A 72,089-nucleotide genomic window follows, 5' to 3' on the forward strand; every position below is an offset into this window, starting at 1 on the left:
ACCGATCAAGTAAGTCATGAATATACTTACGTTAACATAAATGAAGACTTCCAGTGGTTGAACGAGTGACTTCAACCCTAAAGAAATAATGAAGAGATCCCATGTCTTTTAGTGAAAACTCGGTGTGCAGTTGTTGCACAAACGTATCAATGCCTCTAGATAAATCTCCTGTAATGATGATATCATCCACATAAACTGACACATACATACAAGAATCATTAGTGACATGAATGAACAAAGATGCATCGGATTTCGAAAGGACAAAACCTAAAGTTGCATAAAACTTTTTAACTTATCAAACCATTCTCTCGGAGCTTGTCTCAATCCATACAATGCTTTTGTCAAGCGACAGACAAGAGGTTGCCCATTTGCATTATGTTGAACATACCTAGAGGGTTGGTGCATGTAAACTTCTTCAATGAGTTCACCTTTGAGAAATGTATTATTCACATCAACCTGGCGAATTGTCCACTATTTGGATATGATAATAGACAGAATGGTTCGAATGGTAGCAGGTTTAACAATTGGACCGAAAAACACACCCTGACACCTAAGAACACCCTTTAGCCACTAACCGACCTTTCCGTCGAGCCACAGTACCATCAAGATTTCTTTTTATTTTATACAGCCATTTGCAACCAATTGCCTTCCGTCCTAGTGGCAAAGGAACTAACTCCCAAGTACGACTCTGAATAAGAGCATCATACTCATATTGAGCCACTACTCGCCACTCTTTTTGTGCAAACGCTTCATCAATCGTATATGGCTCACAATCAAGTAGTGTAACTACTAAAGCTTTAGGTTTAAAGATATCTGCTTTGGAACGGGTGATCATATGATGTGTATTGCCTAGTGGCTGTGGAGGATCTATTGTAGTGATAGACAACACCAGTGTGGGGGAAGAAGTGTTGCTATTGTGATTTAAGGCACCTACATCATTTTCCAAAGGTGACAACTTAAGTGTGGGGAGAGAGGTGCTGCTACTGGGACCCAAGGTACTGACATTATTTTCCAAAAATGGCGAGTCTATGGCACTATGGGACGAAACCGCAGGACTTTGGATGTCGACATCTCTGTTAGGAGAGACAGAGTGATGTGATTGAGACTATACAAAAAGAACAAATGTGGTAATACAATCGGTTGTTGAGGTAGAAGATGAAGAGTACTCCGCAAACAAAAATCGACTTTCATAAAAAATAACATGTCGAGATACAACAATTTTACCATCAGATGTAAGACATTGATATCCTTTATGCTGGGAACTGTAACCTAAAAAGGTACAAGGCTGAGACCAAAATTCCAACTTGTGATTATTAAATGAGCATAGATATGGGAAGCAATAACACTCGAATATTTAAAGATGACCATAAGTAGGGGACTTACTATAAAGAACCAAGTCCAGGGACTGATCACGTAAGACCGTAGTGGGTAAACGATTTATTAAATAAAGCGCACACAAAATGGTATAACCCTAAAACTTTATTGGTAAGTTTGCTTGAGCAAGCAATGTGAGTCCAAATATGGTGATGTTTTCTTTCTACCATGCCATTTTGTTTAGACGTATGTGGACATGTGATCCAATGAATTATACTATTCTGAGTTAACACATATGTGAATAATTGAAACTCGTCATCCCAATCACTTTGAAATTGTTTAATTTCTTTCACAAATTAAGTCTTAACCATTCTCTAAAACTGAATGAAACAATCAATAGCTTGAGATTTGCGTTGAATAAAAAAAACCACGTAAAATGACTAAAAACATCAATAAAAGAGATATAATACCAAGTACTACCACATACAACAGCATTAGGTCCCCATAAGTCCAATACAACCAACTTAAAATGAGATGTATATACCGTAGTAGAATCTGTAAAAGGCAAATTGTGAGATTTTCCTTTTTGACAAGCAATACAGACATAAGCAAGCTTATCTTTATTTGCAACAAAATTACCAAGTTTTTAATACTGACTAAACAACATGTGCCGAAGAATGACCCAGACGACGATGCCACAATTCGAACATATCAAAATTGGAGTGGCTTGAATCCAATTCAGTACTATTTACAGACATATCAGCATCTCCACAGTTTTCAATGGCAATAGGAGAAAATCGATAAAGTCCATCATGAGTGTGGCCTCGTAATAATATTACCTAAGTTTGAATATCCTTACCTACACAATAAGAGGGTGAAATTCAAAGAAAACATTTCAGTCTAGAGCAAATTGTGAAACAGACAATAATTTTTTACGAATACTTAGCACATGTAAAACATTAGATAAATGCAACACCTTAATTTTTTTTGTAAGAAACGTAGTATTACCCACATTTGCAATAGTAGCATACGTCCCATCACCTATTAAAAGTGGAATATTGCCTGAATATTGTGTGGCTATATTTAATACCGAAGCCGCTTGACAGACGTGATTGGTAGCTCTTGATTCAATGTACCTTGATGTTGAAGCATTATTTTCTACGAGAAAAGGGACATATGGCTCCACATGATTTTTTATAGTTGGATTCTCAAAATTCAGCTCACAAGCAAACCCGGATGTAGTAGCATTCCATGTATTTTCACTAGAAAATTCAGACTTAGAGAAATCTGGGATTCGAGGAATCCCAACACACGGCTGAAGGTCCATGGGAGCACCTTGACCTAACTCCCAAAACGCAGAAGCAGCAGTTGCCATAGGAGCAAGCCTAATCGGTCTTCGCATGTCAGGCTGCAAGGCCCACGAAATCCCTCCTTTAGCAACAGGACTATCCACATTTGTAGCTTGCAAAACACACGCAGACCCAGCCTGCAAACGAACTTGCCCATTAAGGGCCACATGGTTGATTGATGGCCTAACGCTATAACCCAAATAAGGACCAAAATTAGGTTTAACAAACCCTGTTATTGTAGCATCAGGTCAAAAGCCAGCATCCATTTCTTGCCCAACTGCTGCGTCAAAGGCCCCCGCTCGACCTTGAGAGACCCTCAACAACGCCAGTGCTGGAGGACCATCGTACAGTCGATCAAAGCGGTAGTAACACCGTTGGGTTAAGTGACCAAGGCGACCACAGATCTGACACTAAACATGCCTTTTCAAACTCCGACTACGGCCACCATAGACGGTGCGCCCACCCCTCGAAGACAATGCCATCGTTGGAAAAACATGAGTCATATCGGTAGAGCTTACCATGTTGACCTGAACCGAACTGTCAAGAGAAAGTTGCTTGTGACGATTTTCACAGTCCAGAAGGACTTCCACCAACCGATCAAGGCGCATCGGTTCCAGTGCAAACGCGACCATCGTGACAACCACGTCAAATTCAACAAACATCCCAACAAGAACCACATCATCCTGCTCACTATCGGTTATTGGGTGGCCAGAAGCAGCAAGGAGATCACAAAGATGCTTAATCTTGGCTAGATATTAGGTGACGCTAAGATTTCCCTTTTTTAAAGCATGCAACTCATGTTAGATTCTGGAGATCTTAGAACTAGAGGCAGCATCAAATAATTGAGAGGCCTTACACCAGACCTCGTGTTTTGTCAATGTACTTGTAAAAGACGAGAGTATATCTCCACTAATTGTGGATAAAATCCAGGAAGCACGTAACTTATCTTGCTATTTAAAGTAGGTAAAATCAAGATTAGGAACAGACTTCCCTTTTGAATTAGGTGTCCAAACCCTTTTTTTGAAATTGACTTTATATTTAAAAATGAAGATGGAGTCCCACCAATCCTTTTTATTAGGTGTGATTGGATCACCTCGAGATTTAATCATTTTAATAAAATATTAATTTTACCAAAACAATGATTTTCAGTCTACAAAATTTGAGAAATAAGTTCGGGAGTCAGTTAAGTATGAGGAAGGATTAGCACCCTCATAACGCCCAAAATTGGTACCTAGTTGATTACTTGGTGTCGTAGTGTCAAAAATTGAGAATTTAAAGAGGATTTAAAATGCGATCCTTTTCATGCGATGTTATTTGATGGTATTGAAAATGTCCCTATCTAATTGAATTTTTAATGAGGAGGTTTTCTCATTTCGGGTCGATCAAGACGAAAAGTCATGTCTCTTAAGGTGGGGCACAAAATCTCGAATAAGAACTCTTACCGTTTAATTATTTCCTAAATCTTATGTATTTTTAATTAATTTTTTTTTAAAAAAAGAAGAGGGGCGTTCGATTATTTCGATTCAAGGAGAAAATTGTACCCCGTATGTTAGGGGCACAATTTTTCGAATCCTCAAAATAAAGAACATTGCCTCGATTTAAATTACCAAATATACGTCGTATAAAAACGAACACAACATTTAATGTAATATGCGATTAATTTATTCGATTGTTGGTATAAAAATGAATGAATATTTGCATGTGTTGTATAATATGGTACTGGCAAAAATGGAATAAAATAGCTTACATGGGTAAAAACAATGATAATAAAATAATAAAAAAATAGTAGTGGGAAAAATTTTTAGTCGATTAATAATACTACTTAATAATGGTAATAATAGTAAAATAATAAGAGAAAGTATGATAATACTATGATCATGATTGTGTAATATTAGAAATGACAAAATGTTAAACATAAAACATTTATTAGCAATAATAATCATTTAACAATGACATCAACATTTAAAAATAAAGAAAAAAAACTAAAATGAAATGATCAAGAAACTTAAGGATAAAAATGTAAGTTACGCAAATTAAAAGGTAAAAATATAAATAAGGAAATTAAATAACAGAAAGTAAAGGGGTGGGATTAAAGAAATAAAAAGACTAAATTGAAATTTAAAAAAAATTGAAGTAGGAATTGCAAAAGACAAAAAAACAAATAAAGGATTAAATTAAAACAAAATAGAAAAAAGGGGACCTAGGGTGTTATTTCCCCAACCTCAATACACGTGTCATTACTTTAGTGGGTCAACAGTGGGTCAAGGGACTGATTTGTAAGGAAATACAATTAAAGGGATAAAAAGTAAAATAAATAAAAAGATATAGGACGAAATTTAAAAAAGGGCAAAAAAGCAGAAGGACCTAAACATCAATTTGACCCTCCTCTTCAAAACACGCAGATCCCAAGAGGATCCAGGTCGGGTTTTAAGGTTGGCCCCAAAACAACATCGTTTTGGGGCATTTGGAGCCACTATGAAATGACGTCGTTTAGATAGCTCTAGTTAAGTAAAAAAAAATAAAAGTAATTTGTAACCAGTTTTTTTAAAAAAATTCATTTTACCCTTTTTTTTCTCAAGCTCTCCCCCTGTTCGGCTATAGGGCGGTAGGTCTCCGCCGTGGTCGCCGGTCATCGGCAAGGGAGATTGCCGCCTCCGGTGGCCGAGGTACCCAGAAAAATCCCCTTCGAGCCCCTTTTTGTGTGGAACTCCGATCTGGGGTTAAAATCCCCAGAAAATCTGTCAAAGTTCGGCTGAAAGCAGAGAAACCTTTCAGTTTCTCCCCTTTTCGATGAGGCACTCGACGGAACCCTAGGGGATTCTGAGGCTTCTTAAGTTGGAGAAAGGGGTTCTACGACAACGCTCGATAGGTAAACAATAAAAATTAAACCTTTGTTTGTTTTCTTTTTTTTTTTATGTTTGCTTCGAATAAAAAATAAAATAGCTACCTTTTTAGTATTCTGTTCCTTTTTTTGTATTCTATTTCTCTAATGTGTAAAATACATAGGGTTTTTGTTTGGCTTTTATAGCCGAATATAGATATTTTGTTTTTTTTTGTTTTTTTCTTTCTATTTTTGTTGTTTCTTTGCTTCTGCTTTCTGTCCTCTGCTTTTTTTTTTGTTTTCTTTCCCTTTTATGCAGATGGTGGTGGCTAAGGGTAAAGTCATGACGGTGGTGGCAGAGAGGTGTCAGATGGCACGCTTGCTGATGTGGCGAGGCTGCGGCATGGATGGAGATAGGGTGAGCTAGGGTTTTTGAAATTTTGTAGATTTTGGGCTTTTAGGGTTTTTTTTGTATTTGGGCCAATCTGTTTTTGTAAATAGACTTAATAATGGACTCTTTATTATTATTTGTTTTACCTTTTTTTTTGGTTTGTTTTGTTTAGGTTTGGCCTGGACAAATTTGACCTGTTACATCAGGAACAAATCAAGGTAGAATAGTGACAGTGGCAAGAACGAAACCAGTTAAGTCATACGCTTTAATGATCAATTTCATTTGGTGTTGCCATTGAAGGAACGTTTCTTCTTTCAGTTTCACAATGTCGTGGCGAGGAAAGGATTGAACCACGCGGTAGAAAACACTATTAGCAACACCTTGTGAGGGCGGATGAAGACCAGTGGCAGATAGTGCGGAGTTGCCTTCATTGGTGGACATAATGAGAGCAACCGACGTTAGAATATTAGCAAAGAACTAATAGCAACAAAGAAAATAAAACTTAATACTGAATTTTATGTGAATCTATTCTTGTTTTCATTAGAAGCTCAATATATGTATTTATACAACTCTCAGTAGATAACTGCTACTAACTGACTACTAACAATTTCTAACAGACTACAAACAGCCACAACTGATTAACTGTTTTAACAAATTCTAACACTCTGTATGGCTGACTAATTCACCAAGGTAAGCAACCTACTGCATCAAGCACTGAGCAAAAGAAGGCAAACCATGGGTAGCATACAATGTCGCCAAGTTTCCCAAGTATAGTTTGTTTAAAGTAATCATTATTTTTAGAATTATCATAATTCTTTTCTTAGAAGAAATAAATGCCAGGAAATTTAATAGAAGTAAATGGTGATAGCGACAGGGCTTTTAACTAAAATTTTGAGAATAAAAAAAAAGGTTAAAATCCAAATGTACGAAAGATACAGAGACTTGAGAGGATATTTTAATCTTTAAATTTTTATTCTATAATTTTGGCACCACCATTTTATTGAAGTATAAATTGATTTCATAACAGTGCACTAACCGACCAAATTTCCACAGATAAGCCACATTTTGTATATACTTATTAATTCTTCAAAAATAGGCTTCCTACAACACAATCGTAATTGTAATACTCAATTTTAGCCTAGGCTCACAAAAAATAATAAACCCAAAATAATAAAACAAAGTCTAAGTCCAGTACAAAATTATATCATTTGGCCCGATCGGAATGGCTCATTACTTGAAAAGTTTGAAGGTCCATCTACAAGCTTATGGAAACATAATCTTTAAGGATATTCAATCTTAGATATGATATGCAATCTTAGAAGATATGATTATGTAATATTAGAGATTTAATTTGTAGATACCCTTTAATCTTAGCCGTTGATTTAATTGATCTGTACCGTTAGATTTGGGGAGGCTCAACTATAAATAGAGGCCTCTCCCTTCATTGTAAAGGGGTGGAGTTGGGAGTAATAATAATTTTTAAGAGTATTCACTCAAATTTCTCTCTCTCTTGCGTTCTTATTTTCTTTGGCTTGTTCTTATTTTGTTGATTTATGTATAATTTATTTATTGATTTGTATATTGTTGATTTCAAATCTCTTTTTTTCCCTTTTTATTCATTTTCAAATTCATTATTTTCAAATTTGTTTACATTTTATTTTGCCTTATATTTTTTATTTTAAATTCATTGGTCTTTGATTATTGATGCTATTTAATCCTCTATTTGTTATTCTATTTTTTTATTAAATTAATTATTTTAATATTATTAATACTATTATGTGGCATCATTAATCTTGTATCATTATTATTTACTTTTTTATGCCTTTAAATTTCAAATTTTGTTATATATATGCATGTATACATACATACGTTTTATAATATATACATATACGTACACATTTTTTAATTTTTTATAAATATATATACACGTACTTTTATATATTTTCTATGTTTCATAATTTTATATACATACTTATATTCTTTTTTACATATTAAAATATGTATATTTATATTTATATATATTTTTTATTTTTTTATTTTTATAATTCACATACATATATAATTTTCTTATATGTACATATATATATTTTATAATTTTTACCCAAATTCGTATAAAGAGAAAATTTTGAAAAATAAAGGCAATACTCGGTATTTGGAATCTTCGAGAGAATTGAACCCTAACGTATTGGGTTCCAACTCTTTCGTTGAATCTGAATATTCGAGAATGCTCTTTAATCAAAACATAAATAAAAAGCTCATTATCGAGAATTCAATACGTTGTGTCCTAACGCATTGGATATGACACGTTGTTTTCTCGAGATGAGAATTTTTTCTAAAAATAATAAAGGTAATATTCAATGTTTAGAATTTTGAGAAATTGTGCCCTAACGTTTTGGGCTGCAATTTCTTCATCTGACTTAAACAATTGAATATCTTTTTAAATTTTATTGCACGAGTTTTTTTGGACAAGCTCGTTTTTGAGGAAGTGAAATATCATGCCCTAACTCATTGGGTGTGACATTTTCTCTTTTCAAAATGAGAGGGTCTTATCGAGTAACTTGTTTTATATAAGTTTTAAAAAAAAACAAAAGATCGTATTTTAAATCTATTCAAAGTTTTCAATTTTCGACATTAAGATATTAATTAATTAACTAGGTACCAATTTTTGGGCGTTACGAGGGTGTTAATCCTTCCTCGTATGTAACCGACTCCCGAACCCGTTTTTCTGAATTTCATGGACCAAAATTGTTGTTTTAATAAAGTCAAATTGCTTATTAAAAATAACCACTTTTTGAGGTGACTCGATCACACCTAAATAAAAAGGATCGGTGGCGACTCCCATTTTTATTTTTTTTCAAAATCTAAGTCGACCCCGTTTTTCAAAATAAAAATGGTGTCAACAATAATCATGGCATGGTGAAATTAGAATAGATGAAAATGAAAACTTAAAAGGTCGGGGGCATGAACCAGTTGATAAATGTTGAAGCAAATTGCCCTGCCATCAGTATGATGTTGTAATCAAAACCACTTTCTATTTCCACCGAAAGGAGAATGCAATCCTGAAGTCTCCAAATGTGATCTCCTAAGACATAATTCCTTATGCCACCATTCCTTTTCTTAGTAGGTATCAATGAGAAGCAGCAGATTGTTTGCATATGAAGTCTTAGCTTTCCTCTGCTATAGCAGCCTTATGCATAGATGCAAATGGAAAGTGACTTAGTGCCCTGCTTACTTATCTCTACTATCCCACCACTATTCCTTAAGAGATATACTTAGCTTTTGCTGCTGCTTTCTTATTTCACCACTCAGAATCTCTGTACATAATCTTCCAATATGATAAATACACCTACTAAAAGTGGCAAAAGCATGGTCGCAGCATTTTCATCCAACAAAAATGTTTCCAATTTTATCTAACATAACACCTGCATTACAATCTCATTATTATTGGCTTAAAACTTCATCACCACTTTATCAGATTAAAAGAAACGAGAGAGATATAGAACTTAATTTAGTCCACATAACATCTTCTTTAACAAAATAGTGGGTTCTTTGTTTTTGTTGTCCCAAGTGGACAGATGAGAAACTAGGCTCCCTTCCCCATTGGATACTTTAGGTACTAAATTACGACAGAAAATGATTTAAGTACCAAAGTGTAAAAAAAAACACAAAAGCAAGACATTTTACAAAAGCACTCTAGTATTTTATTATTATTATTGTTCTTGTCGAAACCATCTTTATTTTGAAAAACGGGGTTGACTTTTAAAACAAAAATGGAGCCGGCATCGATTTTTTTCCAAGGTGTGATCGGGTCACCCTGAGATTAATCATTTCATTAAAACATTTTGATTTATTAAATAATGATTTTGGTCTACAAAATTCAAGAAAAACGGGTTCGGGAGTCGGTTACATGCGAGGAATGATTAGCACCCTCGTCACGCCAAAATTGGTACCTGATCAATTAATTAATGTCTTAATGTTGAAAAATTACAAATTCAAAAAGAAATTTAAAAACATGATCCTTTTAAAATCACTTAAAAAATTTAAGGAAGGGTGTATTTCACATTAATCGAGAAAAAGAATTATATCAAAACGGAAGCGGCACCTCACTCGCAAAAAAGTACGATTTTTATCCTTTTTATTTTCGATTTTTTTAATAAAAAGAAAAGAAAAGAAATAAATAAATAAATAAATAAATAATAGAAGGTAAAACATCTACCTTCAAAATGGCTTGTATTTGAATTGACTTTTTTCCGTTTTCTTTTGATTCATTCGTAAGTAAAAGAATACAAAATCGAGGCTCTTTTATAGCTTGAAAATATCACTTATTAATTTATTTTTCTACTTTTTTCACTGTTTTTTTACTTTTGGACTCTCCTAGTCCGTTTTGCAGGTACAAACGTGGCGGCACACGCGGAAGAAACGGTGCGGGAATGGCGGCTACTGTTGCGGCGTGCGGCTGCTGGTGGTGGCTGCTACTAGGGTTTTGTTTTTTCTTTTGTTTTGGGCTAGGGTTAATTTTTAGGTTATTGATTTGGTAATTTAAGCTTGTTTTATTTATTTTGGTTTTAGTTTAAATTTGTTTTTTTATTTTTATTTGCATATGGGCTAGGCAAATTTTAGATTTGTACAGTTCTCTATCTTACATCTGAGGGTTTTCTTTCTTCTTATATAGAGAAGGAATTTTGGATAAGAAGGAATTTAATAATCCCTTGGATACATATTATAAACCGGCAAACTTTTAATAAAAGTCCTAGTACAATGATTCATACAAATTTTAATTTTAATAAAAGTAAAGTTCTCATACAATCTTTAATAAAAGTAAATGATAATAATTCACCAAAGGACTTAATCAGTGTCATAATCTGTACTAATGTCAGACGTAAGGTTTAATTTCTATTTTTCTCTTCATTTCAACCTCAACTCTCTTGCTTTTCCATTTTGCTTAATTTCAAGATATGGGTAAGCTTAATCCTCCCTTACTTCTTCCTTCTATTGTTAATGCTGGAAAACATCTTTCTAATTTCCGCTCTTCTATTTCTTCTTCTTCTTCTAAAACCATTGCTGCCCACATCCAACCTTTCACTAAGAATTCCATATCTGCAAGGGGAAACCGAAAAAATTATGATGGCTTTGATAATGTTGATGATGCTTTTGCTTTGTTAAATAAGATGATTGACAAGTACCCAAGGCCCTCAGTTGTGGAATTCAACTAATTATTAGGAGCCATTTTAGAATGAAACATTATGCCATTGTTGTATCGATGTATAGCCAATTATTAGGTGTTTCCTATAACGTTTGTTCTTTCAACATCTTGGTTAATTGCTTTTGTCGATTATGAGCCTGATGTTGTAACTTTGTCCTCTTAGATTAATGGACTTGGTAAGCAGAATAAGATTTCTCAGGCTGAGTTTGTTTGATGAAATGGTTGACAAAGGGTATCAGCTTAATTTAATTGTTTACAGTATAATACTTATTGGGTTGTGTAAGATTGGTAATACTGACCGAGCTGTTAGGTTTCTAAGGCTGATGGAAGAAAGATGTTTTGAACCCGATATGTAGCATATAACACTGTTATTGACTGTCTTCCTAAGAATGGATCACTAAATTAGGTTCTCATCTTTTCTCCCAAGTGAAGGTTAAGGGCATTAGACCAGATATAGTTACTTACAATTGCTTAATTCATGCAATGTATAATTTTGGCCAGCAGGAGGAGGCAACAAGGCTTTTTAATAAAATGATGGATAACAATATTTCACTTGATATTGTCACGTATGATATATTGGTTGATGCGCATTGCAAGGATGGGAAGAATTCTAAAGCAATAGATACCATTGACACAATGAAAAAGCAAGGCATTGAGCTTGATGTTGTTACGTATAATATATTGGTTGATGCGCATTGCAGGGAAGGGATGGTTTTTGAAGCCATAGATACCGTTGACACAATGATAAAACAAGTCATTGAGCCTAATGTTGTTACGTATAATGCATTAATTAACGGTCACTGCTTGCAAAACAGGATGGATAAAGCTAGAAAAGTATTTCACTTGATGATTAAGAAGGGTTGTGCACCTGATATATCTAGTTACAACATCATGATCAATGGATATTGTGAAGATAGAAGGATAGAAGAAACAATGGAACTCTTTCACGAAATATTCCAAAAAGGACCAATCCCGGATACTGTCACATACAACACTCTTACGCAAGGTATGTGTCAACTAGGGAGAGTTTCATCTGCATGTGAACTTTTGAGGAAGATGCTTGCTTTTGGACAAGTTCCAAATGTAGTGACCTGTTTAAATTTGTTGAATGGTTTATGCAAAAGTGATAAACTCGAAGAGGCTTTGGAACTTTTTCGAGCAATGCGGAACAGCAAGTTGGAACTCAATATTGTCTGTTATAATATCCTAATTGGTGGCTTGTGCAAATCTGGGCATATTGAAGTTGGAAAGGAATTATTTCATAAACTATCAGTCTATTGTTTAAAGCCTGATGTTTACACATATGCTATAATGATTAATGGATTTTGCAAACAGGGATTGCCAGATGAAGCATACTAGTTGTTTAGGAGCATCGGAGATAATGATTGTTTGCTTGATAGCTGTTGTTATAATGTAATGATCCAAGGGTTTCTTCAAAACAGCTATATCTCAAACGCAACACAACTTATGGAAATGGTCTCTAAGGGCTTTTCTGCAGAAATATACACTCCACCTTATTTTTGGATTTGATCTTACGATCCGATAAATCAATCTTGATTTGAAATGCTTCATCATCACTTGCGAATCTGAATCTTTTTGTTCGTAGCCAGTTGTGTTGCTGTGATGAGTTAAAAGTTTTTGGAAACTCCATTGATTGTTAAGGTCTATTTTCAATTTAGTAGATGTACTTAAAACATTAAGGATGAAAGAAATAAATGTTATACGCAATGTTTTTGCACCAGTGATCTTTTTCCGCATGTTTTCTTCTCAGACCTCTCAAGTAAGTGAGAATCTTGCTGAAAGAAATTTTGAAAAGCTAAAATTTGAGTGAAAAATATTGGAAACTCTATCTTGTCTGTATCTGTAATCGGAACATCCACCTTTCTTCATTGGGATGGCTGTTTCCTGCCAATTGGAGCCCGTAGTCTGCACCAATGAGAATATTGCGGGAAAATCCTCAACACTTGAACACAAAATTTGAAGCCATTGGATGGTCTTGACCAACAACCCCAGTAGGTGGCTGCTTGATTCTCTCATTCCTTAAAATGCTTATTATTTGGCTGCATGGTTTAGGAATATATTAGAAAACATTACTTGTAATTTCTAGTGTGTTTTTGAGAAAATAGTTAGCATTAACATATTTGGTGCTACACCTAAGCAGATTTTGCTTTCCAGGTTAAGCTCATTTTCTGCCAAAGTCCGTGGAGGAGGTTAATTGTGGTGTTATGCCAAAGTCTCCCTCAGCCGCATCCAGTATAGCGGACACTAATCTTTCTTTAAAGCTGTGAACTGGATTCCTATTTGTGATATGTTCTGTAAAGTTTGACAGTTAAAATTTTCAGTATTGTTGTATGTGGAATTGGGATGATGTTAATTTCATTCCTCCTGGTTTTGTTGTATGTGATTTATATGCTCGGAACCCTGTTTATATTGGATGAACTTAGGTGTCAAGTAGTATAGATAATGAAATTATGAAACCGGTTTGTGCTGCTGAACTGCGAAGAGGCTAATCTGAGCTCGTTTGCTCTGGTCAGGAGAATTACTATGCTAATGCATAGGGAGTGGAAGGTGTATGTTAGATTTCACAGCAGAAGAAACTTTGGATAATTTAGACAGGGATGCCCGTGGGGGATTTTCTTTTGTTTGAATGTATAGTAAAAGATTCAAGGTCCTTATACTGTTGGCTTAAATCGGACAAATTCTGCTATTAATTCGATATTATTCCTAATTAACGGATTTAATCAGTCATTATATTTTTAAATTTTTAAAATTTTAAAATGATATGGATTCTTTGTAAGTAACTTTATGAAAATAGCAATATGATAAGGTATTACATAAAAATTTTAAAATATCATTATTTAACTTAATGAATTTAATAATTATTTTTAGGGTAAATAATGAAATATTAGTATTCAAAAAGTGTAGGATTAAAATTAAACAAATTAAGATACAAAGACAAAATCTACAACTTTGATCAAATAATAAAATTTGACCAAAATTAAGATTAAGATTAAATATACAATTTTGTAAATTTGTTTAATGATGTTTTATTAAAGTCAATTTTATTAAATCTCTATTTAGAAGCCATTGGAGGAAAATTCTTTTCATAATTAATTCACATAATATTAAATTTAATCCTTAATATTTATAATTTTTTTCAATTTAATCTTTATACATATTTTAGCTTAATTTGACCCTTGTGAAATTTGAAAATCAACCATTTTAAAAAAGCCAACATGCTGCATAGTTGAAACCCTTTCATTTCACCATCGTCAGACCGAGTTCTATCCGACCCGTTCCCGCCCCAGAGTTCTAAATTTGACTACCAAACATACATTCTTCCGCCGCTCAACCTCAGCTCTCTTTCTTTTCCATTTTGCTTAATTTCAAGACTTGGGTAAGCTTAATCCTCCATTACTTCTTCCTTCTATTGTTAGTGCTGGAAAACATCTTTCTATTTTCCGCTCTTCTATTTCTTCTTCTTCTTCTAAAACCATTGCTACCCACATCCAACATTTCACTAAGAATTCCATGTCTGTAAGGGGAAACCCAAAAAACTTCGATAATGTTGATGATGCTTTGATTTTGTTTAATGAGATGATTGACAAGTACCCAAGGCCCTCGGTTGTGGAATTCAACAAATTATTAGGAACCATTGTTAGAATGAAACATTATGCCATTGTTGTGTCGATGTATAGCCAGATTGAATTATTAGGTGTTCCCCATGATGTTTATTCTTTTAACATCTTGGTTAACTGCTATTGTCAATTAGGCCATATTGATTTTGGGTTTTCTGTTTTGGGGAAAATGCTGAAGTTAGGTGTTGAGCCTCATGTTGTAACTTTGTCCACTTTGATTAATGGACTTTGTAAGCAAGGTAAGATTTCCCATGCTACGAGTTTGTTTGATGAAATGGTTGACAAAGGGTATCAACCTAATTTAATTGTTTACAGTACAATACTTAATGGTTTGTCTAAGACTGGGAATACCGATCGAGCTGTTAGGTTTCTAAGGATGATGGAAGATAGAGGTTCTGAACCCAATATCGTAGCATATAACACTGTCATTGACTCACTTTGTAAGAAGGGATCACTAAATGAGGCTCTCCATCTCTTCTCCCAAGTGAAGGTTAAAGGCATTAGACCAGATATCGTTACTTACAGTTGCTTAATTCATGCAATGTATGATTTGGGACAGCAGGAGGAGGCAACAAGGCTTCTGAATGAAATGGTGGATAATAATATTTCACTTAATATTTTCACGTATAATATATTGATTGATGCACACTGCAAGGATGGAAAGATTTTTGAAGCACCAGATACCGTTGATACAATGAAGAAGCAAGGCATTGAGCCTAATTTAGTCACATATAATATATTGGTTGATGCGCATTGCAAGGAAGGGAAGGTTTCTAAAGCTGAAGATATTGTTGACACAATGATAAAGCATAGCATTGAGCCTAATGTTGTTACCTATGGTGCATTAATAAACGGTCATTGCTTGCAAAACAGGATGGATAAAGCTAGAAAAGTATTTCGGTCGATGATTAAGAAGGGTTGTGCACCTGATATATCTAGTTACAACATCATGATCAATGGATATTGCAAAGCTAAAAGGATAGACGAAGCAATGGAACTCTTTCACGAAATATCCCAAAAAGGACCAATTGCGGATACTGTCACATACAACACTCTTATGCAAGGTATGTGTCAACTAGGGAGAGTTTCATCTGCATGTGAACTTTTGAGGAAGATGATTGCTTTTGGACAAGTTCCAAATGTAATGACCTGTTCAATTTTGTTGAATGGTTTATGCAAAAGTGATAAACTCGAAAAGGCTTTGGAACTTTTTCAAGCAATGCGGAACAGCAAGTTGGAACTCGATATTGTCTGTTATAATATCCTAATTGATGGCTTGTGCAAAGCTGGGCATATTGAAGTTGGAAAGGAATTATTTCATAAAATCTCACTCAATGGTTTAAAGCCTGATGTTTACACATATTCTATAATGATTAATGGATTTTGTAAAGAGGGATTGCAGGATGAAGCATACCAGTTGTTTAGGAGCATGGGAGATAATAATCGTTTGCTTGATAGCTGCTGTTATAATGTAATGATCCAGGGGTTTCTTCAAAACAACTATACTTCGAAGGCAACAGAAGTTCTTAAGGAAATGGTCCGTAAGGGCTTTTCTGCAGATATATGCACCGCCACTTTATTTTTAGAGCTGATCTTACGATCTGATAAATCAATCTTGATCTGAAATGTTCTCTTAGATAGTATAAAGATCGTCACTTGGAAATCTGAATCAATTTGTTCATAGCCAATTGTATTGATAAGTTAAAAGTTATGGAAACTACAATGAGTGTTAAGTTCTATTTTCAGTTTAGTTGATGTACTTTAAACATAGGCTGAAAGAAATAAATGTTATACACCATGTTTCACTTTTCACCAGTGATCTTTTTGAGTAGGTTTTCTTCTCAAACGTCTCAAGTAAGTGAGAATCTTGCTCATGGTAACCTTGGAAACCTAAAAATTGGGGGAAATGTTGTGGAAACTACTCTGTCTGCAGCTGTAATCTGTACCATCACTTTTCTTCATTGGGATGGCTATTTCCTGCTACTTGGAGACTGTATTCAGCACCAATGAAAATATTGTGGGCAAATCCTCAACACTTCAACACTTTGCTGAAAAAGTTCCAAAAAAGCTCAACACTTCACCTTCCAAAAGCTGGAGCAGTTGGCTGATCTCAATTGGTAACTCCAGGAGGCGCCTCTTTGATTCTCTGTTTTCTTAAAATGCTTATACTTTGGTTGTTTAGTTTAGGAGTATTTTAAGAAAGGATTACTTCTAATGTCTAGTGAGGTTTTGTGAAAATAGGTACCATTAACTTGTTTGGTACTACATTTATGCAGGTTTTACTTTCTAGGTTAATCTCATTTGCTGCCAAAGTCTGCTGAGGATGTTACATGTGGTATTATGAGTTAAAAAATAAAAAAAGCTATTGACCAGTTTTTTCTTCCAAAAAGGTTGGTAAATAGTCAGCCTTGATATATAATATTCATGATTAGTCTTCATCTTGTTACTTCAGATCTTATGTTTCAAAATTCTTGTAGGAGGATTTAAAGAGCCATTTCCAAGATCTTTCTGCGAGCAGAATTGTGTGAATCCTGCTTTTAGACCTAGATATTCAGGTAGGTTGCAATTTTCTTGAAAAGAATGCATTGGACTTTAGTTTTTCGAGTGACATGATAAAATTGATTTTATTCAGACACATTCACAATTATATAGTTAGTTGTTCTTTATAACTTGAAGATATACTTTCTTTCCAGTAAGTTGCTGCTTTTAAGAATTTGTATTAATAGTTTCTCATAGCGTGGAATAAGGAGCTTTAGGGAAATGAAAGATATGCTGTTTTAAACTGTATAAGTTTGTCAATTAAAATTTGCAGGACAGTTCCACGTCGAATTGACCTGATGCTGTTTTCATTCCTCCTGGTTTCAATTTTTCAACTGACACCTCCCAACAACAACAATAGGCAATTAAACGAGTCAGTAATGAAATCTTAGCTATTATATAATTTATATGCTTGCAACCATTTTTATATCGATATTCTGGGATGAACTTTTATGTCATGCAACAGATAATGAAACCATGAGGTACAGAAATCGAATGTTCTTTACAACTTGTCGGTAATGGGATCTTTGGCTCGTTTTTCAATAGGCAACTAAATGAGTTGGTAATGAGATTGTTTGTGTCAACGTTCTGGGATGAACTTACATGTCATGCAATGTAGTATAGATATTTAAATGTTGAGGTACATAGGTTTAATGTTCATTCATTCATACGACAACTTGTCGGTAATTAAACATTTGGCTAGTTTAGATTCATTCATTCCTCTTGGTTTCGATGTTTCAACCGATCCCACCCAAAACACTTTCTTTTTTCTTTCTCATCTCTCATTTTTTGTTTTTATGAAAATCAATAAAATTTTCCCTTAGTGCTGTGTAACTCCATATCTAGGGGGTTGAAATTGTGTAACCAGTGTCGGTGGGGTTCATAAAAATAATTAATAGATAAAAGTCATGATTAAGGGTTTGATTTGCTTCTGATGTGCCACCGCAGATATCATTTCTCTTAGTGCGTCATGCCAACGTTGGCTGGAATCAGGATCGGGTTTTCAGGTGCTAGGTGGTGAAGTCTTGTGAGCTAACCAAGAACAATGGTTTATGCTCTGAAGTCGATGCCTGAAGAAAGAAATTCCGAGAGACTAGACACCCGGTATACCGTGGAGTTTGCTGGAGGAATCCCCGGAAGTGTGTTTCTGAAGTGAGGGAGCCTAATAACAAGTCAAGGATTTGGCTTGGAACTTTCCCGACGGAGGAGATGGTAGTGCTTGCTCACCACGTAGCAACTATAGCACTGAGAGGGAGGTCAGCTTGTTCAAACTTCGTGGACTCAGCTTGGAATCTTCCGGTACCAGCTTTTTCCAACCCAAAGGATATCCAAAAGACGACGGCGAAGGTGGCGGAGTTTCAGAACGGCTAAGCAGTTGAATGGGAATTGTAGAAACGATACAAAGAGAGGAGAAAACATAGAGATGGAGAAAGGGTTTTATTTGGATGAAGAAGAGTTGTTTGGGACACAGATTTTGGGCAAATATGGCCGCCAGTATGCTGATGTCACCTCGTTCCGGCCATGACGGTAAATGGGTATAACAATAAGCCGATGATTATGTACCTATGTGGAGTTATTCTATTTAAAAGTAATATTTTTAGTCATTCATAGGAATTTTTACTTCATAGATAGGATTGCCTTTTATGTTTTGTCCGGTATCTGAATCTTCGTAGTAATTTTTTTTGTCACCTAACTTTTAAAACTCAAAATGTTCACCTAACTAATCATTGGTTGGGGTTCTTGATCTCAAGTGGGTAATAAATTGCGATTATTGTGGCCACATCATTTACAAAGTTCCATATAAGAGAACTTCAACGGATCTATTGAAAATAGAAATTTGTAGAACAATCTTAACATTTGCTTCCCACAACGGGTAGCTATTTTTACACTAATCTTCCGTTTCAGTTCTGCGAGCATTACATGCTTATTGAATCTCATTATATTTTTTGGCAACTTATAATTACACAACTTTTTCCAGTTGTATTTATCATTTCTTCACCGAAATAAACATATACTAACATCTGGTTATTCATCTTCAACAAAATTTGGGGAATGTTTCAACAAAACACTGATATTTCTTTGTTTTTTTCTCTTAAATTGTTAAAGCAAAAAAAAAAAAAACCCTCAACCAAAGCTCTGAAAAATTCAATATATAGCCTATTTGGGCTGGTAACAAGATAGTCGACACAAAAAAAATCATTTTTTTCAAGCACGAGTGTTGGCAGATGGAAGGCCGACACCAAAAAAGGAATTATTTTATTGACAAAATACCAGTGCTGGCAACTAGGAGGTTGACACAAAAAAAATTATTTTTCTTACCCAGGTCCCAGCCTCGAGAAACATGGGACCAAAAGAAATATTTTTTTGCCTGACATGAGTGCCAACCACCATAGTGCCAGCACCAAAAAAATACAAAAAAAGAAATTAAATTTCTTTTCCCATTGTCGGCCAAGTAGAAGCCGACACCTAATAAAAAATAATTTTTTTAACTAGAAAATACCCATATTTTTCAAAAAGTAGACCAAAAAAATACATACGTGTGCCGACCATTGCAGTGCCGACACATTTTTTTTTAAAACCCCATCCCAGTCAGCAAACAATCATTCCACATTGATTGGCTTGGGTGTCGGCATCGCCCGACATTGTAGATTTTTTCAAATTGGGTCATTTTTATAAATATTTATATTTTTTAGGTTCTTGGAACTTGGTTTTTATTTTGTCTATGGTTGCCAGAGGTAATATCTAGACGTATTGTGGGTATTCCCCCACCCTACCCGTCTGCAAGTTCTGACAGGGTTATTTTAGGGGCCCCAGACTTCAAATGGTATTTTCTCTCTCAAAAGTGCTTATTGGCATATTCGAGAAATTGTCATAGATAACGAATGGTGTGCAGTGGAATATACCTTGGAAATTTTAGGGGCCCCAAAAGGTCATATTCTTTATATGGCTTGTTTTAAAACAAAAGATGATGACTAACGTGGAACGTGTTAAGAGGGGAATAGGGTATGATACCTCTTGTGACATATGTAGTTATCATTCTAAAGATATTTTGCATATTCTCTGTGACTGTCCAACAACTAAAGAAATATGGAGGCAAGTTATCACAGATGAATCCAGTGGGAGTTCTTTTATGGGGGACCTTCTTCATTAGGTTAAGTTAAATTTATAGAATCCTGCTAATCGAATCGTCATTGAGGTAAATTGGTCATGTTTATTTGACTTATATGGCGTATTTGGAAAAATCAAAACCTTTTTCTTTTTTAGGACTCCTAAAGCATATGTGAAATTGTTAAGATTTCATATATTTTGGAAAAATAATTTGTTTCTTTTCATGAGGAGGACATATCTAGATAGAAGGAACAAAGTTTAGTAGCCAAGATGCTAGAAAGTTGGATCAATTTATGCACTGATGGGGCAGTTCAAATTGTTACAGGTGATGCTACAGTAAGGGGAGTCATAAGAAATCAAAATGGATAATGGATTATGGGATACAACAAATATTTGGGTAAATGTTCAACCTTTGATGCTAAACTGTGAGGTATTCTTGATAGATTAGTTCTCATGGCGCTATGATGATGTATTGATACAAATCGATAATTTAAAGTTGATTAAAGCCATTCATGATTCCTTTTTGTTGAGTGCGAACTCTGCCTTCGTGAGATATTCAACAGTTTCCTAAATACTATAATAATAAAATTGATGATTGCTTGATCAAAATGACCTTTATACGTACAAAATTTTTTGAGGAGATTCCAAGAGAGATACTAACACTTTCTCCAATGGTTTATACAAGGGGCTAACTTTGCTCATAGAATATTGTCTTTTCTTACTTTACCGAATAAAAAAAAGGAAAGCCCATTCATTTCATCCATGCTTCTCATTAAAAACATCTTCAACCCGACCCCTACTCTCCCCGGAGTTGTTTATTTGAGTATCAAACATACATTCTTCTAGTAGTGCCGCCACCGCCTCTGCTTTTATTTCAACCTCACTTCTCTTGCTTTTCCATTTTGCTTAATTTCAATATATGGGTAAGCTTCATTCTTCATTACTTCTTCCTTCTATTGTTAACGGTGGAAAGCATATTTCTTTTTTTTTTTGCTCTTTTATTTCTTCTTCTTCTAAAACCATTGCTACCCACATTCAACCTTTCACTAAGAATTCCATGTCTGTAAGGGGAAATCCAAAAAAAGTATTATCGCTTTGATAATGTTGATGATGCTTTTAATTTGTTTAATAAGATGATTCAGAGGTACCCAAAGCCATCAATTGTGGAATTCACTAAATTATTAGCTGCCATTGTTAGAATGAAACATTATGCCATTGCTGTATCGATGTGTAGCCAGATGGAATTATTAGGAGTTTCCTGGGATGTTTATTCTTTGAGCATCTTGGTTAACTGCTTTTGTTAATTAGGTCAAATTGATCTTGGTTTTTCTGTTTTGGGGAACATGCTGAAGTTAGGTGTTGAGCCTCATGTTGTAACTTTTTCCACTTTGATGCAAGGTAAGATTTCTCAGGCTGTAAGATTGTTTGATGAAATGGTTGAAAATGGGTATCAACCTAATTTAATTGTTTACAGTACAAATAGTGTAAAACCGGGAATACTGATAGAGCTGTCAGGCTTCTAAGGAATGATGAAAAGGTTTCGACCCCAATACTGTAACATATAGCACTGTCATTGACGGTCTCTGTAAGAAGGGATCACTAAATGAGACTCTCCACCTTTTCTCCCAAATGAAGGTTAAGAGCATTAGACCAGATATAGTTTCATATAATATATTGATCGATGCACATTGCAAGGATGGGAAGATTTTTGAGGCAACAGATACCGTTGACACAATGAAAAAGCAAGGCATTGAGCCTGATGTTGTTATATATTGGTTGATGCGTATTGTAAGGAAGGAATGGTTTCTGAAGCTAAAGATGTTGTTGGCACAATGATAAAGCAAGGCATTGAGCCTGATGTTACATATAATATATTGGTTGTTGCGCATTGCAGGGAAGGAATGGTTTCTGAAACTGAAGATATTGTTGACGCAATGATAAAGCATAACATTGAGCCTAATGTTGTTGCCTATAGTGCATTAATAAATGGTCATTGCTTGCAAAACAAGATGGATAAAGCTAGAAAGGTATTTCAGTTGATGATTAAGAAGGGTTGTGCACCCGATATATTTAGTTACAACATCATGATCAATGGATATTACAAAGCTCAAAGGATAGATGAAGCAATGGAACTCTTTCATGAAATATCCCAAAAAGGACCAAACCCGGATATTGCCACATTCAACACTCTTATGCAATGTATGTGTAAACTAGGGAGAGTTTCATCTGCATGTGAACTTTTGAGGAAGATGATTGCTTTTGGACAAGTTCCAAATGTAGTCCTGTTCATTTTTGTTGAATGGTTTATGCAAAAGTGATAAACTCGAAGAGGCTTTGGAACTTTTTCAAGCAATGCGGAACAGCAAGTTGGAACTTGATACTGTCTGTATAATATCCTAATTGATGGCTTATGCAAATCTGGGTATATTGAAGTTGGAAAGGAATTATTTCATAAACTCTCAGTCAATGGTTTGAAGCCCAGTGTTTACACAGTCTATAATGATTAATGGATTTTGCAAAGAGGGATTGCCAGATGAAGCTTACCTGTTGTTTAGGAGCATGGGAGATAATGATCCAGGGGTTTCTTTGAAACAGCTATACTTCAAAGGCAACACAAGTTCTTAAGGAAATGGTCAGTGAGGGCTTTTCTGCAGATTTACACTCTGCCACTTTATTTTTGGATCTGATCTTATGATCTGATGAATCAATCTTGATCTGAAATGTTTTCTTAGATTGGTACCTTCACCTTTACCTTTCTTCATTGGGATGGCTGTTTCCTGGTAATTGGAGCTCGTGTTCAGCACCAATGAGAATACTGTGAGCAAATCCTCAACGCTAAAACTGAAAAAGTTAAAAAAAAGCTCAAAGCTTCACTTGCCAGAGGCTGAAGCAAATGGCTGGTCTCAATCAGCAACTTGAGCAGGTGCCTCTTGGATTCTCTCTTTCCTTAAAATGCTTATTATTTATCTGCATTGTGTAGGAATACATTAAGAAAACATTACTTCTAGTTTCTAGTGAGTTTTTGAGAAAATAGCTGCATCCAGCGTATCAGACGATAATTGTTCTTTAAGGCTGTGAACTGGATTCATATTTGTTTATGTAGATTTTTAGTTCAACAAAAAGAAATGGTTAGAAGAAAGTTCCTTAATTCATATCTAGTTATATTAGACTAGTTTACCAAATTGTTCGGTCTGAGATTAAATACAGTATATATTCATACTAATGAACTGGAAATATTGCTGTCAGACCATTATTAGCATACTCGCAGATTGCTAAGCTACGTATAAGCTGAATTCACTCTGATCTTTGGTATCAGTTTTGTTTACAGGGATAGGATTTGTGCTGCAGGTAGTATTATATAGGTCAGTGAATGGAATGCTCTGTAGCATCCTGTTGCTTTGGCATTCATTCAAACCAAGTTTGGTCGATGACAGGTATGTTGATAACAAGAGACATATTGCAAGTTGCCTTTCATCCTTTAGCCGAGCAGGTTCATCTTAGGTCAAGGGACTTTTTCACAGGGTCTTCTTGGGGGGTTCCACCTTTGACAAAATTTCCTAGTCGTCCCTTGTTTGATTCATTCTACTCTCGTAAGGAAGTCGACCTTTTTCTTTGTTCATTTGAACTAAAAGGGTTGTTTATTATGTAAAAGATACAGCTAAACATTAGTAGTAAAAAACTTGTTTTTGTCCTGAGCAGTAGTAGCCATTTGAAAATGAGCTTTCTTGTGGGGTATGGGGAAAAGATACCCACAATATATGTGCATGACAGAGACCAGCTGGTGCAACAACCGGTTGTGCTGGTGGCCTCATTTAGCTGTTGGAGGCCTTGTGGGTGGGCCTTTTCATGTGTTTCATGGTTTAGGGGGATATAGGAATAATATAATGCAATGTAACTACATTTTTTTTTTTGAATTTTGGAGATGAGACTTTTTTCTTCATTATTGGACATTGAAATAAAAATTCTGGCCAATACTGATGATGATTGTATTTTCTAGCATCTTAATGAACCATCAATCACACAATGATTCAAGTATCTAGTCATAAACAGAACCAAATTCACGTAAAGAAATTTGGAGGAAAAATTAAACTAATAAAAAGCTGCTCATAAGGAATGAGAAGTGGATAACTGAAATCCAGAATTAGCCCTCTTTCAAGTTGGGATCATAAGTTGATCTTCATTTCTCGAAAATTCAATGAATTGGATATCAAAAACAAAGAAGAGCAAAAATTCTTCACTCATCTTTTTCACCATTTTTGTCAACCTATCTTTCAACAGCTCCAGCAGTGTTGCTGAAATTAATCTGGGGTTGTCCAATATCCAGCTCCTTCGATACTCAAAGATCCATGTGTTGGGATCCATTTGTATTACGGAGGCACCCCATTTGCTTTGTACCCATGATGCATTTGCCTTTCTTGTTGTAATAAATCCATTCCTTCCATAGGACCACTGCAAAATTTTTTAAAAAAAAAAGAAGAAAATTTATGATAACATCAGCACTAGCAAATCCAAAACAGGCAGCAGCAATGACAATCAAATTGATCCTAAGGGTCCTTTTTATATTAATCAAAAAGAAAAACAAGGATAAGTAGATTGTCATTTACTTCAGTTACTCTGCCAGATAAGATAGTAAATGATTTGGAAGAAAACCCAGTAGTAAGCAATCCAGCAGTTTGCAAAGGCCACCCCCAAATCTTGACCTCTTCCATTGCCGATTTATACAACAAACAACGCGAATTTAGAAGCAAACTACCCTGCAATTATTACTCCAAAAGTTATCACGGTTTTTCAATCTTCATTAAAATATTTGTGTTGGACAGAGATAAAAATGGTAACAAGTAATTACACCCTCAAATATGTAGAAGATGCCCTCGAGTAACAGTAATAGGCCATAGGTTTTAAGCACAGAACTTGGGGAGAATTAAAAGAAAAAAGTTTGAACCTGATCAATTTCCCATACGGAATCCGTATTGCTGCAATTAGAAACCTTGAGATTATGAAATCCTTTCAACTCATTTTGCAAGAACCTCAATTTTCCATTCAAATCTTGCATAATTGAAGCCCTTTCACCAATGCTTCTCGCAACATCGCTTGTCAAAACAGGCTTCAAAAACCCACCTACACCCCAAGAAAACCCAACCTCCATTACGAAAACCAAATTCAAACCCATTAATAACTTCCAAAATACACTTTGGAAACCACCTTTTTTCCCCTCCTCTTTCTTCTTCTTTTTCTCCTTGTTTTCTCTCAAGTTTAATCTGGCAGTTGATTTAAGAGCCGGAGATTCCACCAAGCAACAAGAACTCGATGTGGATGTAATGGAAGGATCGAAAGAGATGGGAGAGTGGTTTGCGTATTTAGGCTTGGAAGCAGAGAGTTTAGTGAATGAACTCTTCTGAACGCTGAGGGGCATGAGATCGAGAGTGGCATTGATGCTGGCCAAACAGATTTCGCACTTGCAATTGGCGTCTTTTCTGCAACCAGGGAAGTAGCAGCTGTCTCGGGTTTCGGTACGGACATCATCTTCCATGGTAATGGTGGTCGATTTCATTGAAGAAGATGACGAACTCAGCTGGTGGTGTTTCATTGCTTCTTTTTGTCTCTTTAGGTAATTTCTCTTTGAAAATTGTGGTTAATAGTGTTAAATGAGATCTAACGGACATATTTTTATTGATAGGGTTTTTGAAATTTGAACCTTTAACGGTTATATCATGTGGGATATTTATTTATATATATGTTTTTTCATGAGTGATAATTTAATTTTTTTAGTAAATAAACTAGGGAAAGGGTTAATGCATTATTTACACATCCAATTATCACTTTGATACCTAAATATTCTTTTTTATATCAATTTGATGCTTGAAGTTTTCAAATTTTATACCCGATATCTTAAAGGCCGATTTTTATTATTTCTATTGCAAAAAAAAAGATAAACTACACTATTAATCACTTAACTAAAAAAGTTACAATTTGGTAACGAACGGTTTCGATTTTTTTTTCCATCACTTGACTATTAAGTGACATTTTTTTAGTTGGTATAATAACAATTTTAGTCCTTAGCTTTTGTATTTTCTGTCGATTTGATTCTAATTCTATATAAAAATTATTTTAAAAAGTCAAAATCATTTTAAAAATAGAAAATCATATAAAAAATTCTATAAAAATAAATTCTCTGATATGTTTTTGTTGAAGAACTAATATGTATGGGAAACAAAGAAAATTATCATTCAATAGAATCCAATGACAAATTAAAAATAATACAAAACAAAACAAAAGATAGATCATTACATGCTTATTTAGTGTTCCTCGAAATCAAATTAGTAACATTTTCAAGTTGAGTTCTATGCCCTTGAAGAACATCCTGAATTGATATTACAGAAGCTTGTAAAATCGACTTAGTGCCATTTTTTAAGAAAAAAATTACAAAATATACCACATAATTTCTTTTTTAACTCAATTCAAATTTCCAATTCATTCAAAACCCAAATTGTAAAAACAAATTATATTCTTTTTTTTTCTTATAATGAAAAAAAGCTATGTAAGAGACAAAAGAAGTAAAAATTGGAGAGCCAATAATATTGCTTATCGGAGACAGATGCACGATGTCATAATGAGGAGATATATATGACGTTATGACAACACGATGAGCAAGGGACGATGTCATGACGAGAGTTGTTGAGATGAGGCGACAATCTCTTAAGGCAAGAGCAGGGCGACACCATGACGAGGAGAGTCATGATGTTGCGTCAATATCTTACCTAAAGTAGTCGCATTTTATACTCCAAGTAGGACTTCTTCTCTCAATTAGACTCTAATTATTTCAGGGTTATTTTAGTATGATTAACCCTCTAATCTTAGTCTATTCAAAGGGCCTTCGTAACCTGGGTTCAAACATGCCAATCAGTAAAGATTTTTCTTTAAGGGCGACAAGATGTAACCGCATATGAGCTTCGGTGACAGTTTCGTGGTAATTATGGAGAGAATTCTATTCCCAAGTTAATGTTTTTTATTTGGGGTTTGGGTTTGTACGTTTAGTACATTTAGGTTTATTTTCTCCATATTGTACTCTCATTTGTTTATTCATTTAGTGAAAACCCGAAGCCTCTTTTTGTCCGTGGTTTTTATCCTCTCCGGAGGAGTTTTCCACTTAAATTATCTCTATGCCCAATTTCCTTTTCTCTTTTTCGTTACTGTTTGTTGTTTATACGAGTCGATACCCAACACTCAATATTTTTATTTTTTTCTATATTAATTTTTAAGATTGGGTATTGGATATTTCTATACATATAATACAAAGAGAAAATTTGGAGGGTTTAAAAATAAATTTTCCTCATTTTCTCTCACATTATTTACTTTTGAAAAAATTATCTACTTTTATATAATTTTTAATTTTAGAATTTTCTACATTTTTAAGAAAGAATTTCAAGTTTTTTATCATTATATATAATAAGGGACAATATTATTATACCAATTAAAAAAATGCCACTTAACAATCGGGTGACAAAAAAAAATCGAAAATATTACTGACTAAATTTGTAACTTTTTTTAGTTAAATGACCAAAATAAAAATTTTTCTATAGTTTAGTGACTAATGGTGTAGTTTACCCGAGAGTGTGTCACATTGCACAATTTCTATTTTATTTAAATAAATTCAAAAAATAGAAAAAATGAGAAAATTTTAAAAAAACTAAAAAATCAGAAAAAAAAGTTATGAAAGTTATAAAAAAATCAGAAATTTTAAAATATAGTTTTTTCTAAATAAATAAAATACAAAATAAAGAGAAATATGTAGAAAAGAATATAGAAAAAAACAATATATATATATTACATTTTAATAACCTTAAATGTTTTCTCTATTTGTTTCTAAAATTTCACTTTTTTGGGAAAAGAATTAAAAAATATTTTATTTTTTTAAAGATACACAAAATAAAAAAATGAAAATTCAAAACAATATAAGAAAAATAAAAATAGAAAAAAATTCAGAAAATGCCTCAATTTCTTTTTAAAAATAAAAAATAAATAAAATTTACAAAAAATCTAGAAATTATAATTTAAAAAAAAATATATATATATACATAAAATTCAAAGAAAGATTGAAAATGTTAAAAAAATGTAAGATATAAAAAAAATTGAATTATTTCTAGAACACATGAAGCATGCATATTGCTAAATTAAAAGAATTTTTATAGTTCTTTGGAGGCTAAAATTAAAAAAAAGAAAGAAAGAAATCAAAATTAGAATAATGTATTTCAAAAAGAAAAAATAAAAGAAATAAAAAATAGAAAAAACATCTGAGGTTAATAAAAAATAGTATTTGAAACTTAAAAGGTTAAATTGACAAGTGATAATTTAAGGTACCTTTAGGAGTAAATAATGCATTAACTCAACAAATTGTTGGTTGAGATGATAATAGTTTCTATCAAAATTTATTAGGAAAGCTTTATTTTTCTAGTGCTCTCAACTCGATATAAGATTGGGAGGGCTTTACTTTTAAATGCTCTCCACCTGATATGATTTAGTTTTAAGTCCAATATGACTCCAAAATACGTTAAATTTACATGTAATTGTTCGATTCTTGGTTTTTTTTTAAGCACTCATTGTCGATGCACATTAGCAGGTTTTTGGCATGCTATAATTCTCTTTGTTCCTTGCTGCTGCTTCTTGATTCTAGGGGTTTTCTGGCTTGATTTTCTTCAATTTCTTGCTGATTTTGTGTTTCTTTTGTTGCCTTTTGACTTTGATTTTGTGTTATGTACTCTTTGCAAGCTCTGAATTAGAAGAAGCGTTTTGATTCGTCTTTTAAGCAAATTTAGAGTTTTTTCCACCAGAAGTCTATAACAATTCTGTTACTGTCAAACCTCTAAATGAGATGTTTGATGAAGCGATTCTGTAAAACGCCAAACCCGGCCTAATAATTGAATCCGAATATGATGTGTCACAACTTAAAATCAAACCAACCTTAAAATATCTGGCAAAAGTTTTATAACATTTTACAAAGTTAAATGTCATCATTAACGGTTTAAAATAACGTACAAACAATTTGACGTATAAACTTTTAGTAAGTAAATTTCATCGAAGAAAATATAATAATTTAATTCCAAATATTGATGTTTAAATAAAATCTCATAAAAATAAAGTACTGTCAAAATAGTAGTACTTAATATAATTCATTTCCAAAATACAATTATACGTCACCCCCAAGAGTCATGCATGATACAGAACAAAACAGTCAACTCATAATAACAGCAACACTCTGACGTAATCCTTCTAACAAAGGGTCACATGACGTCTTTATGTATAAAAGAAATGTTTTTATATAAACATTCAAAAATATAAAAATAAAAATAAAAAATGTAAAAATTATTTAATAATCTACGCTATAACTCTCTAACCAAAATCTTTAATTTGTTCAAATTCATCTCACCTTTTACCACGTTATCAAAATAATCTACTGCTTTATCAATAAATATAAATTGTGAAAACCAAAGTTAATTGGGTAACCATATTTAAGTTAATAAATCTTTCTATTTTTATAAAATTGAATTTTTATTTTTCACATTTCACATTTCAAATTTCAAAATATAATTTTTATTTTTTATTAAATTTATTGATGTAATATTTTAAAATTAAAAATACTAATTTAATAGCAATATAACTAACAAATAAACTTAAAATAATTTAAAGATTTGAAAAGTAACTTAATTTTTAAAATCTAAAAAAAAATTTTAAAAATAAAATACAAAGAATAAATTTTAAATTTATGGAAATTAGAGCATATTTTAACCCAACATTTAAGTTTTAGATCGACAATATATTATTAGATATTAAATCAATAATGATTTGGTCTAAAAATATATTCATTCATATAATTATCTCGCAACTTACTTGGAACTCAAAAGTAATATTTTAATTAATATCTACAACTATAAATTACATTAATTTAATATTTAAGGATAATACAAAATCTTGGTGCAAAAGTAACCCTCAACAAAAGCTTTAGAGTGCTGGAGAAAAACTAAGCAGATCCAAGCATCGGAAGAGAGTCAGAGCTTAATCTACACCTTCATTTTCTTAAGAATCAAAGGCTTGGTAGAGCTGTAAATGAAATCAATGGACTTAAACCTCCTTTTTTTTGGCTAGAGATGCTCTTCTTCTTCTTCAAGCTCCTCCATTAATGGCGGCGGACGATCTTTGTTCAAGCATCCCGGCCCGGGATTGGTTTGTCTCCTTTGTTCAGCGGTGCTGCTGCTAATGTAGTGTTGGCAAAGCTGCATGAACTGCCCAGCTACGTCCATCTCCATCGCTGAGAAACTCCAGCTTTTTCTGCCTGAGGATTTTCCCATTGTTGTTTTGTTTTAAGTAAGGAGCGATGCCTTTTCTTCTCATCTTATGCTCTTATAGATAGCTGAAGTTAAGCCGACTTAACTCTCTCTCTCTCTCTTTTTTCTCATTTCGAAGTGAAACAGCCGACTCTGGTTTCCACGTGTACACCAACTATTAACATAACATTCTACAGCCAAACTTAAAGGCCAAGTATGATCATAGTTAAACTTTGGGTTAATTTACTATTTAAGCCCATAAATTATACTTCATCTCATAATGCCATACTTCAAATAAAAAATTCTCAATTGGGTGCCTAATGTAACCAATCGTTAAAACTGATCCAGTAAGCTATCAAAGTTTTGAAAACAATTATTCTAAAACAATTGTTTAATTTTGGTATAAAACTTAGTTAAATATCGATTAATTATTCTCGAAATTTAAATTATAATTTAGCAGCGGAAAGACGAAGTTTTATATATGTTTAAAATAAAAATTGGGGTTCATGTATAACAAATTAATGATCATACTTCGATATCCTAAAAATAACTTAGGGTCCGTTTGTTTGACTAAAAAATGATTTCTGGAAAATGACTTACTTTTCTGGTGTTTGGATGAATCTGTGTAAAATATTTTTTGTTATTTGGCAGATTTTCTGAAAATATTTTATAAAAACTGTTTTAAGTGAAACAAACATACATTTAAGAATTTATTGTCTTCTCATTGTTTGATTGAGTTTATTTTATATCTATTAAATTTAATTTTACGCAATGATTTATTTATAAATAAATACATCAAATTAAACATTAAGAACCGGTACCAAAGAAAAGGATTCAAAGGGAAAAAAAATCAATTACAAAAAGAAATCCCTAGTCTAAGAAAATAGATTACACAAGAATACATTGTCTATGCACAAAAGTCCATAATTCCATTTCCATACCAGTCATTTACATCCAACTACAATGTTAACAAGATTATGACTTACAATAAGAGAGGTAAACAAAGAGACGAAGTATACAAATAACTAAAATATTTAACACATACAATCATTCTTATCGTCAATGGGCGCATTTGGATGGAAGATAGAAAGAGCACGAGCAAACTCTTCGAAACCTAGAATTCCATTATACTTTGTATCAAACAAGTCAAATATCTGCAATGAAATCAGAAATATATTAACAAGCTAATAAGAATTATTCTTTAAGGACGGAGACATTATTAATTAACATTAGATAAAAATACCCGATCAGCAAATAAACTCTCCTTTTTTTTGTTTCGAATAACGCCAATTGGAACTCCTCTTGCCAAATAGTAATATAAATAAAACTTAAATGCTGCAAAGATGAGAGGGAAAGAACCAACTCAAGTCAAGGAGTGATCATCAAGCCAAAAAACTTGACAAACATAACAAAAGAAATCAATTATATAACAAAATGGGAACTATGAAACAACAAAGACCTTGTTAATCAGCCCATCATTTATAACAACATTGATTATCTTCTTGAAAAGCTCATAAAGTGCTTCTACTTACACTAACTGCATGAAGATGAGCAAAAAACAAATTTCAGTAGAATGACTTAAGAACTAAAATAACACAGGCAAAGACTGAACAAATGTTAAATCAAGCAAAAGCATTGAATTAATTACATAAGCAATATAGAAAAATATTTAAAAAGAAAAGAAAAAAATGATAACAGACAAACAGTCTCTCTTGCAAGAAGTTCAGGATCAACAAGACCTCTTGATTGCTTGTACAAATCATTATCACATCATTGCAACACTAAAGTAAATAAATGCTTCAATCCGTCTACGCACTGCAACATGATACTCTTTTCACATCAATACACTCCATACCTAGGCAACAACAAAAGAGACCAGAAATCCCATTCATGTCATTCTTTCCATACACTCGATCATTCTAAAAGCAAAGAACAGGACTAACCTTTTAACCATTTCTTGATTCTGCTGATTGAAGACGAAATATTGGAGTTGGAATCTGATAAAGCCGGAGACCTCAAACTCCAAGTGAAATCAATATCTGTCTTATAAATTCAAACCATGATCTTAACCTTTTAACCTACTTGAATTTTCTTTTGTCATAACAGATTTAAAAGCATTCCATAAGTGTTTCCCCTTAATTTTTTGTGCATGGAGGAGCACATAAATAATTAACTTCTCCATGTCTATTTCTCATACATAGGAGATTAAAAAAAATACAATCAGGCAATGCACACAACACTATTCATCATGCATCAAGAAACACAAAGCAGAGGATAAAAATAAGTAATCCTACCAAACAAAGAATTAGCCATTTCATCCATTTTACAAAATTAAGGGTGACCATAAATCACCCATCTTTGCTAACATCCATTCCAGCACTGTAGTATAAAACAAACAATCTAATAAAGAGAAGTGGTTCAAAATCAAATACCCATAAAATCAAACACATCAAAAGGCCCAGTTCAAACACAAAATCATTAACTCTATCACAAATTGAACCTGATCAGGATCGCATCTAATTAATTCCACAAAAAATAAAATTCATTTAAAAAATATACAAACAAACCGAATTGCCAACTTAATAAATCTATTGAAGCTTGGGAATTAATTAAAAATACTTACTTTAATCTCACATCGATTCAAAAAGGTTTCTTTTCAATTATTATCGGGGAACAACCAGAGGGAAAAACGAATATATGAAAACAAAAATGTTATTACATTTTGCTAAGAAGCAAGCAAACAAATCATATAGTTCTAAAATGGTTCTCAATTTCTCATTATTTCCCATAGTTAATTGTCTCACCGTCTATTTTGACAATTGACTTTCAAACTTGAATCAACTGATTTCGTTTGAAGTGGCAAATCGCTGAAGGGAAATAGACGAAAAAATTAAAGAGAAAAAATCACTGAATTGTTGAGAGTTTCATTTATCGAAAGACTAGAAATGGATAAGGCTTTTTTCTTTTCGCTAACGAAATTATTGCTGGTTGTTTTTTATACAGAGATGAATCCTAGGTCGGGGATGCAATGAAGGGAAGGGGAATGAGAAGGAGAAGGAGAAAGCGTTTAGCAAGTTCTAATGCTGGGATGTGAAGAGGAAAAACTTTGGAGAATGTCTTTATCGAAATAAAAAGGGTAAGAAATTTTCCCTCAAAAAAAGACCTCTTTTTCCTGTGTTTTGTAAAATTTTTACAGGTAAATAAATGGATCCTTATTGTCATTCGCTATATATATAAGGAAATACCCAAATCTTAAGTTTCATATCACAACTCAAAATAAAATATTACAGTCCTCAAATAACAAAATAAAGCATGTAATGAACCTAAACATAGTTTGTAATTAACAATCAAGTTGAGACCTTCCGGATGTCATGTCTGCATCATAACTTGGTAGGTTATCTATAAGGATGAAAATTAAAGAGGGAGTGAGCTATGACGCTCAGTGTGGGTTCCCTCATAAGAAAACCAGTGCAAAAAAATAAACTAAGTAAATAGTAACAATATTCAATGCGGTAACAATCATAAAATATAGTAGTATTTTAGGCAGTTCAACGGCCATGCTTATGCGAGTTGATGCAATATAATACAAGTTTAGTTTATCAGTAAAGATAGGTCCTACTCCACCGCTACACTCCACAGTAAGAGTTTCCCAGAACTCTTATATCCCGGGCACTCCAATTTGTGGTTGAACCACAAGTGTAGCTGGTTAATACGTTTCCAGTAGTTGTGAATACACAACTGGTTTGCAGATAATAATTGCCAGTAAAAATCATGGATAAACCACTAATGTTTGCAAGTTAATATACTGCCAGTGGCTGTGAATGCATAACGGGTTTGCAGATAATAGTTGCCAGTAGTTTGTGGATAAACCACTAGTGTTTGCAATTAAAATTGCCAGTATTTCCTCCTTCCATAGCGTCCTGCCCCATGTAATGTAGTATGACATGCGAGTATCAATACATTACAGAAGCAGTAAACATGGTTAAACATGCATTTATATCAATAGTAGAAGTAGATATGTTTGTCATATATTCAGTTTATCAATGTAGTAGGCATGCTTGTTCATGCAATCGGTAATTCGATGATATGAGTAACGATAACAAATAATTAGTAATTCAGTCATAGAAGGCATGTATTCGTCACGAATCATATATATAGTAGTAATCTAATCAATCAAATCATAAATCCCACATTATTCATAATTTTAGGGACCTAATTAAAAGAGATAAAATACTAAAAAAACAATTTAGGGATCATGTAGGGACTGAATTGAACAATTTATAAAATTTTGGGCAAAACTATAAAATCTAAAAAATAGGAGACATATGACCATGTGATCGGATCGTGTGTGGAGCCTTGGACCATGTGGAGTGGTTACACGACCATGTGACTAGGTCGAATGACAGACTGTGGCTGTGTGGAATTTGCAAAATCAACTTATATGGGAGGTACGACTGTGTGGCAGGCCGTCTGAAGAGTCCTAGGCCGTGTGGCATGTGTCATCGGGATCTCGAACAACATCCCCTGTATTCAAATATGGTTCGATGCACCTGTAATAAGTTCTTCAAATAACATTTAAACACGGGTTAAGGTTTGTTTTCAAGATCTATCAAGATTACTGAGAATTTCAGCAAGAAATCTTGAAAAGATTGATTGAATGGATGAAAAGTCAGTTTCGAGATAATGATATTACGAGTCTTGAAGTTCAATTGACGAACAAGGCACTTACTAATTCTTGGCAAGATTAGAGACGAATTGACGGCGTTACGCTAAACCAATAGGAAGAATGGATTGAACGGAGATTGATTTCGGATTCGAGATGCAATAATAATTTTAGCAATTGGAGATAAAATTATTTGCAAAGAAGAGATGAAAAAGTAAAGGAGAAAGAAATAGGGAAAAAGAAAGCAAAATTTTAGTTTAATTGGAAAGAAAGCTATAGTTCTTTTGTGATCAGGAAAATAGATTAAATACCTAGACTTTCTAAATTTGAGGGGTCTGGATGAAAAATTACCCTTTTTTCTAAAAATAAAAGGAAAATGGAGGATAATTTTAGCAGTTGGAGAGAAAATTATTTGCAAAGAAAAGATGAAAAAGAAAAGGAGAAAGAAATAGGGAAAAAGAAAGCAAAATTTTAGTTTAATTAGAAAAGAAAGCTATAGTTCTTTTGTGATCAGGAAAAGAGATTAAATACCTAGACTTTTCTAAATTTGAGGGGTTTGGATGAAAAATTACCCTTTTTGCTGAAAATAAAAGGAAAATGGAGGATAATTTTAGCAGTTGGAGAGAAAATTATTTGCAAAGAAAAGATGAAAAAGAAAAGGAGAAAGAAATAAGGAAAAAGAAAGCAAAATTTTAGTTTAATTGGAAAAGAAAGCTATAGTTCTTTTGTGATCAGGAAAAGAGATTAAATACCTAGACTTTTCTAAATTTGAGGGGTCTAGATGAAACATTACCTTTTTGCTGAAAATAAAAGGAAAATGGAGGATTTTAGCATGAATTGAACTTGGTTTGTAAAGTAGAAACTTATAAGGCTTAACAATTTGAACTACTACCCACTTTTTCTAAGTTTTCACTATAAATACTATTTATTTTGGTGTGATTTTTATCATAATTTGCTGAAATTAAAAAAGAAAAGAAATGGAAAAAAAGTGGATTGAACTTAGGATCATTAAAAAGCATGCAAACTACTTAACCATTTAATCTAAGTCATTTCTTAATTATTTATTTCATCTAGCCCTATATATATTTTAGGGTATTACACCTAAACTTTCGCCTTGTCCAACAAGCTACCCTAAATTGTAACGGAAAAGTGATGCAACACTACTCAAGCTTTGGGTGCGTTTGTTTCATGGAAAATTATTTATAAAAAATGTTTTCTGCATTTTTGAAAATAACTTGGTCAACGGAAAATGACTTATAGGTTAACGGAAAATAAGTCATTTTTCTTCTAAAATGACTTACCTTTTTAAAAAATGTAAGCTTTTTGTCGGAAAAAAGCTCCTTTATAAGTAATTTTTTTATAGGAAAATCAACTTGAATCAAGCATAATAATAGTACATTAATAAATTTTAAATTTAAAATTTGAAAATATTAAAATCAAATATTAAAATTTCCAATATTATTAAAATACATATTTAATTATTTCTACTATTAATATACTTTACTATTTTAATAAATTATTTAATATTAGAATTATTTTAATAATAAACTTTAAATATAATAATTTTAAAGTTTAAATAATATTCTTCACACATTATTAAAAATAGTTACATTAATATTTTAATAATAAATATATATTGCAATTATAACTGTATTAAAATAAATATTTTATAGTATTAAGTTTAAAATATGTCATAAGTCCATGTACTCTTCATAAATTTGGAATTTAATCCTCGTACTTTTATTTTCAGGAATTTAGTCTCTCTACTTTTCAAATTTCAAAATTCAAGTCCAGTTGTTAAAATTGTTAAAAATTATTTTGTTAATTTTGTTTATGTGACATTTTTAAATAAAAAATACTCACTAAGTAGCCATGCAACTAAAAATTGATGTTGTAATGAACTTGAATTTAACAAAATAATTTTAATAATGTTAATAGTTGGACTTGAATTTTGAAATCTAACAAATAGAATGGCTAAATTCCCAAAAATAAAAGTACAGGTACTAAATTCAAAATTTACAAAGAGTATAGGGACTTATGACATATTTTATGTAACATCCCAAAAACTGGGTTAGAAGAAATTGAGTAGTGAAACCAAGGGTGATTATGTCTTGAGTTTGAATTAAGGTTGCGAAATTATGACAAGTGAATTGATTTGGTTTAGTGGTTAAGTGTTCTAGTTTTGTGTGTGAGGTTTTGGGTTCGAATCTTGTTTCTTGAAAATTTTGTTATAAGATATCTTCAATCAATTGATGTCAAGAATGAGTTTGCTGGTTTAATGGTTGAGCATCTGTAAACTCTCTAGTCAATAAGAAATATATATTTTTTATGTAGCCTTTTGTGATAACTAAAATTCTTGATTTTATAATATGTTCTTTTTATGTTTTTTCTCCTCAACATTATACTATTTCTTTCTTCTGCTTCTCCGTTCTTTCCTTTCCTTTTTATTTCTTTTGTCTTTCCGTTAGTTCTGATGTGGGATTTGTTGAAGAATTGGGTTGTTCTTGTTCGATTGAAAGGCTATAAAGTAAGTTTCGTCGTTGTTTTCTTCTATTATTGATTGATTTTGTCTATACCTTATCGAGGTTCAAGTTACTATTGTTTCATTTCGAACCCTCCGTTCAATATTTGATTGATTTTGTTTTTAGGAAAAGAGGCAGTTAATCAAGATCCTTTAGCGTTTTAAGTTTCGTGCTGTTGATTTCGTGCGAGGGTAAGTGTTAGTTTCCATTTTGAGATTTTGTGTCGAAGTCCTTCAACATAGTTTCGGCTTTGAATGCTAGTTAGCGATTTGATTTGATAAGTTGTTTGATTGATCATTTGAGCATCGTTTTTAGGTTCCAGTATTGCCATTGTTGATTCTTCATCGAGATCGTATCAAGTGGGTAATTGAAACCCTAATTTTTGTAATTTACGAACGCTAAAAAACATGGCCTTCGACGCCACTCGGCCGTGTGCCAGGCCGTGTGGTAGACCGTGTAGGCACTGCTTTGGCCAACACAGCTAGGGACACAGGCGTGTGTCTAGGTCGTGCTCGAGATTTTTTTGCATTAGGGACACATGGGCTAGGGACACGAGCGTGTGCCCAGGTCGTGTGAGAGAATTTGGGGATTTAGTCACACGAACGTGTGCTGGGCTGTGTGAGAGACCGTGTAACTCACTATTTTGGGTCAGACGACTATGTGTCAGGCCATGTGTTGAGTCGTGTGTGATAATAAAGGGGCCACATGGATGTGTGCAAAGCTGTGTAGACTACACGAGCTAGCTAACCAGGCCGTATGGATCCACACGGGCGTGTCGGTCAAGATTTTAAAATTTTCCTTATTGCCATGATTGTCTTTCGGATCAAACGTAGGCCTTCTGTAGGGTCTGTATGATCTATATTAAGCTAGAAACGTCAGTATTTGTTGATCCGTTAGTGTATAATATACTATCAATATGTATGTCTATTCTGATATAAGTTAAGTAATGATGACTTGCTAATGTATAGTGTGCCTTTATTTAGATGCATTAAGGTATGTGATATCTGAATGTGTTAAATTGATTGATACTGATTCAGATTCTAATTTGTAACCATGCATGTGACTTCATGGAAAATCTGATATGATCTGTTGAGGTTTAATAAGTCTGTTTTACAAAACATGGACTACTATGTCTATTGATTCTGTATTGAATGATAGCATGAATTACATGCTCATCACTCTGATTCTGTATATGCATGCCATGACACATTGCATGAGATTTTGGTTGATGTGAAAGGACGAAGTTTTTGATAGTTTAATGATCTGCATTAGCTGGTGGTTTATCCATAATTCTATTCTAGCAGCTTGGATGTAATATAATGGCTTGACCACATATATCTGGTCTAGTAGTTGTGACTACAAATTCAGGTGGCAATTACCACAGTTATCTCTTGGTATGATTCGGTTGTACGAGTTCTAGGGAACTTTATTTTGGTGTGTAACGGAGTTGGGTAGGATGGTTTCTGATAAATCTACATTCTGAATAGTTTTGAAAATACTACATCAGCATAAACATTCATATTTTGTTCTGCGTTGTTTCACTCTACTCTGTTCTGTTCTATCCTATTTTGTTTGTGTTTTGTTGTACTATCATTATGAAAATCTCTACAATATTCCGATCTGTTCTGTTTTGGTTATGCGATCCGTGTTGTTCTAGCTATGTGATTGATAACTCTTGAAAAAAGTTATATTCCAAGCCTCTAGATTGAATTAATTGTTTGTAATTAAGTAAATATGTTTGTATTTTTAGATATTTTTAGAATATTACATAACAAAGTTTGGATTGCGCTATACATGTTATCATTTGTTACTTTTATTATTGAGGAAGAAATGTATTGTTTGTGGTTGGCAGCAGGTGCAGGATGAAGAAGAGAAAATAAAAAAAGATAGGAAAATGAAGGAAGTGAAATATTTCCATGACAAAATGTTAGTTAGATTGCCAACATGAATGCCACGACAGTTCCAGGAAGATGATGCAGCACTCAGTCCACGTCACTCTCAGCCAGTTGTACTTGTACCAGATAAACCACCTTAAAAAAGAGGAAGCAAAAGGTGTCTGTTATGAGGGAGAGAGAAAAAAAAAGAAAAAAATAACATTAGATTCTTGTGAATTCTTAGAGAAAGATGGAAAGGGTAGCAGCTTACAGAGTAAAAGAATTATAGACGCAAGGAAAGGGAAGAGAAATCTGCCTTGGGTTTTGCATCAAATCTCATTATAAGAATGAAGGCTGTAGTAGCGATAACTTCATGTAGTTCTGTCTTTATTTTCTGATTTGAACTTGTGATTCGTGAATTTAAATAATGATGTTGAATGGTTTTGTTACGGATTCGAATGTTCAGCCCATGAACTAATTTTCTTTGGGTTGGAATTATTTTGGTTGAATTTTTATTAACTTTAATGCCCATGGTTTGATTTTGAGTTAAATATTGTTTCATTCAATTGGTGATTATTTTTAATGCATGCATGCAAATTGTAGATAGAGATGACTATGTAGCATGTTATTAGATCTAATTTAATTCTAAAAAGAATAATTAGATTGGATTATAATCAGTTGATACAGGCAAGTATTCGAAAGAATATTTGTAGCACTCTAGACATAGAAGTTGTAATCTGTATAGGGAAAGGAAGAAAAATCTGGATATCATTCTTGAGTTCTGTAGACATACTAAAACTCAAAATGATAGCTTAAAGTTTGGCTTTCGAAAGAAGCAAACTATAGTAGTGTTTCCCTGAGTAATAGAATGGTCAAGATTTTGTCATAGCATTATTATGTTATAAAAACAAACCCAAGTAGTCCCAACCTTTATCATTCAAAATTACAAACTCTTTTCCACTTATTCTTTGAGAATTGCTACAACATTTTAATTACCCTAGCATATTTTTAGTCATAATTGAGTTTATTAATACTCCATCACATCTCTTTATCAATTAATCACCTGCTTTTTTTTTTGCACAGTTTAATTACTCAATTTCATAGTAATAGCATAACCAATTATTTTAGTCAATTCTAATCTTTGTGGAGACGATACTCACTCATCACTTTATTACTTGATTGGACTTGTATACTTGCACATTCGCATTACACATTCACACTCGACAAGTTTTTGGCGTCGTTGCCGAGGATCAGCAGTTTTGATGAAATATTTGGTGTGTTATTATCTCTTAAATTTTGTTAGTTTAGCTTAATTAGTGTTTTGATTTTTTTTTCTTAGGATTTTTTTGTTGCTGCATGAGTAAAGATATTTCAACAATTGAATAATATTCTTTTGATCCAGAAATTGAGAGAACCTTGAGAAGAAGGAGAAAATAATTGCGAGAAATGGAAAGAATTTGAAATGATCAGGTTAGAGAACATCAAGAAGGAAGGGACGCTAATATTCCTCGAATAATAGATGACAAAGGCAGACCCATCAGAGAACATGTAGTGCCGATCTTAGATGATTTGAATTCAGAAATTGTCAGGATGCATATTTAGGCTCAACATTTCGAGTTAAAGCTGTCGATGTTTCAAATGTTACAAAACGTGGTACAATTTAGTGGATTGCCTACTGAGGATTAAGGCTATTTTTGAAAGTCTGTGATTCATTCAGACAGCAAAGTGTTCTTGATGGTGCCCTGAAACTGAAGTTATTCCTTTATTCATTGTGAGATCATGCTAGAGCATGGTTAAATGCTTTGCCATCAGGTACTGTGGCATCTTGGAATGAACTGTGTTAGAGGTTTCTGCTGAGATATAATCCTCTGAACATGAATGCAAAACTGAGGAACGATATTACTTCCTTTCGGCAATCTGAGGACGAAACATTATATGAATCATGGGAGTTATTCAATGAGTTAATTAGAAAATGCCCGATGCACAGTTTCCAACATTGGACACAAATGAAAATGTTTTACAATGGATTGAATGCGCGTACAAGGATGGTGGTTGATGCATCTGCCAATGGGACTTTGCTCGATAAATCATACAATGAAGCATATGAAATTCTGGAGAGAATATGAAACAAGATTATCAATACTCCAGTACCAGAGTAAGGACTGGTAGAAGAGTTGCTGGAGCAATAGAACTTGATGCGATCACTTCCCTAACACCTCAAGTATCTTTTTAATGAATATGATTAAAACATTGAAAGGACCAGCTACAGTGCAAGAAATGAAAGCAGCCGAGTTAGCATGTGTTTACTACAGAGAAGATCATGTTTTTGATGAATGCCCGTAAAATCTAGCCTTAGTTTATTATATGGTAAATTTCAATCACAAAAACAACAACCCATATTCCAACACATATAATCCGTGGTGGAAGCAACATCCTAACTTCAATTGGAGTAATTTAAGGAGGATTCTAGTAATGCTATTTGATAGAATACTGCCAGTGCGCCACCTGGATACAATCAACTCATGCCATGAAAAAATGTTCAGCAAAATTTAGCTTCGAGTTCCTTATCAATGAAAGATCTATTGAAGGAATACATGGCCAAGAATGATATTGTCATCCAAAGTCAAGCTACATCTTTAAAAGCTTTAGAGAATCAAATGGGGGAAATTGCCAAAGCACTAAGCTCCAGACCGCAAGGAGCACTATCGAGTGATAGCAAAAATTCACGATCTCAAGGAAAGGAAAAGTGTAAAGCTATTACACCCAGAAGTGGTACGCAGCTATTAGGAGTTGTTAATGACACCACTATTGAAAAAAGTAGTTCAGATTTCACAAATAATAAGAATTCAGAACAAATAGTGGAGCAGGTTACAATGGAAAAGAGAAACCAGAAAAATGTTGAAGTAGATTCACATGCATTTCCAATAAAAATTCCACGATAAAACAACCTCAACAAATGGAAGGAAGGCCACCACCATCTTTTCCTCAGTGTTTCCAAAAATCTAAGCAGGATTTTCAATTTAAAAAATTATTGGATGTCCTAAAGCAACTACATATCAACATATCACTGGTGGAAGCATTGAAACAAATGCCTAACTATGTAAAATTCATGAAAGATATCTTATCAAAGAAGAGAAGGTTGAGAGAGTTCGAAACTATTGCTCTCATTGAAGGATGCACAAGAATGTTGAGAAACAAATTGCCACCAAAATTGAAGGATCTAAGGAGTTTTACTATACCTTGCTCTATTGGAAACCATTATGTAGGAAAGGCACTATGTGCTGTAGGTACGAGTATAAATCTAATGCCTATGTCTGTTTTTAAAAAGTTGGGAATAGGGAAGGCAAAACCTACAACTATCATTTGCAACTATCATTTTTCCAGCAGATTTTATTATTTTGGAATGTGAGGCTAATAAAGAGGTACCAATCATATTTGGGAGACATTTTCTTGCAATTGTCAGAACATTAATTGATGTTTAAAAAGATGAATTAACTATGACAGTTAATGATTAGCAGATAAGTTTTAAAGTTTTTGATGAAATGAAGTGTATAGATACAGATGAAGAATGCCACATTGTAGAGATAGTTGACATAATAGTTCAGGCAGAAATTGCAATTTTTTTATCACAATAACTATAATGATGATACAGTTTTAATTGAGTTGATTGAAGCAAAAATGATTGAAGAGCTTGGGGAACTGATGGATGTTAAGCAAATCGAGAATGGAGTGAGGAGAAGTTTGGCAACATTGAATTTATCGGACTGATCTTTTAAACCTCCTCGACCATCCATAGAAGATCATCCTCTATTGGAATTGAAGCCTTTGCAAGCACATCTAAAGTATGTTTATTTGGGATACAACAACACATTGCCAATAATTATTTTTGTGGCATTGATAGTAGATCAAGAAGCTCAATTATTGAAAGTTTTGAAGAAATCTAAGAAAGCATTGGGATAGACGATTGCGGATATCAAAGGAATCAGTTCAACAATCTGCATGCACAAAATATTATTGGAGGATTTCCATGGCAAATTTATTGAGCACCAGAGAAGACTGAATCCCATTATGAAGGAAGTTGTCAAAAAGAAGATTATCAAATGGCTGGATGCTGGAATCATATACCCAATTTAGGATAGTTCTTAAGTGAGCCCTATTCAATGTATACCTAAAAAAGGGGGGGTGTCACCATGGTAAGCAATGATAATAACGAACTCATTCCTACTTGTATTGTCATAGGATGGAGGGTTTGTATGGACCATCGGAAGCTCAACAAAGTAACAAGGAATGACCATTTTCCTTTTCCATTTACCAATCAAATGTTAGATTGATTAGCGAGGAAAGCCTTCTATTATTTTCTAGATGGTTATTCGAGGTATAACTAGATTGCCATAACTCTTACTGATCAAGAGAAGACCACATTCACATGTCCGTATGAAACTTTTGCATTTCAACAAATGCCATTTGGATTATGGAATGCCCCTGCAACATTTTAGTGTTACATGATGGCAATATTTTTAGACATGGTGGAGAAATTCTTAGAAGTTTTTATGGATGACTTTTCGGTGTTTGGTGATGCTTTTTAATATTGTTTAAAAAAATTGAAATTAGTTCTTTCTCTGTGTGAAGAAACCAACCTTGTTCTTAATTGGGAGAAATGTCACTTCATGGTTCTTGAGTGCATCGTTCTGGGACATAAAATTTCATAGTAAGGAACTGCCGTTGACAAAGAAAAAATCGACGTTATTGAGAAATTGCCAGCACCCTCCACAGTTAAAGGTATTCGCAACTTTCTTGGCCATGCATGATTCTATAGACGATTCACTAAGAATTTCTCAAAAATATCAAAACCCCTGTATACACTGTTAAAACACAATAGACCTTTCAATTTTGATGATCGGTGATTGCAGGCATTTGAGAAGTTGAAAAAACGGCTAGTCACAGTACCAATAGTCATAGCACCAGATTGGAATCTACCTTTCGAACTTATGTGTGATTCCAGTGATTTTACCGTAGGGGCAGTACTTGGGAAAAGATAGAATAAGGTATTTCATGCTATCTACTGCGCAAGCCATATATTGACTGATTTACAGCTAAATTATACCACCACTGAGAAAGAGCTGTTAGCTGTTGTATTTGCCTTCGACAAATTTAGGGCTTATTTAGTAGGCACCAAAGTGACGATTTATACAGACCACTCTACCATTAAATACTTGGTGACAAAGAAAGATGCCAAGCCTAAATTGATTCGATGGATATTGTTATTGTAGGAATTTGATCTGGCAATTATAGATAAGAAAGGCATAGAAAATCAAGTGGCTGATCACTTGTCTCGATTTGAATGAGGAAATGAAGATGTTCATATGTAGCACATTCAAGATGATTTTCTAGATGAGCAATTATTAGTTGTCATAGCATTACCATGGTTTGCTGATACTGTAAAGTTTTTGTTTAGTGGACTGCTGCCACCTGACCTTGCAAATCAAAGACGGAAAAAATTTCTCCATGACGCCAAGAAATATTACTGGTTGAGCCATTTTTATTCAAACACTATGCAGACCTGAAAATTCGGAGGTGTGTTCCAGACGATGAGGTTCAAAGTATTTTATTTCATTTTGATTCAGCACCATTTAGATGGCACTTTGGGCGCATGAGAACTGTGAAAAAAGTTCTCCAAACTGGTTTTTATTGGCCAACCATGTTTAAAGATGCTCATGAATTTTTCCAAGCTTGCGATCACTATCAACGAACTGGAAATCTATCGAGGAGGTATGAGATGCCCTTGCACACTATTTTAGAAGTGGAACTATTTGACGTTTAGGGAATTGATTTTATGGGACAATTACCACCATCTTGGGGCAATGCATATATACTTTTAGATGTTGATTATGCTCAAAATGGGTTGAGACTGTTGCTTTACCAACAAATGATGCCAAACCTATACTGGTGTGACACCTCTAACTTGTATCTGATGCTAGAATAGGGTAACAAAGCATTACTGGACTTACATATCAAACAATCATACATTTCATTTGCATAGCAGTTCATTTTAGAAACCAATCAAATTCAGTCATATAGTCCCTAATACGAGCCCTCGAGGCACAAAATAGACATTAAAAATAGTTCTGGACTAAACCAAGTTAGTGTGTCAGGCCGTGTGGGCATTTGAAATAGGGACACACGGCCGTGTACCAGCCCGTGTTCGTACCTATGTAACTCACTGATTTGGGTCACACGGCCAGACCACATGCCCGTGTGTCAGGCCATGTACCCTTCGAAATGGCCTAACACGCTGTGTGCTAGGCCATGTGAAAACTAGAGGGTATACTGACTTGTGCCACACAACCAAGGAACACTCCTGTGTGCTAGGCTGTGTGAAGCTACTAAATTGATTTCTATAGAAGTTACAGGGGACACACGGCCGCGTCACCTGGCCGTGTGTCACACACGACTGAGGCACACGCCCGTGTGGACAAAATAGGCCATTCTCCAAGCCTTATTTCTCATCCAAAATTGGTACCAACCAAAACACAACAATTTGCATATAACCATGACATAAATAGGCATTCAAAACCAACCAAAACCAAGCTTAAAACATGTAATATCAATACATACAAACATGATGCCTATAGGCACCTCAATTGACCATTTATAAACATGCCAAAATATGTCTCCAAAATCTACCTAAATGGTCAAACATATATATGCATCTTTGTACCTAAACTTAAAATGTATGTCAGTTATCAAACTCAACTATTTGATATCCAAAGTACCAATTCACAATTAAGACATTCACATGGTAACCAAACACCATATATAATAAGGCCATTTACTCATATTTACATAACAAAATATACCCAAATACAAGCCAAATTAAATGGCTAAAACATAACAAAACATATAGGCTACCATTAGCCAAAATGACTTATACATGCCATTTATCAAAAATATATAGTCAAAAATACCAAAATAACGTCTGATAGTGTGATGAAATCTCCGACAAATTTCAATCCGAATGAGCTTCTGAAACATTATAAAACACGAAAAAATAAACAAAGTAAGCAATTAAGCTTAGTAAATTCGTATAACAAAGAATTTAACTTACCATTTATCCATAATTCAAGTAAGTAACTCAAAGCATAACACAAAACAATTTGGCTAAAGCCTAACACATGATCATTAACCAAGTTAGGCATGTATTCATATAAAAACCGAGAATCATGTATGAATTCATCAATTATTTGAATTCCATGTACATGTAACATCTATACCATGTATACGTATATCATATATAAACCACTTCTATGTAAATACCTGTATAAGTTCGTATCGAACTCAAATAAACTCATAACAGAATTGTGCTCGTTGAACCACTTAGAATATCGTTAGATATGCGGGTAGTACACATGAGGTGTACTGAACAGTAATCCGTCAACTCTTGCACATGTATGTTCATACGAGCTATAAACGGTAAGCTCCTTCGAGCTGAATAACGGTAAGCTCATACGAGCTGAGTATCAGTAAGCTCATAAGAGCTAGAATTGGTAACCTTAATGACATGTCATTTGTATCTTACGAATTCCTAAGGTTCAAACGGGGCTCGGTACTCTTTGTACGTCATCAATTATGCGCTCGATAATTATACATAGTAATTACACAATCCACATACATATATTTCAATTAAAGCATATAAATACACAATTTAATTATATGAACTTACCTCAAACTCGTACGGAGAAAAACGACCGTTTAATCCAAAACTTTGTCCTTTCTCCGATGTAAATTCTTATGTTTCTTTTCTTGATATATATAATCAAATTTAACTAATTTAAACCTCATTATATACAATTCAATCCAAAAATCATGTTATGGAAAAATTACTATTTTGCCCCTATAATTTTGACTTCTTTACAATTTAGTCCCTAGGCTTGTAAAATGAAATTTCATGCAATTTCACCCCTAAGCAAGCCTAGTCGAATTTACTATATGCTTATAGTAGCCCATACATTTCACAATTTCATACATTTATCACACAATTTTTAGATTTCTCAATTTAATCCCTAATTAACAATTTCATTAAAAATCACTTAACAAAAATTATTTAACTCATAATAAGGATTCATTTTCTTCCATTAAACTTCAAAAAAAAACTAAAATGTATTCATTCTAAAACCTTATACTTTCAATCATTTTGCAAATTAGTCCCCTAGTTAGCTAAGTTAACTTACATGCAAGGGATTCTCTTGGCTGAAATTTTAAGCTCCAAAACTCTCTATTTTGTTGAAATTTTTGGTGGAATAAGACTAGGGATGATGACAAATTTTGTTTTATTTAATTTAGTCATTTATTACCTATTTACCATTTTAACCTTACCTTACTTTAAAAATTTCATAATTACCAAGCCATGCACATCCAATATCACTTTTAATGGTCTAATTACCATATAAGGACCTCCACTTTAAACTTCTCTAGCTATTTAATACATTTAGCTAATAGAACACGACTTTCATACTTTACGCGATTTAGTCCTTTTTCACAAATTGAACACATACGATAATATTATCATGCTGTAGATCACAAAATAATATTAAAATAAAATTTTTTGACTTCATTACAACTGGAATTTCTCCATAAGAATATTTTTACTAGGTTTGGTACTCATCGTGCTTTAATTGGTAATGAAGGTTCACACTTTAATTGCAAATTAGTTGCTAATGCTCTGAACAGGTATAAAGTTAAACATAAAATTGCCATGGCATACCATCCCCAGACAAGTGGGCAGGAAAAAGTCTCTAATAGAGAGATTAAACAAATTTTGGAGAAGGTAGTCAATTCCAATTGAAAAGATTGGTCATCCAGATTGGATAAAGCTTTATGGGCATATCGCACTGCATTCAAGACACCATTGGGGATGTTGCCTTTTAAGCTTGTTTGTGGGAAACCCTATCATTTCCCGTTGAGCTCGAACATAAGACATATTGGGTAATTAAAAAATTGAATATGGATTAGCATGTTGCTAGTACTGGAATGTCGGAAATGTGCAAGTGTACACAATCGCAACAAGTAATAAAGTGACAAGTAAATGTCGAGTTATCGTACCCTTAGGGACTGTGTAAAGAATTATTTATGAATGCAATTAAAAACACTTTGGTGAAGAAAAATATTTTGATTTTGAGGAAGTGATTAAAAACTAAAGTTTAACTAAGTAAAATAAATAAAATAAAAATAAAAGTTCCAATGCACAATTTCAAAAGATGATTTTAATCAAGATGACGTAATTGTGTTAGATTAATTACATTTCTTAACTTAGAATTACTAAACTCATGTTCATGTTGTTACGAATAAATTCACAGTAACTCGGTAATTTGCTAACTACTGCTCAAACATACTTATTAAATTAACTAATCTATTGAACATTTTCCAATGCCAATTCAAACAATTCATCAATCTTCATAAGCACATAAAAGATTAAGTGAGGTAACAATGTATTCCTACCTTGAAACTGTTTAATCACAATAATCTTGCAAGTTATGAAAGGCTAATGTATCGTTTAATACTGTCGCTAATTGAACCCTCAGCTACCTTAGAAGATTAGACATGCACTGATTAAGCATTATGTAAATTAATTACAATTTTAACATGATTAAATAATTAATTCATTAGTTACCTTACAATTGTAATGCAATAATAACTTAATCATGATTTTACTTAATCAAACAACTTACCAAGGCCTAGAACAACACAAACACAATTTAAATAACTTAAGTGGCCGAAATGTAATCAACCTAACACAAATTAAATTTAAGCCAAATTAATTAAATTTAACATATCAACATCACAAGTATTCTTGGACATGTTCATAACAACAACAATAAAAATTAAAGGATAGGGAACTAGGATCAAATCTAGTGTTTCTTCGAGGCTTGACTAGTTTGCTCCGCTCCTCTTTTTCCACTTGTTCTTGTTGAACCGAGGCTTCTACGAGAACTTAAATGTTGCTTCCAACGGTGGTTGAAAGACTCTTTTCCAAGAGGGGAAATCGAGAAGGGAAATGGAAGGGAAAAAGAAGAACAAAGAAAGGGTTTTGAAGAGAGAAAGTGAGAGAGAAGTGAATAATGAAAGGATGAGAGTTGTGCTTGAAATGAGTAGCCAATGGGGTATTGATAGGTTGAATAGGCTGCTAATAATAGAAAAAAATCAGCAGCCATAGACTCCCCTCCATGGCTGGCCACACATGTGGCAAGTTTGAAGCTTTTAAACTTGCTAAATTTAGCTAGGGGCAAATCTATAAAGGCCTGAATAGTGGAGGGGTTTGAATGCAATTTCAAGGAAGCTTCAAGGGCTGATTTGCAAGCCAAATAATCAGCTAAATAAGATGATTGAGTTAGAATGTTGGACGGTTTTAGGCAGCCCATTGCTCGGTTGGATGGGTCTTCTCGATTTGGCATAATTGGGCCTCTTTTCATAATTAATTAATAATAATTATTTAACCCAAAATAAATTGGATTAAAATTAAAATTAATTATATTACTAATTAATATTCATAAGTTGGACCGTCTTAGGCTGAAAAATTAATTCACCTCGATGCTTCAAAATCGCTCCTCAGTTTTGTGCTTCCAGTAGTGTCTGTCGAGCCAATTTTCGCCTTTGTGCGAATCTGTCGAAAATAAATGAAAATTTATTATAAAATTAATTAAAATTAAAAATGTTAATAATTTAAGCACAATTTAATTATTTTATAATGATTATATATTTTCTACAAAATTACTACGAAATTGCATGAATTTGAGTTTAAAAAGGCAAAAAAAAGTGTGTATATTTTCGTGTTTTCAGGTACCCACTGCCTTTTGGAGTTGAATGAGTTGGAAGAATTTCAAGCACAAGCCTATGAGAATGCCAAGCTGTACAAAGAAAAGATTAAGCGATGACATGACAATAAAATTTTGCCATGGTAATTTGTACCTAGACAACAAGTCATGTTATTCAATTCCAGACTTAAATTATTTCTTGGCAAATTGAAATCTTGTTGATCTGGTCCATTTGAGATAGTACATGTTTATCCTCATGGAGCTATAGAAGTTACAGACAACAAGACTAGTTCCAATTTCAAAGTTAATGGCCAACAATTAAAACATTACTTTGGAACCCCTATAAGTCCTGATAAAAGTTGAATCGATTTTTGAATTGTTTAATATTTCTTTCTTATTCTATTCTATTCATTGTTTTTAATTTTGTGTTTCGTTTCTTCAATAAGTTTATTTACTTGTTATTATTTTTTTACAGGCAGACTATGGCCCACGGTTGTAGACATCAGCCCATTCATTACATTAGTTAATTTTAATTTCCTAATTTTTTTGCTATTTTTTTTCTCGTTTAATTTTTCCTTTGTCTGTGACAGGGTACACTCTCAGGTTAATCTTAGCCAACACGTCTTCGCTATGTTTTCTCTCACGTTTTCCTTAATCATTTCACTTCTTTACTAACTTTTTTTTCGTTTCATCTTCTTCAACTTTCTCTGTTTTTACTCCATTAAAATTGTAAATGTCTCACTTTTTTTTTTAATTTTCAAGTCACTATTGTCGATACAATGGCTCGCCAAGCACCATTCTCTTCCACCCTTGTACCTCCAAAAATATTTTTCAGCAAAATCGTGGAATAGAAGTATACCCAGAACATATCAAAGTGGCCATTTTGTCTGGAAAAAGGGTTCCTTTTTCAAGATGCTCTATTTATGGGTTACTTTGAAGCTATCTCTTCTGTAGTGGAGAAACATGGATGACAAATATTTTTTCTCCACCCAGATTATGTTCTCACCAAAGTAGTGAAAGAGTTTTATGTTCATCTCATCTCTCCAGATAATGCCTTTATATATGTGTGCGATGTATTGGTGATGTTCGATGAAGACTCCATTAATGCACAATATGGGTTATCTGACGGCTCAGACGAACACGCCCAATTTTTCTAGTTTATGACCATTGAAGGACTCCAACAAGTATTGACAGATTTATGTGGGGAGGGGACGAAGTGGATGGTTTCTAGAAATGATTGTTATACCATTGACTGGGTATCATTGAAGCCTCACTATCGAGTCTGGTATCATTTCCTTAAAACTCGTCTCATCCCTTCCACTCATAACTCAACTATTTCAAAAGAACGTCTGTTATTGTTGCTCTCGATTATGATGTGCAGAAAGATCAATGTTGGAAGCATTATTTTTTTAGAAGTCCACCGTTGCTCTCATAAGAATGTCGGTGCCTTAAATTTTCCATCTTTAATTACAACACTTTGTCAGCGAGCAAAGTTTCCTTTTCAAATGAATAAAGATACAATCCCCAACAAAGGAGTCATCACAAAGAAACTCGTCCTAAGATTTTTTTGAGAGGAAATGCCAAGGCATCCGGGCTCCATATCTACATCCTCACCACTTTTACCTATAGATACTACTCCGTTAACATCTCAGAGTAATTTTGAGCAGAAAGTGATTAACGCGCTTGAGATGTTGCAGTAACAATTTCGCATACTGGATAAACACCAAAAAAAGTTGGCCATTGATTTTGGCTCACTCAAGAGGAAATGGCTCCATGAAGAAATCTCTTCAGAAAAACTTGACCTGGCCCATGCCTCCATTCATTTTTTTCCCTAAGGAATTGTTGTTGGAGCCTTAGAAGGAAGATGACGATGACGAAGAACCTACTGCGGGGAAGTGAGCCACCAAACAAGAATGAGAAGTAGAGAAAATTGAATCTGTCCATGTTGGATCTAAGAAGGAAGAAAATAATGTGACTTAAGCTACTTCACCTGCAGAAACTACTATTACGCCGACCACTGCACTTTTGACAGAACAAGAACATACAATTCATCAACTGATTGATGATCTCATGAAGTCAAACACTGATGAAGAAGAAGATGTGCCTATTAACCAGCTCAAACAGAAGCGCTACAAGCAAACTAGTGGAAAATCTGTCCAAGATGATGTTGGTGAAATAGAAAGGAAGCAGCGCTACAAACGTGCTACCAAGAAATCCACTCAACCCAAATAGAGTAACCGCATTTCTCTCTAAACTTTTTTTTTCTTTCTTTCATTTTATACTATCTGTTTTATGCATTCATATTTAGTTGTCATGGAATTTTTATAGTTGATAGTTGTTGTTTTTGCATTTTGCCAAATTTTGTTGTTCATGCATTGAGGACAATGCATCTTTTAGGTTTGGGGGTGTGTTGTGTCGTACATATAGTATATTATAGATAGATGCTTTAATATTCATGCATTTTGTCATTCATTTTTCCATTACATACAAATGCCAAATAACTGATAAACTATGATGAGTATATTGATATCAGTGATGTTCGATGAGGGTAATAACTCTTCGACTAATTTAGAAAATTGTGGAAGTTGATTAAGCATGTTTAGCTTAAGATATATGTTTGAAATTTGATTCCTAAATATAAAACAACTTAAGTATCAATGCAATTAAGGTTGTAGTAGGATTCTTTTAATGCATTTAGAATTTTTTGATCCTAAATTCAATAAGTTGGTTATAAATTATAAGGAATACCTTAGCAATAGTTTTACACTCCAATGTTTGAAACTATTGAGTAGGTCAGTAATGCTTTGTTTTCTCCATCGTATTATTGATCAAGAAAATGAGTTCAAATAAGAGTGGTTAAAAAACATTTTCAAGGGATAAAAATTCATCAAGGTTAGCTTGAAAGGCTCAAACAGTCCAAATAAAAGTTGCCTAAATTATTTTCAACATTCCAACTTCCTAGGATTTTGCCTCAAGAAATTACTAAGTCAACTCTAGAGACTTAAACTTTCATGCATGCCTAGCTTTCCTAAGGAACTAAAATTTTATGGTATGATTTACAGACTTTATTAAGAGTACATTTATGTCATAATTTAGCTAACATAACAATTTTTTGAAATAATAGAACTTTATTAATACTGAATTTTAGCATACTTAACAAAATTTCATAATTTTGAACAAAATATAACCTAATCATAATTAAAAGAAAATTTTATTCTGAGAGGAAATAATTTCGATTTTTCGGCCCCCCTACTTAAGATGAACAATGTCCTCATTGTTAGAAGTGAATAGATACTATACACCAGGTAGGACTCTAGAAAAGAGGATGTGAGTCAATTTGACTGCTTAATTACCAAGCTGTTTCTAGATCCAATCCTAGACATGTATATATCTATTGCCACATTTCTTATTATAAAAAATTGTTCATTTTTATTCATGATTTCCATATCTTGTTTTATTATGCGAAAAATTAAAAATCCTAATAAATCATAATCCTAAAATAACCTAGGAAATAAAATAACATAAGGTAAAGATCCCCTATTTCTTATTTATTTGCAAATCCCTTAGAATCTGACTAATCTTTTACTCCATCATCTTTGTTTTTGCATGAATCACTTCGTTCCTTATTCGATAGTGGACTCCATGGTTCAAATATAAAATCTGGAAACTTAGGCACAAAAATAAACGAGTCATTGAATATTTTCGTAAGAGTGCCTCTCATTGAGTCATTCTGTATTTTTGAATATCTCCAGTAAGCTTGTTGCTGCCACTGCATATGTTGTATTATGTCCATTAACTTTGACAGCTCATCTTGAAGATCTGGGCGAGGTGATTAAGTTTTAAATGTTGAGGTTGTCATGTCAAGTTCAGTTACTGGTTCCATTGGTTCTACTTTATCAGGGATTTCAGCTAACTGCATTGGTTCGATCTTTGTGGGATCTTCTTCTTCTTCTTATTCGGGATCCTTGCTCTCTTCAACTTGTTGCTGGAGAATAGATTCTTTGGCTATTCGATAGAGGTCCCAATCTATGATTGTGCCCTAGCTATAACCTGTCTTCTTTACGTTTGAAAGAATTTAAGCTTTCAAGCATAAAATTGTTATCGTAAAGGGAAAGTAAGCTGGGCCAAACATCTAGCGGCACAATTCTGCATTTCTCTTAGAATGATTTTTCCCACATCAATAGTATTTTTCGTTAAAATCGAGTATAACAAAACCATTCTCTCTAGTGAAATTGTAGTCCCATGTGATATAGGCATAAGGCTGAATCGAAAGAAATAGAACCATACCTTCGCTAGTGGTGTCAAATATTATCTGCGACAAGTGTGAATTCCTTACTTCGACACAATTGTAACACCCCGAATGTTGGGCCTAGAAGAAATAGGTTTTAAATAAGGGAACAGTTAGGAGACTGTACATAAATATTTAGTTATGCAAGGAAGTGACATAAATGAATGTCTACTTCAGTGGTTAAGTGATTTAGGAGTGTTTGGAAGTGTCTGAGAAGTCAGGGGTTTAAGCCTTAGCTTATGCAAAATTTTTATTTTAAGTGAATAAAATCCTTGGATCTAGATAGTAGGTTCTTAAATTATTGTAGTTAAAATATGATACAAATGAGTTGTTGGTCTAGTGGTAAGGGGCATGTGGAGTGTACATGGGGTCTAAGGTTCGAGTGGTGGCACATCAAAATGAGAGTATTTATTTTGCTGCCTAATTCGTGTGAGTGGTAGAGTTGGATTGAAATACTGCTAAATGGAGTTTGAACTCGTCATAGAGAGATTTTAGGAGAGAATATTGGGATTTGGGGAGGTTGTTGTTGTGGAGAGATAATAGTATAAAATTAAAGGATAGGAAGTGGATGGAGAGTGTTTAGCTGAATTGGAGGAGGGATTTTTGAGATTTGGGGTTGTGGCCGATTTGGTGAGAGTTAGAATTCGGGTTTCATTCATTTTCCTTCAACCTTGGTTGAATACAGCTTCTCTCCTCCGTTGCCATTTTTCTTTTCAATTTTCTCTCCTAGTCAATTCTCCCTTCTTCATTTTTTTAAGCTCTGCCGAATAGCTCTCGGCTTTAGCAATGGTTCGTTAATCAATTGGGAGCGTAAGTTTTTTTCTCTTCTTTTCCCTCAAGTGCTCTTCATTGGCCGAATACTAATAGATTAATCCCGATTCTCGGTTATTTGTACGCTACATCTCTGATCTGCAATCTGTTTTATCGTTGTTGGTAAGTGGTTATGGTATGATAAGGAGTCATCTGTTACTTTTTGGGAAACAGTATTGAGTGGTAAGTGGGGTGTAATTGAGATGGTTTGTCAAGTATGAGTCTAATATAAAGATGGTGACTTTTTTGTAGGTGGTGGTCGAGGTTGATTGGCACATTCCTTGGGAACCAAGGGCGCGATGATCATTGATTTTCGGAATAAGAGTGTTTGGAATGAAGAAAATCTGCAAAACGCATCAAGTGTGTAACACCTCATTGTAACTGTAGAACGGAAAAAAGTCGAAAAGCTGGAAATACAACGTTTGAGACCACACGAGCGTGTGATCGCTCGTGTGGTAAGCCAAACCTGTGAATCATAACCTAAATACCCCCATAGGATAAAATGATCGAAATACCCTCATAGGGTAAAATTATCAAAATACCCCTATAGGGTAAAATGATTGAAATATTCTCATAGAATAGAATGACCGAAATACCCCTATAGGGTAAAATGATCGAAATACCCTACAGGGTAAAATGACCAAAATACCCCCATAGGGTAAAATGACTGAAATACCCCTATAGGTTAAAATGACCGAAATACCCTCATAGGGTAAAATGACTGTTATACCTTTAGGAGATGAAATGGCTGGTATGGCCTTATGTTATGTATGACTGATTTGCTCTATGATATGTATGACTATGATTAAGCATGATATTTTGCATACACGTATGATATTATGTCACGATATATTGCATGAGGATGGGTTGTTATATTTGGAGGAAGTGTACCGTACTGATAAGGTTACACGGGTCGCCTAAGACGACTGTGGACCTATTGATGGCTATATGCCATTTATTTTACTGACAGCTTTCCTACAATTTTGTTTAGTGCCGAACCGGTGCTAATCTTGGTGTGTCTGGCTGGGTGGGTCGATTTTATCCCCACATGGTGTGTTTGGCGGGACGGAGTAGTGTATAGAGGCTGGATTGGGTAGGATTTCTAACTGCATATCTGCACTAATTAATGATTTTTTACTATTACTGCATCGATTAATGAAATTACATACTGTTCACTGCATGACTAATATCTGTTACTGTTATGGGCCAAGGCCCTACTAATACTATTACTGAAATTGGGCAAAGGCACTACTGATTACTGGCGTTGTGGTGGGCTCAAGCTCAATCATTTACTGTTACGGGAAATGGCTGAGGCCCACACTGAACTGGACTGTTACTGTAATGGGCTCAGACCCAAACTGCATTTATCTACTGTTTAATTGACTGTTTGCTTGTTAGGGGATTACACACTAAGTTTTTGTAAACTCACCCCTCTGTTTAACTGTACAGGTAATCCCTAGTTGTAGGCGGGTTGGTGCTGCGAGGGACTCGATGATGGCCACACAACCACATCAGCTTTCGTTTTTAGCTTTTGACTTTTAAGTAACTGAATTTGGGTATTTTTATGTAAAAAGGTCTCTTTAAAGTTATAAACTTTAAATTGGGGGTTTTTATTTATTTAGTTTGATATAAACTGCTAATTGTAGAAAAAGACGGGTTTTCAAAAGATAACTATTTTCAAAGACACCACGTTTTCGTAAAATACTGTAAAAGTTTCCGCATCAAACAACGTATTAAATATAGTAACAAACTAATATGATCAACACACTACTAAAGACAACTTGAGTTTTTAGTAAAAGTGAATTAGTATGGAACGGGTTTTTAATAAAACTCTGTTTTTGAAAAACACTTCAAATTGATATCGCCAGATTCGACCATAATGCCTAGGCCGAGTTTTGGGTGTTACAACAATCCACTTAGAACCTGGAACTGTAAGTTCCTCGAGAATTTCTTGCAGATTTTCAGCATCAATATTTCTCATCAAGAAAGAATATTCGTCATCTTCAAAATTAGGTAATTCAAAGATTTCATTAATAGTGGTTGAGCTTATTGGTACCTTAATTCCTCGAACGGAAACTTCTGTTAATTCAGTTTAGGTCAAATTTGCATAAAATTTACGAACTAATTCCTCATCTGCATTTGGTCTTTTCTCACAAAACAACTCCTAATTGAGAGCTTCAACAATTTGTCTCATGTGTTCCATGAAATCAATATAGTTGCTTTCTTTCAGTGTAAAACCTTTTTCAGGGTGCATTTGTTGATTCTTGAAAACGCTTTTGTATCTCGCTTTGGCTTTTTCACAGTGAAATTTGCTTTGTGATTCGTCAATTTGGATAGAGGCATGAGTTCTCTTACGAGGCATGATTAACCTGAACATAAGATGGAAACAAATTTTTCTCAAAAATTCAATTTGCATAAAATATTAACAATTCAATAAATTGAAAAATTAAATAAAATTGAAATTTAGGAGAAAAAATTTTTCTTACCACCTTTGTATGAAAATTAAGAAACCAAAAAAAAAAAAAAACTACCAGCAAAAGATTTTAATTGAAGGTTGGTTGAAAGGGTGATTAGTTGGTGGTGAAATAAGATGGAATTATGGTGCACAAGTGACAAGGAGTGCACGGGCTAGAGGTAAGGGCAGCAGTGGTGTGCTAGGCGCGGCTTGGTATGATGAAAGTAGCAGTCATGTGCGAAGCCTTGCGTGGGCAGTAGGGCACGCGTGTGCCGCGTGGATGCTGGCAGTAGGTAGTTGCGTTAAGGAAGGCTTGGCAAGCTACTGGGCGCATGAGTTGGTGCGGAAGCTGCTGGGCGTGCGGGCAGGTGCAGCAACAGGGAGCAGGCTGCTGGGTTGGAGCTAGAGCTGGAAGTAGCAACTGGCATGCGGTGGGGCTGTTGGTGCCGATGGTGGGTGTTGGTGTGGTTCGGTTAAGGTGATGTGAAAAAGTTGGAGAGGGTGGATGGAATTTATAGTGAAGAGGGTAGGAGTTCAATTAAAATTCTTAGAACAAATTAATAATTAAAATATTCTAAGTTTTAAATCTACACAAAGTTAATAACAATTAATAATTAATATAATGCATATTAAAATATTATTTGCTATTAATTTATTGAAATAAAAACCATTAATTGAAATATGATCAAATTTAAACAAATCCTAATTCTATGCAAAGTTGATAATAATTAATATATATTATAATAAATATAATTATATACTAGTTATTATCATCTTATTTATTAAAACTAAATTAAACACATTTATTTTAGACACCTTTGAAAATATTTACAAAAAAGAGACATCTAATTTTTAATATTTACAAAAAGAGCAACCAAATTTTGAAAATAATTTAATTAAGTACCTAGACTTAAAGAAAATTTGAAAATTGAGTTGCAATTAATACTTAGATCAAAGTTGATCTTTTTATTTGAAAAACTAAAAAATTATTTTACCATTTAGGGAATAATTTCTCGGAAGATTATGTTAAAATCAATTCCAGGAAAGATTGGAGGGGTTATAAGTGGCCCCCTTAAGTTCCAATCTCCTAGACAAAATTTATTTAAACATACTAATCCCAAAAATATACGCTAAATCATTTATTTAAAACGAAAAACAAGAAAAAATAAATTTCTGATAAAATGAATGAGACTGTATCTCACTTAATTTTATCCCCCTAGTAATGTTTTAAGCGCTGGGCATTGACTCGAAAATTACCTCCCTTACCTTGAAGTTCGACAACTCCATATAGGAAAACGTGGTGAATCGTAAATGGACCGAACCAACATGATTTCAATTTACCTAGAAAGAAACTTAATCAGGAATTGAATAACAAGACTTGTTGACCTGCTTCAAATTCTCGAACTCGAATGTGCTTGTCATGCCATCTTTTAAGTCTTTCCTTGAATAGTTTGACATTCTCGTATGAGAACATTCAGAACTTTTCTAACTCGTTGAGTTGAAGCATCCGTTTCTCTTAGTAAGCTTAATATCCAAGTTGAGTTGTTGGAGAGCCTAGTAAGCTTTGTATTCTAACTCCAAGGGCAGATAACAGGTTTTCCCAAAGACCAACCTATAAGGTGACATCCCTAAAGATGTATTGTATGTTGTCCTATAAGCCCATAAAGCATCATCTAGTATTTTGGACCAATCTCATCGGTTCGGACAAACTACCTTCTCGATTATGCCTTTGATCTCTTTGTTTGCTAGTTCACCTTGCCCATTCGTCTGCAGATGGTAAGTTTTGGGAACCTTGTGCTTCACTCCATATTTGTCAAGTAACCATTTCAACCATTTGTTCACAAAATGGGACCCTTCATCATTGATGATAGCTCTTAGGGTTCCAAACCTTGTGAACACATGTTTCTGCAAAAATTTCGTCACAACCTTGACATTGTTCGTTGGATATGCCTCGACCTCAACCCACTTAAACACATAGTCAACTGCTACCAATATGTACTTGTGACCAAAAGATGGAGGGAAAGGATTGAGAAAGTCAATACCCCAAACATCAAATAATTCTACCTCAATGATGTTTGTTCGGGGCATCTTATTTTTGTTGGAAATGTTTCCAACCCTCTGGCATCGATCACAACTTTTTACGTAGGAATATACATCTTTATATAGCGTCGGCCAAAAAAATCCAGCTTGTAATACTTTGGTTGCAGTATGTGTACCTTCGAAGTGTCCCCTACTCGGAACTGTGTTGCAATGATATAAAATCTTATGTACTTCATCTTCTACCATGCATCTCCTGATCTTTTAATATGTACACTGTTCAAACAAATATAACTCTTCCTAGAAATGGTACTTCACATCGTGAAGAAACTTTTTCTTTTGATGATACATCTTATCAATCGACATAAAACCACAAGTTAAATAGTTAGCAAATTCAGCAAACCAAGGGGTATTATCGAGATGATTTACCTTCAGTATGTGTTCATCTGGGAATGTCTCCTGAATAGGTATAAATGGAGAATTCCCTTCTTGCAGCTCTAATATGGACAAGTGATACTTGGTTTTCTACCCTTTTTTGATCTTGAATTTCTAGATCGAATTCCTAGAGTAGAAGTACCTATAGGATCAATCTCGACTTGGTGTCTTTCTTGGCAAGCAAATACTTAATTACCAAATGATCCCTATAAACAGTCACTTTGGTACCTCCAAGATAAGATCGAAACTTGTCAAAAGCAAACACAATAGCAAGTAACTCTTTCTCTGTTACCGTATAATTTAGATGAGCTCTCGTTAGAGTCAGACTTGCATAGTAGATGGGATGAAAAACTTTGTTCCTTCGCTGGCCCATCACAGCTCTTATCGCTAAGTCACTTGCATCACACATTAGTTCAAATGGAAAATCCTAGTCCGGTGTGATGATGATGAGTGCCGAAACTAACTGCTCTTCAAATCATTGAAAGCTCTTAAGCACCCCTCATCAAATTTGAATATCGTGTCCTTCTCCAATAATTTGCATAGGGGTTTAGCAATTTTGGAGAAGTCCTGGATGAATCTTTGATAGAAATTGGCGTGACCCAAAAAGCTTCTAACACCCATTACAGATGTTGGAGGTGGGAGTTTCTCGATAACATTTACTTTTGCTTTATCTACCACAATTCCATGTCTCGTTTACCGATGCCCTAGAATAATACCTTCTCGTACCATGAAATGACACTTTTCCCAATTAAGTACGAGGTTTGTTTCTTTGTATCGCCTTAGTACCTTGGCTAGATTGGCTAAGCAATCATCATATGTTTCTCCAAACAATGAAAAATCATCCATAAATACTTCCAAGTACTTTTCAACGATGTCAGGAAAAATAGACATCATACATCTTTGAAATGTATCAGGTGCATTACATAAACCATATGGCATGTGTCTAAATACAAATGTACCGTACGGGCATGTGAACATTGTTTTGTGTTGATCCTCCAGTGCTACTGTAATTTGATAATACCCCGAATATCCATCGAGAAAATAATAATAGTCTCGCCCTACGAGTCTATCTAGCATCTAGTCTAAGAATGACAAAGGAAAGTGATCTTGCCTAGTATCATTGTTCTGCTTCTGGTAATCGATGCAAATTCTCCATCCCGTAACTGTTTTAGTCAATATTAGCCCTTTATTCTTGTTCTTAACGACCGTAATACCTCATTTATTTGGCACGCACTGGACTAGACTTACCCACGAACTATCTGAGTTGGGGTAATTTATACCTGCATCTAACCACTTAATGATTTCTTTCTTTACTACGTCCTTCATGATGGGGTTCAGTCTTTATTATCCATCAATCGTCCCTTTCTCGCCATGTTCTAGGATGATCTTGTACATGCATACAGACGGACTAATGCCACGAATATCCCTATGGTCTATCCGATAGCCTTCTTGAATTATTTCAACACTAGGATGAGTTTCTCTTCTTGCTCTTCTGTCACTTCTGTTGAAACAATCACAAGCAAAGTAGAAGTGTTACCTAAATAAACATATTTTAAATGTGAGGGAAGTACTTTCAGTTCTAATTTAGCTGACTCCTCAATTGACACTTTCGGCTGGATGTAATCTTTACTTTCTAACTCCAAAGATTCAAAGTGGGATTGCAGATTAAATCCCCTTTGATTAGCTTCTAGCAAAGCTAAGTATTCCTTTCCCTCTTCATCACTTAAAAGGTCTAATGTCAAAATTTGCTTCAATGGGTCCTCAACATAGTTGAGTTCCCTTTCCATGACTAATTCTTCTAAATCAGACACTGCAGAACAATCATCAAGTGTGTTACGAAATTGCATAGACTTAAAAAAATTAAATGTTACCTGATCATCTTGGAAATGCATAGTAAGGTTGCCATTCTGCACATCAATAAGGGTCTTTCTAGTTGCTAGGAAAGGTCTTCCTAGGATGATTGGCACCTCTTTATCTGCTTCAAAGTCTAGAATAACAAAATCAGCAGGGAAAATAAATTTATCTACACATACCAATACATCCTCGATTTTTCGTTCTAGATGTGCCTAAGATTGATCTACTAATTGAAGTGTAACTGTAGTAGGTCTAACTTCACTTATCCCCAACTTTCTGAATATGGACATGGGCATCAAGTTAATACTTACACCCAAATCGCATACTGCCTTACCACAATAAGTTGCTCCAATGTTGCAAGGTATGGTAAAACATCTAGGATCTTTCAACTTTGGGGGTAGTTTGTCTTGAAGATATGTACTACATTATTTCATCAAGACTACAATCTCAAATTCTCCAAGTCTCTATTTCTTGGACAGGATACCCTTCATGAATTTAACGCAATTTGGCATTTGTTCAAGTGCTTCTACCAACGGAATGCTGATATAAAGTTGCATGAGTATGTCTAGGAACTTCTTGAACTGGACTTCCTACTTCTACTTCTGAAGTCTTTGAGGGTAGAGTGGTGGAGGCTTCTTTACTAGAACTAGTTGATTCATCTTTTATGGTAATTCTACATGTAATGAAGTTGTTATTTTATTAGAATTAAGTGGTTCAAAAGCTACCTTATCAGATTTTGCAGATTTTGGTTCCGGTGGAACTAGAATTTCAACACTCGGCTGAACTTCCACTGAGTCTTGAGCATCAGCTGGCTCTTCTTCATCTTTGACAGTGTTCGGCTCTAATGTCTTTCCACTCTTCAATGACAATGCTTTACAATGCTCATTCCCCGGATTTCTTGGATTCTCCTTATCATTAGGCAAAGCACCTTGTGGACGGTTTCTGAGTTCAGTGGCAAGCTGACCCATTTGATTTTCCAGGTTTTTCAATGTGGTTGTTTGGCTTTGGATCAATGCATCATTTTTGGCTATGTATACCTTCAACAAGTTTTCTAAGCCATTGAAAGTTTTAGCTTGAGGTTGCTTCTGAACTTGTTGGGTAAAAATAGGTGGCTAGGTCGGTCTAGGCTGGGCATAAGTGTTACTAGGTCCAGCCCCTTGGTTACTCCAGGAAAGGTTAGGGTTGTTTCGCCAAGATGGGTTATAGAAATTAGATTGCAGTCCTTGCCTTCCTCGGTTCTGGTTTTGGTTACACATGTAATACACAGATTAGCGTTACCTCCGGAACTTGAAAAGATTCATAATGTTTTTCACGTTTCAATGCTGAGACAATATAGGTCAGATCCTTCACATGTGATTACCCCCTGTGAGGTTGAGATACAACTAGACTTATAATATTCTGAAGAACTGATCAGAGTTTTGGCACGTGAAATAAAAGAACTGTCGAACAAGAGGGTACCGTTAGTTAAAGTTTTATGGAATTGTCATGGGGGTTGAGGAAGCTACTTGAGAAAATGAAGACTCAATGAGATTACAATACCAAATCTGTTTACTGGTAAGAAATTTCGGGGACGAAATTTCCTAATGAGGGAGAGTTGTAACAACTCGATTTCTAGTGGTGTTGAAAATAGTGTTTCAAGACCATAATTTTGACATAATAATCCATAAATATTATTTATTTAATATTTTCAAGATTTTTAGAGTTGTATTAAATTTTAGTTAGAAAATTTTATCGTTTAGATAGTTTATTGAGTATAAAGGACTAAATCGTAAAAATTGCAAAAGTTGAGTTAATTAATTAAAATGATCAAATGAATAATTTAACCAATAGGGGTTAAGTTAGTGGATTAACATGATTACTATTATGTGTGGATAATTTTAATTAATGTTAATAGTGATTAACTAAAGGTTAATTAGGAAAGATTTAAAATTTACAAAAATACCTAAGTATATATATTAAAGTTAAGTAAAGAACGGATGATACTTTGTTGAAAATCACTCATATTCTCCACGACACCTAAAGGGAAACTAGGGTTTCCATAGTTCCACTTACTTAAATTGGTAAGTGAAACTTTGCCCGTTTTTAGTAATTTTTATGTTTTTAAGCTCATATTAGCTTAATCTAGCTAACCCGAGGACTAATTTGTGAAAATATTAAATGTTTTGAGTTGTGCCATTATTGAGTTTGAGTCATTCTTGAAATTTTATAGAAGTTTATTGATTATGGTTCTTAGATAGGATTATTTTGTAAAATAATTTTTGATGATTTTAAAGTTTAAGGATTAAATTGTTAAAACGATAAAATTATAAGGACTTATTAAAACATAAATTGCAAAAATGGGTTGTATTGGAGTCATTGAATATTCGGCTGAACTTGGATTTAATAAAAAAGGGTTAATTTGCATGATTTGAGGCTTAAGTACTAAATTGAACAAAAGTGAAAAGTTTAGGGTAATTTTGTAAAATATAAATAAGGGGTTTAATTTTATAAAACGATTTAATTTTTGTTGTTGAATTAGTTAATTGAATGGAATTATTATTTTAGATCAAGAACGTGTTGACAATAGCGGAAAAAAGGTTTTAAAGTAGTCCCTGTACTTGAGTTGTTACTGCAGAATAGTTTTGTAAGTTCGTGTCATTATTTTTTATATTGTATTTATTTTATTTCATGTATTTTATGATTGTGTTTAATGTTATACTTGACTTTGGATTGATTAGAGATTGCATGATAACGAGTATGAATATTAACTGTCAGGCCTTGAGCTGGTGATACAAACCATAACAATGGTTGAGATTCTGTATTTGTTGCGGATTCTCTACAGCTTGTGTAAGTAGCATCGTGATTCAATGATGATTTTAGCAGGTACTATGTATCATCGATACAGACCGTAACGATGTCTTGAGATCCTGCATCTATTGTGGATTCTCTCTGCAACTTGTGTGAGCAACATCGTGAGCTGGTCAAAACTCTAAAATTAAACTCGAATGAGTGAGACCCTCTGATTACCTGAGATTAGATTTTATTAATGTAATGATTGAGAATGTAATGTGAATTAACGCACTATGTAATGCTCACCTATTGTGAGTTGCTTTTTTATAGGAACTTCATTTTTAAATCTATAATTTGGTTTGTTGTTTTAATTTGGTAAGATTTATTGTTAATTTAGCGAACTTACTAAGATTCAAGTAAGCTGATTCGTGTCTTGTATTTTGTTTTGTAGATTACATTTTTTGATCAGAAGATCAGATCAACTCGCAGAATCACACTATCTTGAGGACACTTTTGGTAGATTTTGTAAACATTTGGCTTATATGGCATGTAATAGGGCTAATGATTACTATGCTATATTTCATGACTATGTGTGATGTTTGGTACTTGATAATAGAATGGTAGGCTTTGTAGTATGGTTGTTAAACTTTAGGTAAATTTGAGTATGAGACTATGAAATGGTAAGTGTCATATTAAGCTGGTATGGTGTGTTTGAAATGGGTTAGTTTGGTGTCTGTTAGGGCTTATAGGTGATTATTTTGATAATTAGTAACATGAGCATTAAGATGTGTTTGGTATATGATACTTGGTATGGTGCTAGGTGATTGAAAATAACATGTTTTGGTTGTATAAGGATGTGTTTATAAACTTGTGAACATGTATTATGAATTGGTTTAGGTACCTATGTAATTGGGTGAGGAAATAGCATGAACTTGGTTATTTTTGGACACACACGACCTAGGACACAGGCTGTCACACAATCGTGTGTCACACACGGGAAACCCACACGGGTGTGTGCCCTGAGCGTGTTAGGTACAAGGTTCACAGGGGCTAGCACACGGGTTGATACACGAACATATGAACCAAGTCAGTGAGTCACACGGACTAGCAGATGGGTTGACACACAGGCATGTGAAACAAGTTAGTGAGTTACACAGGTAAGCACACGGTTAGACACACGAGCATGTGGGGAAGCCACACGGGCGTGTGGTATAACCACACAGCCATGTTGGAGCCACATGGCCTAGGCTCTGTCACATGGCCTAGACACATGGTCGTGTGACCCCTATAGATGAAATATTTCAGTTTATCCATAAATGCTCTGATTTGTTTCGATTTGGTCCCTGTTTGCTTGAAAGCTATTTTTAAGGCCCGTAAATGCATGAATATTCCATTTTGAATTTCTTAAGTATTTATTAAATTAAATTGAAAAATTAATTGCTATTGGTTATAAAATGTTCCGTTTTGTACAATAATACTCCGTAACCCTATTTCGACGATGAAAATGGGTTAGGGGTGTTATATTTGTCTTATTTCTATCTGTTCAGGTAACTCTGATTTAGGATCAGACGGTGTGTGGAGGTCAGATTGTTTTGTATTGATATAAAAATGTTTTGATCCTTTTGATTTGTATTATATTTCTGAACTTGTCTTGATTTTGATAATCTCGTCAGTAACTGGTAATCTCTAACATGAAACTAAAAAATCACTTAAGTTGACTAAACAGATTTCGGTTTTCAAAATTAAACCCCCAAAAGATTTTTTGTTACCAATCAAGTAACAGTTTGAGTGTTTTCTAAATATTTACTGAAATCAATTTTCAATACGTTGGGGTAACTCTTCCAAATTTGGCTTAAACTTCTAAGTTGGATTTGGGGTGTTACATTTTAACCTAATATAAAATATGAATATAATATATATTATATAAAAGAAGATACGATAGCATGTATGAAAATTTTAAGTTTCAAAATACTTTCTTTTGCTAGTTATATTTAAAGCGAGTCATGTTTTTAAATACCATTTTTATGTCATTAATAATAATAATAATAATAATAATAAACATCATGCATTAAATTATAATTAAAATTTAAAATTAAAACCTCAGTACAAATCACAAAATAATATAATTACATTCAACAATTAAATACAATAACATCTTTCTTTAAAAAATCATGATTATATACATATTAATGGTGATGATGTGTCAAACAAAGTTATCCATTTGTCACAATTTTAGTCCTCCGTATAAGATTGTTTCCAGCTTGTAATATATATATATATATGATATAATGGTACTAAGGATGTATTAAATGTGGTGGAAATGTTTCCAAATTAATAAAAAAAATATAAAAGTAATAGATCATTGCATAAAATATGTTTAATACTAAGGATTAGATTCGTGAAGTAGAAATTGTAACGCTACATAACGATAAAAATATAATAAAACGAAACTGCACAAACACTGTGAAAGGGTTCCGGAATCACAACTTCACCGCTCTTGAGTCGCCCTTCCTTCTTAAGTGGGGTTAAGCTTTAATAGAATCGAATAAAAAAAAATTAAATTTATCGAGTTGAGAAATTCTATTTTATCATCTTATCTTGATTTGAAAATTTTTTAAATTGAATCGTATAAAATGAAATTCGAGTTGAATTGAATCCAGTTAAATTGTTCGAGTTAAATTAAAAAATTAAACATGTCAAATTAAAATTTTGTTACTGTATAACTAATTTCATGTTATGACACATAAATTTGAAACTAAGTATATTTGAGAAAAAATTCAAAGCAAAAAAAAAAGAAAAAGAAAAAAGATACTTTAGTAAGATAAACTTGAATAATTAATTAACTTTTTAGGTCTCAAAATTATTATTTTAGAAACAAATTTAAAATTTTAACTTTCTTTATATGTTCTTTAGAAATTTTTTAAAATATAAATTTTAGAATTTTTATAAATATTTTATTTTTAAAAATCATTTTAAATTATTTTGTAATTTTTGTTGAAAGAGAGACCAATTTGCTCATTTTCAAAATTGACAGGGATAAAAGAGTATTTACACCAATTTGTTATTCGAATTATTCGAATTTTAAAATTCACCTCGATTCGAACTCGAAAATCAAATTACTTATTCGCGTTGACTTGAATAATTCGAATAACTCGATTCGATTAATTAAAAATTAAAATTTCTTTTTCGATTTTTTCGCATCGAATTGAGTTTTACTTACTCTTATTTTCAAGTTAGTAAATGAGCATTTAATTAAAATCTTGATGGGAAATTTTTAGTTATTAAGAAAAGGTCCAATACACATGGTAAATATTTTCGTTAAGTAATTTAAATGTAATGGGAATGAAATTTATGAATTCTCTAGTAAATGATACATCAACACTACCCTCTTATGGAAGATAAGAATATATAAAAGTGATAACTAAAGTAGATTTTTTTTTGGGTACGTGAATTGTGCCCGGGATTTGCTGGTATTTGTTTATGATTTAAAAAAAAAATTAAAGTGGTATATTTATTTTTATCGGAATGTGGTGCATTTACGAGTAAAAAAAAGAGAAAAACGAGTTTTTAACTCAAATGAGAGAAGATGATTTTTATTGAATTGATGAATAATTCCAAATGATTCTAACTTTTTATTAACTTTACAATAGCTAAAATTAATAAATTCAAAGCTAAAAATAACAAAACTAAATACCAAAAAAATTCTAAACCATATTTGATAATCCCTAGTTTTTAGGGATGATATTATTTACCAAATATGAAAAATATCTTAACAATCCCTCCCTTAAACATACACTTTTAGTTTAAAACATACTTACTACTTCATGTCAAATGCCAAGTATTTTCTTGAACTTGACAAATGATGCCAATTTGAGTGGCGCGATAAATACATCAACAACTTGACTCTCACTTCTACAATACTCTAGCTCAATTGCTCCATCATTGCTAAGATCTCGTAGAAAGTAATATTTTACATCAATATGCTTGCTTCTTCCATGCAACACAAGATTCTTTGACAACTTGATGGCTGAGTTGTTATCACAAAAAATTGTAGTGGCTCTTCCTGGCTAGAATTGTAGTTTTTCAAGGATTCTCCTAAGCCAAATAGCTTGACAAGCATAAGTTGTAGCAACAAAAATTCAGCATATGTGTTTGATAATGTGACAATGGATTGCTTCTTAGATGACCACGAAATAGCCCCTGTGCCAAGCATAAAAACATAGCCTGAAGTGGTCCTTCTGTCATCTTGATCTCCTGCATAATCACTGTTGGTGAAGCCAATCATGTTTGAATTTTCACCTTATTGTAGAAAAGCCCAAAATCCTTGGTTCCTTGCAAGTAACGAAAGATTCTCTTGGTAACTAATAAATGTTTTTCAGTTAGGCTCTCCATACACCTGCTAATAAGACTGACAGAATACATAATTTCTGGCCTCGTAGCAGATAGATACATCAAACTGCCTACAATTTGCTTGTAAAGTATGCTATCTACCTTCTTTCCATTTTATTTTTTAATTAGATTTAAGCCAAACTCAGTTAGAGTGTTGGTAGAGTTGCAATTCATCATCTTGAATTTGTCAAAAATTTCTCTTACATACTTTTTCTAGGAGACAAAAATTCCATCATCAGATTGTATCACTTCTAGGCCAAGGAAATAGTGCATCTTCCCAATATCAGACATCTCAAACTCATCCATCATAGGTTTCCCTTCCTCCAAGTATCCATGTAAGAATGTCGATTTGATATCTAACTTGAAGATAGGCCAAAAGTTCCAGGATACTAAAGCAACCACCAATCTAATGGTGTCATGTCTTGTAATTGGGACAAAATTTTTTGTGTAGTCCACACCATACTCTTGCTTGTACCCCTTAACAACTAACCACGCCTTGCACTTGTCAACTTCTCCATTTTCCTTCATCTTCTTCTTGTAGACCCACTTGACAGCATTGGTTTTGTGCCCTTTAAGAAGATCAATCAACTCCTAAGTATCATTCCTTTTATTGGCTTTGATTTTCAACATCCATTGTCTTTTTCCATTTTTGCCTCAATAACAACACTTTCAAAACTTGTTGGGTCATAATATGCAAATAATGGAAAATGAACAATTGTATCATCATTTTCTCCAATTTCAATTACCTCATAATCTTGCAACCATGCGGGCCTTCTTTGTACATGGCGAAGTGCTTCAGTTGTTGCACTAGTTTCTTCTCCATGTGTAGGCAATACTTTTGTAACAACTTGTTTTTCAGTGGTGTCGAAAACGGTGGTTTCGAAACCTCATTTTTTATATTCAAGTTCATAATGTTAGCATAAAGTTTAATTAAAGTTTGGTTCGTTAATTTTTTCAATTGGATAGTTAATTAAGGTATAAGGACTAAATTGTAAAGGTGATAAAAGTTAATAGCTATGGATTTTTAATTATTTGGAGGACCAATTGAGCAAATGGTCCATTAGATTATAGTCAAGCGTGGTGCATGCTAGTCACAACATCAACATTGTTAATTAAGATAAAAAATTAACTACTTAAATTAAATTAAATTAATTATAATTAATTAAATGTTAATTAAAGTATAAAAAATAAAAAGATGACATTTTTCATTCATCTTCAACCTTGTGTCGTGAGAAGAAGAAACAAAACCCTTAAAGCTTCCAAACTTTCGATCCCTCAATTGGTATGTTCAATTTAGTCATTTTCTTGTAATTTTTATGTTTTTAAGGTCCCGAAAGCTTGATTTAGCTAGCCTGTTTACCAATTTGTAAAATTGTTAAAATTTTCAAAAGTTTTCATTGTTGAATACTTGATGAAATTGGTGTTAATCTTTTAGATTTAAAGGTTAGATATGAAAAATGACTAGCTTGTAAAGTTTAATTGTTAGTTTTTGCACCTAGGGACCAAAGTGCATAAATTTTGAACTTGTTGTTAAAATTTTGTAATTATTGATAATAGAGGGTTACAGAGGGATGAAATTGAGATCAATTTCAAAATTGACGCTCAAATTTAAAAGTTATAGCGATTCTGATTTTAGAGACTAAATTGAATAAAATGCAAAACTTAAGGAAACATTCAAAATATATAATTGAACTGTCATATGTATATAATAGGATGATTTAAGGTATTTGGAATTGATAAATTGAAATGAATTATTGTATAGATCGGGAGTTGAACCAAACAGAAGATAATCGAGGAAAAGGTAAAATTGTGGATTAGTCCTTGACATCTTACTTGTTGCTTTTTCCAGGTAAGTTCATATGGAACTTACTATTTTTTTTGTCTTATGTTTGAATCAAATTATAATATTAGCTTAGGTTAATTGTAATTTCATAATGTTGTCATATAAAGGACTAAATCGTAAAGTATGAAAATATAGTTATTTTGAATAGATACAATGTATTGAATGAATGTGAAATGGCTATATTATTGAATGATATGTATATGATGATATTATAAGATTTGAAATGGTATAGAAACGGTTATTTTAAATAGTGCCCGTGTGAACTTAATAAACGATTAGGATACGAATAGCATGACTTAGGGTCCAAACGGAAAAAGGAAATGATTCAAAAAAAAAAGAATGAAAAAGGGTGTTTGATCATGGATTAATACAAGAGGTGAGCGGTTGATCGAATCGAGTGAAAAAATTGAGTTAATCGAGTTGACAAGACCTATTTTACCATCCTAACTCGATTTAAATTTTTTTCGAATTGAGTCGAGCCGATTTGAATCGAGTGAAATTGTTCGAGTTATATTAAAAAATTAAACATGTCAAATTAAAATATTGTTAGAGTATAACTAATTTCATGTTAGAGCACATAAATTTGAAACCATATATATTTGAGAACTTTTTCAAAGCAAAATAATAAAAAATACTTGAGTATGATAAACTTGAATAATTA

General features: G+C 33.5%; 6 protein-coding genes, 1 long non-coding RNA gene, 1 other non-coding gene and 1 pseudogene across 10 annotated transcripts in view; 4 read left to right on the forward strand and 5 right to left on the reverse strand.

The window, feature by feature from the left end:
• LOC121222063 (uncharacterized) overlaps nt 1-2,125 on the reverse strand; it is a 3,177-nt gene extending 1,052 nt beyond the window's left edge. Inside the window, exons 1-4 of the mRNA XM_041101956.1 lie at nt 2,071-2,125; nt 1,859-1,932; nt 580-1,105; nt 71-195 (exon numbers count right to left, since the gene is read on the reverse strand). Coding sequence (XP_040957890.1) covers nt 71-195; nt 580-1,105; nt 1,859-1,932; nt 2,071-2,125 — 780 coding nt within the window. The remainder of the gene's footprint in view (nt 1-70; nt 196-579; nt 1,106-1,858; nt 1,933-2,070) is intronic.
• On the reverse strand, nt 1,756-3,685 carry LOC107914754 (uncharacterized). Its single transcript, XM_016843777.2, has 2 exons — nt 2,327-3,685; nt 1,756-2,173 (listed from the first exon to the last, which is right to left on the reverse strand). The coding sequence occupies exons 1-2, from the start codon at nt 2,714-2,716 to the stop codon at nt 2,150-2,152; spliced, it is 414 nt and encodes a 137-aa protein (XP_016699266.1). The 5' UTR covers nt 2,717-3,685; the 3' UTR covers nt 1,756-2,149.
• Nucleotides 3,686-10,754: 7,069 nt separating this feature from the next.
• LOC121222200 (pentatricopeptide repeat-containing protein At1g62930, chloroplastic) lies at nt 10,755-13,726 on the forward strand. Its single transcript, XM_041102278.1, has one exon. It carries the CDS (start codon nt 11,562-11,564, stop codon nt 12,435-12,437), a length of 876 nt encoding a protein of 291 aa, XP_040958212.1. The 5' UTR covers nt 10,755-11,561; the 3' UTR covers nt 12,438-13,726.
• A 582-nt stretch (nt 13,727-14,308) lies between these two features.
• On the forward strand, nt 14,309-18,858 carry LOC107915427 (pentatricopeptide repeat-containing protein At1g63080, mitochondrial). Of its 2 annotated transcripts, XM_016844587.2 has the most exons (5): nt 14,309-16,833; nt 16,993-17,106; nt 17,194-17,271; nt 17,529-17,627; nt 18,203-18,858. In XM_016844587.2, exon 1 carries the CDS (start codon nt 14,610-14,612, stop codon nt 16,338-16,340), a length of 1,731 nt encoding a protein of 576 aa, XP_016700076.2. In that variant the 5' UTR covers nt 14,309-14,609; the 3' UTR covers nt 16,341-16,833; nt 16,993-17,106; nt 17,194-17,271; nt 17,529-17,627; nt 18,203-18,858. The 2 variants fall into 2 exon arrangements, with proteins under 2 accessions (XP_016700076.2, XP_040958213.1); XM_041102279.1 differs by lacking the exon at nt 17,529-17,627.
• On the forward strand, nt 16,683-18,858 carry LOC107915426 (dehydration-responsive element-binding protein 1B-like; annotated as a pseudogene).
• A 2,142-nt stretch (nt 18,859-21,000) lies between these two features.
• On the forward strand, nt 21,001-24,057 carry LOC107914755 (uncharacterized). Of its 2 annotated transcripts, XR_001689001.2 has the most exons (3): nt 21,059-22,994; nt 23,095-23,285; nt 23,691-24,057. It is a non-coding gene; the product is annotated as an uncharacterized lncRNA (long non-coding RNA). The 2 variants fall into 2 exon arrangements; XR_001689000.2 differs by having other exon boundaries at nt 21,001-23,285.
• Nucleotides 24,058-24,325: 268 nt separating this feature from the next.
• LOC107914753 (uncharacterized) lies at nt 24,326-26,059 on the reverse strand. Its single transcript, XM_016843776.2, has 3 exons — nt 25,305-26,059; nt 24,967-25,116; nt 24,326-24,811 (listed from the first exon to the last, which is right to left on the reverse strand). The coding sequence occupies exons 1-3, from the start codon at nt 25,947-25,949 to the stop codon at nt 24,515-24,517; spliced, it is 1,092 nt and encodes a 363-aa protein (XP_016699265.1). The 5' UTR covers nt 25,950-26,059; the 3' UTR covers nt 24,326-24,514.
• Nucleotides 26,060-41,623: 15,564 nt separating this feature from the next.
• LOC121222842 (small nucleolar RNA R71) lies at nt 41,624-41,730 on the reverse strand. Its single transcript, XR_005920212.1, has one exon. It is a non-coding gene; the product is annotated as a small nucleolar RNA R71 (small nucleolar RNA).
• Nucleotides 41,731-59,793: 18,063 nt separating this feature from the next.
• On the reverse strand, nt 59,794-63,395 carry LOC121222064 (uncharacterized). The gene is made up of 2 exons (XM_041101958.1): nt 63,153-63,395; nt 59,794-60,099 (listed from the first exon to the last, which is right to left on the reverse strand). Exons 1-2 carry the CDS (start codon nt 63,393-63,395, stop codon nt 59,794-59,796), a joined length of 549 nt encoding a protein of 182 aa, XP_040957892.1.
• Between the last annotated feature and the right edge of the window lie 8,694 nt (nt 63,396-72,089).

Source organism: Gossypium hirsutum, chromosome D10, assembly GCF_007990345.1.
Source record: "Gossypium hirsutum isolate 1008001.06 chromosome D10, Gossypium_hirsutum_v2.1, whole genome shotgun sequence".
In the NCBI taxonomy this organism is placed as follows: domain Eukaryota; kingdom Viridiplantae; phylum Streptophyta; class Magnoliopsida; order Malvales; family Malvaceae; genus Gossypium; species Gossypium hirsutum.

Bases quoted from the DNA above. Each gene is read 5' to 3' on its own strand.
- LOC107914754 (XM_016843777.2), bottom strand. From the start codon at position 2,716: ATGCGAAGACCGATTAGGCTTGCTCCTATGGCAACTGCTGCTTCTGCG. The intron at 2,174-2,326 runs GTGGGTAATACT...CTTATTGTGTAG, and splicing joins CGTATGCTACTATTGCAAAT to GTAAGGATATTCAAACTTAG.
- LOC107915427 (XM_016844587.2), top strand. From the start codon at position 14,610: ATGTCTGTAAGGGGAAACCCAAAAAACTTCGATAATGTTGATGATGCT.
- LOC121222064 (XM_041101958.1), bottom strand. From the start codon at position 63,395: ATGGGTCAGCTTGCCACTGAACTCAGAAACCGTCCACAAGGTGCTTTG. The intron at 60,100-63,152 runs GTAGCTTTTGAA...TTTGGTCACAAG, and splicing joins AATCTGCAAAATCTGATAAG to TACATATTGGTAGCAGTTGA.
- LOC107914753 (XM_016843776.2), bottom strand. From the start codon at position 25,949: ATGAAACACCACCAGCTGAGTTCGTCATCTTCTTCAATGAAATCGACC. The intron at 25,117-25,304 runs GTTCAAACTTTT...TAATAATTGCAG, and splicing joins CCGTATGGGAAATTGATCAG to GGTAGTTTGCTTCTAAATTC. The intron at 24,812-24,966 runs GTAAATGACAAT...AAAATTTTGCAG, and splicing joins TATCTGGCAGAGTAACTGAA to TGGTCCTATGGAAGGAATGG.
- LOC121222200 (XM_041102278.1), top strand. From the start codon at position 11,562: ATGTATAATTTTGGCCAGCAGGAGGAGGCAACAAGGCTTTTTAATAAA.